Genomic DNA, 72,089 nt, shown 5'->3' with positions numbered 1-72,089 from the left:
TTATATTGTGTTTTCTTGCAGGATTAGAACATTCAGTGACTCAGTCTCTACCCTACATTTCTGCTCATGAGAAATCCATCTTACCAGAAATGATATTCTTCCTATATGATTTCACGGACTGCAACTACATCCAGAGTGAACATTAAAATTTCCTCTTCAGATTTTCTACCGTCCTTACCATATTGAATTTCTACAGTTTTGTGAGTCACAGCATGGAACGTCAGTAGTCACTGGATATTCATGTATTGCAAGTTCATTTTATCCGGGGGATCTTCAGAGCCGAGATATATCTTGAATGAAGAAATGTATCCAGTACTCGAATCTCACAGCATACGAATGAGTATGCCTTATTTGGTAATTTTTGATGGATTGTAAAATTTAACTGTCCACGCCACGGGTTCATTTATTTAAACTTTTTGGAAAAATAATCAATTGCAAATTGCACTTCAAAAAGCCGGTCGGCATTATCTGGTTTATTGTTGTCAGAAAAATGTAAAAATAATAATATTTGTCTGAATATGTTGTGGACATGGCTTTGCGAAATATGTGTCTATCAATGGATTTGTTGATCAGTAATCATGGATCCTTGTGTTTTGAAAATTCCCATTAGGATAGTAAGCCCAAACTATTTTAGAAATTCGGATCCCGTAATGCTGACAAATATGACATTTTTATTCCAGTTTCCTTCTATTGCAATGTTGACTGTAATACTCATTGGTTTCATTGCTAATGTACTCAAACACATATTTCCCAATATATAATTCTGTAATATCCATGATGCTCTGTGTATCTTTGGGAAATGTGTGTGGACCCGGAGATTCTTGAAATTTGTTATTGGTCCTCAGTAAATTATGGTCTGTTTTTGTCTGATTCATCTGAAAGATGGTATCTGATAAAGCTGTTTTCACCTGTAGCCTTTCCTCTGATAGGTTGGGATAATTCTGTGACAGACCTAGAAACATGGTTTTGGTGGATTGGACAGGCTATGCACCTTGTTGTTAAATGGAGATAATACCCCTATGGAGAGCTGATGCGGGATAGGAGTGTCAAAGGGGTGATTGGAATCCTTTGGAGGTTGTGCAGGCATGGAAGACTACTTCAGGAGGGGTGGGAAGAATATCTGTTATGAGGTCTCTTATTTCAGGTTACATGCTGCAATGTCAACTATTTCACAACTGTGCCTGACCAGCTCACCTCACAAACACAATGGCTGTTATGTAAGGAATAACATAAGTATCCACCAGAGGCAGGCTCAGTTGTGATCTACTTCTTACTTCGCGTGTTTTGGAAGACAGCATATGATTACTGTTTTACAGTGCCCTCCTCCTTGACAAGACCTGGCCTCCTGGATCATCAGTTAGAACATCATTACACTAAAATGACTGATCCTGTTGGCTGCCACAAATGGCTCCAGTCAGCTTTTTAAGGGTTATATTCACCACCATGTTCCCTTAAACACAACTCATATCAAGTCTTGCTTCCTGATTGTTTATTGCTACAGCTCTCCCTCTGCTGCTTCCTAGTCTCTGGAAATCCAGTCCACAAGAGATTGAACATTGGCTGGATCCAGGCTTTGTCTAGTGATCCACTTCCTGTATGTGTAAACAAGAACTATACCTAGTAGTGTCACAGCAGTAACAGGTATTGCTTTGTCAGTGCTATTTCCCTTTGGTTCTGACTCTCCCTGTACTGACTTGCATGATGCACCTATGTCTCCATGGAGATGGGCCCAGCCTTCCGGCTAATGAATTTGTCTATGGACTATATAAGCTCGGGCTCCAAAGTTCTATTTAACATAGTCAAATTAGTGGCTGGTAGCACTTCCATGTGTTCCCCTGGCCAATACAATTTGTGGGTTGTGCCTGAAATTGTGGCGGATGGAGCAAAAATAAACTGTTTTACATGGTGTTCTGTTCATTTATAATTTCCCCTGTCTTCCTTCAACATTAACTGCATGGGCTTTCTGACCCTCTCCACCTAGTCTGTTTGGACAAACCATAATGGAACCCCTGTAATACTACAGTAACTTCTTGTTCCATATAGACAAATCTGTGTTTGTCTTCCGTAACCAATGACTTATTCCTTTTCTCCAAGAAGTTTGTTCAGCATCTCACACTTATAAGGTTACACGTGAACTGCATAATGTAGGTACTATGCATACTTACTGCTCCTGGAAAGGAAATTGAAATCTATACTTTCCCCTGTTGGTCATTTCCTCTGCTGTGGCTACGTTAAAATGAAAAGGTTAGCTGTTATGATGATGCTAAAGGACAAACTCACTCTCTGGTGGTGGCTCCTTTTGCACTTGACGTTGCACCTCCAGGCATTGTCAGGTGGCAGGAATTCTGCTCCTAGCTGGCTTATCCTACTTGTTCCATAGATTCATGTCATTCTCTCTCTCTCTCTCTCTCTTTCTCTCTCCCTCCTCATGCTGTCCTCCAAGGACAGTAGCAACTAAATTAGCAATTCTTTATCCAATTTTCTGCTTCAGTTAGCAACATCTCAGTTAAGATTCACCATTTCTTCTGCAGTTTTGTGTAATAAACACTTCCAATTCAGCTGGTGCAGTAAGAGCAAATCCTTTTGCAAACACGAGTTTTTTTTTTTTTTTTGCTGAAGCACTCACTTATTGCCTTCCTTATTCTACACATTGTTTTATTACTTCTACTATATCATTGTCACCCTCATCAGCTGTCCTAACACAGTGATCCAACCTCTACTTCTGGTATGTGGTATATTCCCCAAAGCCTAAGTCACCTCATCCCCCAAATCCTCCCATGTTTCCTCCTACGCACCCTGGAAACTCCTTCAAACATTCTGTGATGACATACCATCAGTTCAAAATTACTGAGGGCTTCTTCTAACCATGTTACCTCATTCTATGTCTACCATGCATTAAATAACACCTGTATCACCCATTGATATACACATTTGTTGATGTTTTTGGTGAACAGTGCTCACTGTCAACATGGTCATTCAGCAATGTTCCCACTGCAATGACAAGCCATAGTCCACTTAAGACTGGGTTTATCTTCTCTCCTGGCATAGCTCATCTGAGGACAGAGCATGTGTCTCTCATGCAAAAATCCACTGCTCCTGCACAGCAGGTAATCTTCCTTGTACCAAACATACAAAGAAAACTCCCTTACATCCTAGGTCTTCCCATGTAGACGTACTATAGATGTTTCACTTAAAACCTCTTGCTCGCAACTCATCTCTTGTTTCCCACTTTTTTTCTGGTTCAGCCTTCCAATTCTTGGGTTAATCTAAGGACTTGCCACAAGTTTCATATCTCCACATGCACAATTCTCATAGACAACTGCATTTTGAAAGTCACTGGTGATAGTTTCACAATCTGATATTGGCCTTGACACAGCATAAAAAGTAGTGTCATACTATTTGCAGTGTGTGAAGTTGATAGATTTCACATTGGCCCTCCTTGTCTTGGGGTGATCTTTTCCTGCGAGTCACTGCTTCCTCTTCTTTATACAGTGCCAGGCTATTTGCCTTAACCAACCTTCTCATTTCTTCTCTTGCCACCCTCACAAATGTGTTAACCTATTGTCCTTCTCTTCTTGTTTGCCTATGTCAATAATTGAATGCATGTTATGACCATATACCACCTCATATGGCTAAAATCCTGTAGTTTTTGCTGTTTTCATTTGTACACAGACAAAGGTAACTGGAACAGACATCACAATTCGTATGTGTGTGCTGTATGGTATTATAGCATGCTCCCTATTGCTTCATACACCCTTAACATGATCCTACTAGCTTGACGATGTGGATGACTTGTCCTCAATTTCTTCCCACATTACAGCTTAAATTCCTTCTATAAATCCTAGATACAGATGACCCCCTTGATTTGTTATTTCTGGAAACTTTAAGAACCCTGTTATTAGTTACTACTTGTACTAATGTTGCTGCCTGTTCATTTGGCACTGCGACCATTTAGACAGGTTATGAAAAATGATTCGTAATAATAAAACATCAATGCCAAAAAATTCAACCTCCTAAATCGCTTGTCACTTTTCAATGAGTTTGGGCTTGGCTACCATCGGACCTTTGCCATAGTATCACCTTCGCACTTCGGTGCTGCTAGTCTATCCTCCCGTTGGAACATGTCAGACACTATTTGTGAATGACGTTGAGGTGCAAGAACTTCAGCACACAGACTATAGTTTCTACTTTCGCAACGTATCGTTCTCCACTTTGGTGTTTGAGGTTTGGCTTTGTTTCCTCTTCATCCCTGTGCAGTTCTGAAGGCCGGCCCAAGTGTTTAAAGTGTAACATGTGACGGGGTAACACGTAATTACCATCCCCAGGTCTGCAGGTAGGATTTGCACATAGATGGTACAGGCTAGGTCCAGGGAGGGGTGGTAGTTTGAGCTGTAACACTTCCAAATTGCCATTTAGTCCCTCTGTCATAACTTTGGAAGGTGTGATCCATCACCTAATGAGTGTGGGCTCCCCTCTGGGGAAGGGTCTCTCAGCGGGAAGGAACATGCTATGCCTTTGGAGATGATGGCGGTCTTGGGGATTCTGTCACAATGAGCCAATTCCAATCTGTATCTACTAAATGTAATGGGAATGCGGCTAAACGTTCAGACTCTTCCAGCTTGTACATTGGTTCCGTATACCACATACTGGGCATTGTCATTTCTTTGCTACAGTTAATCCATTTATTATTCAGAAAGGTGTTGACAAAATTGCCGGCCCTGTGAAATCCTGCTCTCATTTATGTAATGGCACTTTGCTTTTGGAGACCAAGTGTGGTCCTCAAGCCCAACAACTGCTTGCAGCTTCACTCCTCCAAAGCTGTCATGCTAGTGGTACGGCCCATTGAATCCTGAATTTGTGTGGTGGTATTTACACCAGGCTGCTCAATGGTCAGAATGATGGACAAATCCAAATGTTCCTTTCTGATCAGTGTGTCACTGCAGTCTTTTGGATAATGAAACAGGTTGATGCAACCTTAGTCCGTACATACTCTCACTTCTAGTAGAGTAGTGCCTCTGTCAAAGATAGACCAAGTTATGAAGTCATCAAAGTCCAACCACACATTTGAAGCCAGACGAGCTGTTACCACTGCTACTGTAACAACCACACTCCTGTCGCAACACAGCCAAATGTTACTTGTGGTAGGGATGCTCATGAGCGATTGCCTGCCTTCTCCTCCCTCTGGCATAAATTTCACTGACGACCATGCAGTCTCATCCTGAGATAAGAAAGTCATGCATCAGATTTGAGTGAAGGCTTTCAAGTTGTTGGCTAGTTGAAAGCCTTGTATTTTACCATTTGGCACTTGCAGTACTGTTCTTGCTACACCTTGCTGCACAAAGGACATAAACATGCAGACGTGACCTCAAATTCAGCACTACAGCTGTAAAATTGCCCAATATCACAATAGTGTCACCTTTTCCTCTACCTGTGCAAGCCGCCAAATCTTTGCCTCTGGCAGTGAAATCACGTGCTTCGTAATCAGCAGGATGGAAAGGACAGAGGAAATACTCCTGTGAAGGCTTCCTACTTCCTTCAAGCCAACAAACTTCTCAGCTTTCATCTACTGAATGCAAAGCTTGCAAGAAACCAAAGGCAAACAGTCTTCTCCTTCACTGACTCACAGGTCCTCCTCAGTAGTGTCACCGAATAATACCCTCACCCTCCCAACCTCCGTTTTGCCAGTGCACACTGCTAACCATTTGGCTACCTAGGAATCTCCACACTGACTCTGATACAATGCTGACACACACGTAGCTCACATGGAACAGGAACCTACAGAAACTGTAGCTGCCAAGTGCCAGCCTTTGAGGACTCAGTACTACAGGTGACAGGTGACGTCCCATCACTTCTTTCCCTCTTCGCATTTCCCCACCGTGACTTCCCTTCAGTGGAACAGTCGCAGCACTAGATCCAACAAGGAGGGATTATGGCTACTCTTGCAATTGCACTGTCCACTTGTTTTCTCCCTCCAGGAAACAAAATTGTCCTCACAACTGCTTCAAACCTCTTGGTATTCTTTCCAGTCCTCTTTGACCCTCTGCCTGGGGATAGCATTCCATCTGAGGAGTCACACTGCTCATCTGCCATGACATTCATTGTCACTCTGTCTCACTGAACACCAGACTGAAGCTGTTGCAGTCATCACTTCATCTTTCCTGTTTCCATTGTCTACGTCTCTCCATCATTGAGTGTTAGCAGTGCAGACATCCTTGAGCTTATTGGGCAACTTCCTCACTTTTTGCACTTCAATGTGCACCATCCCCTTTTGGGCTCTTCTGAATAAGATATTTGTAAAAATAGCAAAACCATGGTGAAGAGCTTATAAACTTTTGTTCACACCTTGTATTTGCGACTTGCTGGCTGATTTTTAAACCTCTTTCTCGACCTTCATGCAGAAATTAGCAGTAGTACCTTCGTCTACATGGATGACTCTGACTGGTGTTGGGTCTCTCTTCTTCATTTTTACAGACTTTCCAGCATCAGCTGTCAAAACATTGCTCAGTATTTACAGCGGTTTTCTTTGCTGTGTATCAGGCCACATAGTGACACAGGCTTTTCAGTTGTATCATCTGCTCTGACTACATCCTTCAGAGTCTGCGCTGTATGTTGTCCATCCCTTAGTGAAACAGAACCAAGAAATCTTTAACTTGCTGACCCTTTATAGAGCTACTGTGATGTATTTGTTAGTCCCTGGTCACGACAACCTGACAGGAATTGATGGTGCTGATACTGCTGCTGAGGCAGCTGTCCTCTTACCTTGGCCTGCTAGTTCTTCCATTCCCTCCAATCTTTGTGTTGCTGTCTGTCAGCAAGTGGTGTCTCTCTGTGATTAATACAGGTCTTCCCTTCATGGAACAAGCTCCAGGGAATTAAACCTCTTAGTGGCTAGGCCAACTTCTTCCTCTTACCTTAAAGAAATGTCTTGGAATGTACAAGCTGAGCTACAGAATTAGTCCTTTGCCAGCCACAAATGACACCATATTACTCCATAAGGAAGTTTAATAATCTCAAGCAATCTTGCCCTCAATTCCAATTGTAAGAAGTCTTACCATGCAAGTAAGAACATCATTCTGGGTAAGCACTGGTATATCAGCAAAATGAAGCTCGCGCAATTCACTCAAAACAAGCCATCACTGCTCATACACTGCAGACATTGTCCTACTGAACTGGCCTCCATCACTTGATTCCACATTGCTCTCCTTTGATTCCCATGATGCCGGCAGTACAGCTCAAGTTGGCAATAATTCACAGATGTGCCACTTGTCCTCATAATAGATATTCCATTAGAATACTGCTTCCATCTGCAAACATGATGAATTTGTACTAAACACCATTCACAATAGCTGGCAGATATTTATCATAAATCAGAGGACAGACACAGGACAGAAGGCCTTTTTCCCCCCAAACCCTATTCCATTGCTATTACTAAGAGAACAACTTCATGGCCTGCAGTACCAGTTTCATATTGCTCACCTGACAGTGTCCTGGGTCAACAGAAATAGTCCTTTTTAAAATGCAGTCAGTAATTACAAAAATACTAAAAATGAAACTGTTGTCAAAATGTAGTCAGTAAGAGGCATGATCTTGAATCAGCGGTTAAACACAAGAAGAAAAGTATTCAGAAATGGTGTGCATGTCTTTAGCCAGTACATATAAAGATGCACAAAAAACACACACTACATTCATCCAGTGTTTCATAACGAGAGCACTTAGCTGCTTCCAACAAAAATTGATTATAAATTCAAACCTTCTCAAAATTCTTAATAGCAGACATTAAAACACCATTTGCAAAGTAACAGACTTTCAAAGAAACTGCAGTGTGTAAAACAACTCCACATAATTTGAAGCTCAGTTATTAGAAGCAATAAAAGCAATTAGAAAACTCAATAGCAAACGTTTTCCCTTAGCTTGTTTGTGGCCTTCCACAACGTTTTCAGGTTTGCCTGAGCTACAATAAATCCAGGTTTATGAAAACTATAATACCAATGTGAGTTTACCACACTTCACTTTCCATTGAATTCTGTTGCAAGCTTTTGAAATTCAGACTTAAAGCTACGAATTGTTTACATTCCTGCTTTGTGTCCTTAAGCCCTTTCACTATCCAAGGTTTTCATTGCATACTGTTGAAGCTTTAAGAACATAGAAATAATCGTTATGTGATATGACTCTCGTTCCTGTCATGCTATTAAATAGGTTATACTAAGTACACAACATGGTAGTTTGTAGACATACATACTTAGTAGAAAAATATGTTCTGATCTTTATGGGCAGCTATACAAGAATGTATTGTTACTCCTGTGCTTTTTAATCTCTCTCTAGGAGAGCTTACATCACAAAGTTGTAAGCTTTTTATGATACATTTTCCTGAAAATATATATTTGTGCACACTACTGTAATTCATTTGCAAATTGTTTCCTTTGAAGCGAACAACTGTGCATATAGAAATAATACACACACTATTAATGTGATCTGAAATACTGAGTGCCTGTTACTGTTGACAACCCACCTCTTGTCCTAAGCAGACTAATAAAAAGGTTGATGTATGCTTACATTACAAACCACTTAATTGTATGTGTTGTCTGGCAGTTTAATGTGATTATGTATAAGCTTAGGGGTGGCCACTTGTTTAAGATTTATTGACCCACAGATTGCCACCTCTTCATAATATTAGACTTCATAAATAAGACATAGTAATACATTTCTGTTCCTTGACATGATGTAATTATATTGGACTTCACTAGCTATAGCGAGTGAGCTGCTTATGACATTGCAGTTTTGTGTGTTTACACAAGTTAGGGTTGGTACACTGCATTTTTCGTTATGGCATATATATGTCAAGATTAAGTGCACCTTTTTTATTCAGTTTTCTTCAGTTTTGTTTTTTACACAATACTGGTACTGTGAGGATGATAAATGACTGAAATCAGTTGTAATAGAGTAACCTCTCACTACTCTCACCTGTCTGAGGAAAGAATTATTAGCTCAAGAAGCCATAGTTTCCTCATTTAAACATTTCTGTTGACATCTTCACTGTTTTGATATGACTTGTTCACACTCGGTTACAGTTGTATGATATGTATTCAAAAGTTTGGGTAAAATACAATAGATTTCATGTACGTTTACATTCTGATAACTAGAATTAGTAGTATAAATTTGCATTTGTCAAAGTAGTTACTGAAATCAGAATTTCTGTGCTTGGAGTCTGTTATCCAGAAGCACCCTTCAAAATATTTTGTGTTCCAAAAATGTATCATTATTCACATTTGTAACTATTAGTTGTTTAAATTTGGTCCCTTTGAAATGAAGCATAAGTATTTCATATTGCAATTACTAAAGCTCCTACATTACTGTCAATTCTTGTAAGCATTGTAAAATGTCTGGTGCAAATATTAGCAACAATTGGAGCTTCGTGAAGTTCAATTAAATGACACAATGTCATATTTCGTACTTCCAACATAGACATTACAGTATTTGGAGATTTACGAACTACAGGAAATTGTAAAGCACTGATGTAGAAAATGAATTCTACCCCTAATGTAACATCCAGTATTTAGGTTGCATGTTTCATAATAAGAAAATTATTAAAATTATATTCCTCAGTTACTAGAAACTCTTACCCAGCTAGATACTTTGTTTGCATTTAGGATGTATATTATACTGTCAGCCACTGGTGCATATATTATCGATAGACCTGTATGTTGTCTTCGTATCTTTGGCAGACCTTAAAACAGCTAACTAGAACTTGGCTCTGTATGTTGATGTTACTAGTAGATTTGTTGTGATTTGCACATGATACAATGTTGTTCTGAAGTGAAAGGACAGAATCTTCGTAAGTTCAGTTTCCCACAGATCTTCGGCTACTTCATGCCCTTCAGTAGGTATTTCATAAGAAGTGTACTATTATGCATACATGGCTTCATACGTACACTGATAATTTGTGTGCCACATCATGTGGCACATAGTGTAAACTGTTCATATGGATTTAACCTATAAGCAATGACGCAAATTGAAATATGGATTGTCATTAATACATTTTTGAATTCACTCAACAGTAGAAATCGCATATTGGTCTGTGGTGGTATGTCTTTCCATAGGCACTTGAGAGCAGTGTGGTAGTCCAAACTGGCCAGTAATATGATAAAGGTACTGGCTAAAAAAGTTCCTTATGTGGAATATTTGAAGACTGAGTAACATATGTTACATGTGAGGACACAAAGTTGGTAAACTGTAGATAAAATTTTTTTTATCTAAGATAGTGCAGACTGTGTTAGAGCTTCTAAATGCCATTATTTAAACTTTATTTAGGGAAGCCTTCACTGCCTCTGTAAGTATTAGGAAAACGTGAGAGGAACTCCTAGAAATGTTGTTTACTGTGTTCTATAACCTACGTATATAAAAATCTATAAATTTTGTCTTGGTTGAAATCAGTCATTATCCAAACATACATGAGCTACAATCACAACAAATAGTTTTGTTACAAAATATTTCAATTGATGGTGACTCATTAGCTGTAAAGTCCCCTAGCTTTGGGCTAAACTTGCAACGTGTTATTGCTAAATGATGCTTTTCTATAGATACACATGGAATATGTAATTTAGAAAGATTGTAACATTTCTATTGAATGATTTCAATTTGGTTATGATGAATATTATCTTTTGTATTACCACATATGACATGTGGTGTAGCTATTTCAACTATTATTAAAATAAGGAAAATCTTTCGTGTGAAGTAGTTTCTATTTTTAGCTAAGGAGTAACCTGCTTGTAGCAGGGAAACACAAACCTTTCAATGTTAATTGGATGAAACATGTAACAAATCTCTGTAAAGTGTCTGCATGTTGTAAAAATTAATGCTATTGGATAGCAGCACTGTTACTCTAGATGTTAATCTCTATTTTTTTATGCACTGGTGGAAAAAGATGTTACTCAACAATCCATGTAAGAAAAATCTAAGTAATAGGTGGAGTCCAACCCTTAATGCAAGAATCTTTCTTCTGTGTGTCAAATAACCTTAGACAATCTTTCAAAAGATAATCACTCGTCCGTCTGCTCTGACAATGCTTCTGCTTACTTGCAGACAACTGTTTCTCTCTCTCTCTCTCTCTCTCTCTCTCTCTCTCTCTCTCTCTCTCTCTCTCTCTTCTGTCGGCCTCTCTTGGCCAACTCTTGATTTTTCAACCACGACGGTATTAGGTTGCAAGGCTTGAGGGTGGCATTCATTTTCTTTCTCTAATCTTACATTCCATGGGGAGGAGGTCCTCCATAGACGCAGTGAATCCAGTCCTCCTAGTGGTGTAAACCTGTAAGAAAAACATGGTCCTCCTAACTGTGGGTTATGTGACGGCTGGTAATACGTCCTTTGAATAATCTTAGTGCTCACAAGCTTCAGAATAAGCCCTGGGTATGAAGACTGGCAAAGAGCAAAGAGCTGGTGAGAACAGAATAGACAATAATGGGTGTGTTAACAGGAATGTTCATACCATCATTCACCCACAATGACACTAATTTGGGAACAATGTGATCTGCAGATGGGGACATTGCTCTGAATGGAAAATAAAGTAGGTGACCACATAAAATGGAAAGATCGCGGGAGGCGCACATCGGCACGGTGTGTCACGGATGGTAGTTGCCACAAATAGTCCCATCCACCAGAGGGCACGCGAGAATTCGGCTGCGACCCCTGCCAGCAGAACAACAACAACTCAGGCAGCACAGGCAGTGCCCAGTCAGTTCACATTGGGCATGCCTATGAGACAGTTCCCAGTCTACACTAAAGTGCAACGTAAACGTGAACCGTGTTACTACAAGAAGCACAGCACTTCACCACTGCACTGAGGCAAGTGACAAAGCACAAGAAGAGGCTGGTGATCGAAAATACATGTGGTGATATGCAGCGGTTGGATATTCCTGAGGGACACAATGAAAGTAATGTTACTGGTGCCTAATGTGAAGAGAAGACTGAAGTGAAATTGTAATTCATCCCAAAACACACTTCATTACACAGCCTCTAAGATGATACAAGATTCCAGAGCTGACAGTCATCCCATATTTCATGGACATCTGCACTAATTGTTATTTGTATTTTGGTGACCACACTAGGGGAAAGATGACTGTTACTGAAGATGCTTCTGGACCTTTAACAGGAAGACATGATGTTCAGTCAGCTTGACAAGAGACTTGCAGCACCTTCACCTGCAATCTTCCATTTGGGAGAGGGACGTGAACTACCTGTACACCAACATTGTTCCACAAAAATGTTAAAATTGTGACAAAGTAGCTCTACCTGCTCACCAGCCAGCATGTTTCCTCCTGTCGTGCATTTCCTTAACATTTGCTGAGATGTTTACCATAAGATCCAAAAAACCAAGGAACGAACAGTAAACAATGACTGCCTGTGTCTGTATGCTGCAGATTCTCTGATGTGGAAGTGTATCAGTTGCTTGTAATACATCGTCATATCTCAAAGAATATTCAGCTGAATGCAGTCCTAAATACCAGTGGACCACTAACTTCGTCTGGTGTGGAAACGGACAGCTTATAATAAATACAGAGCAAGATGCCAGTCTTAGTGGAAGGCCCATCCTGATGTTTCACTGGCCAATCAGTGAGATGTAGTGGAACTGTGAGTGTTCTAGAAAACGTTCAAAGAATAGTGGTAGCACTATTGGTTGATGTTCCTAAGTTGGCCTGACTTTGGATTTATATCAGAATATTTCTTGAGGGAGATAGGATAACCAGAAGAGTGCAATGTGTTGCATGGCACAAGAAACTACCACCTGTTCTCAAAGATCTGTGTGGACTTCGCACTGAACTGCATCAACGAAGACCAGCCAGAATTCGTGATACGAGGTAAAAGGGTACAAAGTAACCTGTTATTATTGTGAGGAGTAAATTGCATCCTACTCGCAGCTGTTAACCTGTCTTCAGTGTAATATCAGCCACAGTTACCACTGGTGTGACGTATGTGCTATGAAATCAGTTGTGACCAGGAGCAGGACAAAAACATTTTACTAGCACAGGCAGCGTCACTGGAAAAAAATGAGTCGGGGTTTAGTTTTGCTTGAGATATTCCTAACAAGCTATTTATGTATGTTCCTTTCCTGCAGCTTTGCTGTTTTTCTCATAAATTAAATTTAACCATAGAATATTGTGTACATTAATATTTGTTACTTGAGAATTACCTGCCTCTGTTCTGCATTAATAGTGCAGCACAGAAGGTATGGATGCAATGTATGTATCAAGTAACATAACTTCTGTTGTATGTAATAAGCACATTTAAATGAATGTACCAGGTAAATGAAGTTAATTGGCATCAATAATATGCAGTAACAGAAACCTAAAAATATTTTACAGATGTGACAAATTACTTAGATCATCAAATTAAATGTGCTGAAACAAATCACAATGTCACTATATTTGCCATTTATTTATATAGTAAAAAATTCTGTACCAGTTTGTTGCTCATCTCTTGTTCAGTGCTGATAGATATGTGAAAGAGAGGTGTATTTTGCAGTAAAAAAACCACACCAAGCTGTTAAATGATTTATTACTCCGCAGCTAGCTTTGCATGGATATTTCACACCAATATGAGTTCCATGCAACCTGTGCTGCCCAATTTTTATATAGGGTGCTATGTTTTCCATTGTCATATTTGTGATTTAAGTGATTGGCTCAACAGATGATAGAGTGGAATAATAAGTTTCTTTAATAATAATTTGTGAAACATAACAATATAAATGTAGTTACATAATATCTCCTTACATCATGAAAACTCAGCCTATTATATGAAAATTGTAAAGTCAAGTTTTGCACTCTATTTAAGTAATTAAAAACTATGTCCCAGAATTTGAAACATACCTGCTGTAATGCACTTTTTGGTTGTGGCACTGCAGTTAAAGCTATAAGACTGCCTAGTTGTAGAAGAACTGAAGAGCAGTTGACATTTTGTGTTAATACAAAAGTTAAATTCAAGTATACTGAGAACTCTCCTGAAAATGTCAAAAAAGACAATTAGGCAGTTGCACCTGGTCATTAAGGATGTCTTACTGTTCTATGTTCGGACGCAGTGAAGGTAATGTGAAGGTAATGTGAAGGAATCTCCCCTCACCACCGCAAGCAAAAGACATGATCTGTCATTCGCTCTCACTGTTCTCCGCAGTGTGCAATTTGTTCCACAATTCCTATTCCAGGCTTTCACAGGTTGTACAGGAGACTTCGTATATTTGTCGACATTGCCTCCTTACCAAAACCTCTTCTACTAAACTTGCTCTACAAGCATGTGATAGGAATTGTGAAATACCCTGTTTTCATTACTTATGTTGTCAATTGTGTTCAATGCAAGTCTGTTGTTTGTTGAAAAGCTGACATAGATGCTGATGTAATTAACCAAGCTTAGGGAGGAAGTTGTAATTGCAAAAATGTGCTTGCATGTCACCATCTTTCATTCAGTCTTCCTTAATGAATATTACTATGCACTTATAGAAATATGTTGTTAATCTGTGATGCTCATAGAACAGTCTGTTAACATTTCTGCAATGAAACCTCAAGTCTGTAAAATGTATAACACAGTTCCCCATATGAACTAAACTAATGACTTCATTGCTTATGAATGTGAACAAAACATTTGCCGTTTTTCGTATTAGTATCAAGTAAGTAACGTTTATGAATGAAGGAAAGTATTATGTACATATTGGTTTGCAAGTGACACTCATGAGGAACAAAAAGTTTGTTGGAAGTTACTACAAAGTGTGCTTGCATAGATATTTTGAATGCAAACATACTACTGCAATGATATTACCATGTTTCTGTGCTGTATATGAAAATTCTATGCCTTATACAGGTTTACAAATGTACTGCTAAATCTGTATTGTCTAAAGAATTGATCACCCATGCTTAAAAAAGCTGCAGACTAATTGCTCTGTAAATTAGTCCATGCGTTAGTAATTTACTTGGTCCATGTAGCCAAGAAAATGTTCAGGAAAGGTTTGATGTTAAGCATAAAGTTTGTTGGAAGTTGGTAAGTGCTCTCATTCAACAACACTGGATATATAAAGTCAAGGTACATGCATGCAATCCATGCTAAGACAAGAAACACTAACTTTCTCCAGTTCCTAACTGTACTATTTGTCTTATTCACCAGAACTGCTGCTATATTACACATCTCAAAGAGTAAATTATGGCATTATAAATTTCTGAATTTGTCAATTTGGAGAAATGATTATTAATTTTCATTGTCCTTAGAAGTTGTGATATAAGCAATCTGCAACTGGTAACGGCTCTGGGCTAGTTACCTACTGACCAAATTTTACACAGTCACATACAGGGACATGGAAGATACAACTGAATACCAATTACTGGAACCGTTATTGTAGTGATCATAGTATCCAAATACGTTATCATATAAGAATGCAAAATTAGAGTTACAGTATTCTGGCTGCATAGTGACTTAAACATACTGTCTGTTGAGTTATTAATGTCGCTGCATTTTCATCTGTTTTTCTTAAATGTTTATAGTACACATATTATTGGCTACAGATTCTCCCCCATCAGATGTATGTATTCATGTAAGAGGGTGTGCCCTCAACATAGATGTTGAAGTACTACACAAGCACTGTAAGAATTAGTGCTGTTTCATGACTGATCTAAACTGGAGGCTGTTCAGCTGGCTAAGCAACAATAGTACATACTTCCATAATGGGTACAGAGATGCTTGTATTGTGAACAATGGCTCTGCCATACTTTCTTGGGATGCAGTGAAATGTAATGTCATACAGATCACAAGTAGTACTTATCAAGAACATTTTGTTGACTCATACATGCTAAGAAATATCAACTGACAACAAAGCTGAACTAATAATCTTGTAAGCTCATATTTTGTTCAGTTTCTCATTGTGTGGAAGAGTACCAAAAGCCTTCTTGAAGGCAAGGCACATATATCAACCTGGATGCTAGTGTCTTGTACCTTATAGATCTCTCATGTACATAATAAGATGAACTTTACAATTTCTTTGGTATTTCATTGTTTCCCAATTTTCACTGTGTTGATACCTACTGAGATCACATGTCCCCAAGGAGGTCATATCACATGTGCAAAAACATATTCCACAATTCTAAAACATACTGGTGCCAGATTAGTATCTCCAACAAATCTTCTTGAGAGGATAGAACATGTGCAGCTTTCGTCACCTGGAATCACTTGGTGCTCCGATGATCTACAAGTAAGATTTGCTGTTAGAAAAAAATGCTTACTTACAGCTAAGCTCATACAAGGAACAAGTCACACTCTTAAAAGAACACTTCGGACATAATCTAGAACTGTTACCAGTTGGGCTCCTATCCCCAGATCTCATTAAAGTCTTGTACATATGGAATCACCGAAGAGGAAACAGTTCATGGGAGGTGCAAGAGAATGGCATGGTGGAGGTTTCGTGTTTGGAGATGGATGTGACTACACCACGAAGAAATTACCTGATTTGTGTCTACATTGGCTATGTAACGTGTATAAAATAAAGGGTGTTAAACTGCCAGCCATTTAAGACAATAGAGGAAGAGGTATCATAAAAATATTCTACCTGAAAGGTACCAGACATAGGTGTCTCACTTTTCTTATGACAGTGTTCCATACTCCACAAATACTACTGCAATCAGTGAATGCTAATCTGTCTTAACCTGTTTCCTTGTGAACTGCATAAATGTAAGATAGGAGTCTCAAACTTTGCAAAAAGCTTGTAGTCGCAGTGACACATATTTCTGCACGTTATCAGTAGGCCAAACAGTGAAGCTGAAACTTGAACATTGTGCTACAGCCTCTAATGAACTAAGTCACAATTCAGCCTCCTTTCAAAGTACTGAGTCATACATTGCACTAGTGGCCAAATGAAGTGTTCAACCCACAGTGTGCAGAGTGTAGAGTGAAGTTCAGGGTGGAGCTGATTTTCGCATCTTGATGTGGGCATACTCATTCCAGTTACAATCAGAATGAACCAGGCCATGTATTTCAATATCCTTTCATTGCCATTTTCACGGCAAATTCTGTTAACTGTCTTGTCTTCTTATGCCTAGGGTCCAAAGGATGTTGTTGTTGTTGTGGTCTTCAGTCCTGAGACTGGTTTGATGCAGCTCTCCATGCTACTCTATCATGTGCAAACTTCTTCATCTCCCAGTACCTACTTGCAACCTACATCATTCTGAATCTGCTTAGTGTATTCATATCTTGGTCTCCCTCTAGGATTTTTACCTTCCACGTTGCTCTCTAATACTAAATTGGTGATCCCTTGATGCCTCAGAACATGTCCTACCAACTGATCACTTCTTCTGGTCAAGTTGTGCCACAAACTCCTCTTTTCCCCAATTCTATTCAATACCTCCTCATTAGTTATGTGATCTACCCATCTAATCTTCAGCATTCTTCTGTAACACCACATTTCGAAAGCTACTATTCTCTTCTTGTCCAAACTAGTTACCGTGCATGATTCACTTCCATACATGGCTACACTCCATACAAATACTTTCAGAAACGTCTTCCTGACATTTAAATCTATACTCGATGTTAACAAATTTCTCTTCTTCAGAAACACTTTCCTTGCCATTGTCAGTCTACATTTTATATCCTCTCTACTTCGACAATCAGTTATTTTGCTCCCCAAATAGCAAAACTCCTTTACTACTTTGTGTCTCATTTCCTAATCTAATTCGCTCAGGATCACCACACTTAATTCAACTACATTCCATTATCCTTGTTTTGCTTTTGTTGGTGTTCATCTTATATCCTCCTTTCAAGACACTGTCCATTCCGTTCAACTGCTCGTCCAAGTCCTTTGCTGTCTCTGACAGAATTACAATGTCATCGGCGAGCCTCAACATTTTTATTTCTTCTCCTTGGATTTTAATACCTACTCCGAATTTTTCTTTTGTTTCCTATACTGCTTGCTCAATATACAAATTGAATAACATTGGGGAGAGGCCATAACCCTGTCTCACTCCCTTCCCAACCACTGCTTCCCTTTCATGCCCCTCGACTTTTATAACTGCCATATGGTTTCTATGCAAATTGCAAATACCCTTTCGCTCCCTGTATTTTACCCCTACCACCTTTAGAATTTGAAATAGTATTCCCGTCAACATTGTCAAAAACTTTCTCTACGTATACAAATGCTAGAAAAGTAGGTTTGCCCTTCCTTAATCTTTCTTCTAAGATAAGTCGTAAGGTCAGTATTGCCTCATGTGCTCCAGTATTTCTATGGAATCCAAACTGATCTTCCCTGAGGTCGGCTTCTACTAGTTTTTCTATTCATCTGTAAAGAATTCGTGTTAGTATTTTGCAGCTGTGGCTAATTAAACTGATTGTTTGTTAATTTTCACCTCTATCAACACCAGCTTTCTTTAGGATTGGAATTATTATATTCTTCTTGAAGTCTGAGGGTATTTTGCCTGTTTCATACATCTTGCTCACCAGATGGTAGAGTTGTCAGGACTGGCTCTCCCAAGGCAGTCAGTAGTTTCAATGGAATGTTGTTTACTCCGAAAGGCCTTGTTTCGACTCGACCTGTCAAACTCTTCACGCAGTATTTTATCTCCCATTTCATCTTCCTCCTCTTCCATTTCCATAATACTGTCCTAGAGAACATCACCCCCATATAGACCCTCTATATACTCCTTCCACGTTTCTGCTTTCCCTTCTTTGCTTAGAACTGGGTCTCCATCTGAGGCCTTGATATTCATACAAGTGGTTCTCTTTTCTCCAAAGGTCTCTTTAATTCTCCTGTAGGCAGTATCTATCTTACCCCTAGTGATATAAGCCTCTACATCCTTACATTTGTCCTCTAGCCATCCCTGCTTATCCATTTAGCACTTCCTGTCGATCTCAGTTGTATTCCTTTTTGCCCGCTTCATTTACTTCATTTTTAAATATTCTCCTTTCATCAATTAAATTCAATATTTCTTCTGTTATCCAAGGATTTCTACTAGCCTTCATCTTTTTACCTACTTGATCCCCTGCTGCTTTGAATACTTCATCTCTCAAATCTACCCATTCTTCTTCTACTCTATTTCTTTCTCCCATTCCTGTCAATTGTTCCCTTATGCTCTCATTGAAACTCTGTACAACCTCTGGTTCTTTCAGTTTATCCAGGTCACATCTCCTTAAATTCCCACCTTTTTTGCAGTTTCTTCAGTTTTAACTTACAGGTCAGAACCAATAGATTGTGGTCAGCCCATGTCTGCCCCTGGAAATGTCTTACAATTTAATACTTGGTTCCTAAATTTGTCTTACCATTGTATAATCTGATACCTTTTAGTATCTCCAGGGTTCTTCCATGTATACAACCTTCTCTCATGATTCTTAAACCCAGTGTCAGCTATGATTAAGTGTTGCTCTGTGCAAAATTCTACCAGGTGGCTTCCTCTTTCATGGTATCCCGAAGGTTACAGTGTGCTTTTTCAACATTTTTATGAAGTACATTACCTTGTTCTCACTTAATGTGGACACACACCTTTAGGTAGTGTCAATCCATGAATATTACATTGACGTGAAGCACTGGTTGATTTAAATTTCAAATTGCTAAATGGACAAAATGAGAATAGTGGTGTTTATGAATAAGTGTTTTCAATGGCAACATTCTCACCATTAATGGGGATAATGCCATGGTACAGAGCATGGCAAGAAAATGTTTCTGATCTAAAGGATGATTGTTTTGACATTAATGACCCTCCATTTTCAGAAAGACCTTCAGCATTTTATGACCATCTAAATGCATTAATTCACGATGATCCAAATCACTGCACTCAGGAACCTGACAATGTGATGAAGTATGATCATTCATCATTGTGCAGCATTTAAATACAACAGAGAAGGTTCAATAATAAAGCATTTGGGTACCACATGCCAAACCATAAAAATCTGTTTTTGGCCATATGTGCATTACCCACTCACTTGCACCAATTAGTATCTGAACACTACTGATCATTTCTGTCCTGTATCATTTCTATCTATCATTACAGATGACTAGAAAATTCGTCTTTATGCTAATGTAAGGGAAAGAATATAGTACACACACACACACACACACACACACACACACACACACACACACACACACACACACACACACACACACACACACACACACAATAATGTTACGAATGTTGTAGAGCAGTGACCATGGGATGTACTGAGAGTGATGACTTCCAACAATGCAATACATCATGAGAAACAAGTACTTCTATTCAGTGTGTGAAGGGAGTACAGAGTTCTCTGACCAGTCATTTGCACAGAAGTTGGTGCAGGTGACGGCACTGAAGTCATTCCATGTGTGTGCTGTGTTATGATCATTACTTCGTATCTCCTACCAGCTTTAAACATATGATAATGAATTTAATAACAGACGGGAGATGAGGATGCTTGCACAAGGTAGACTGGAATGGAGAACTGCACCAAACCTACCTTCAGACTGAAGGTAAAAATAACTAGAGTCCATAGCTATTATTGAAGGGTGAAATGATGTAAGGCAGATTGTGACTTTGTAAGTAAATTGAGTGCATGGTCTTGCTATTTGTAAGTAGCCCTGATTGGGCCAAATAATCAATTGTTGATCAGATGGTCTCCATCAAACCTGTTATTTGTGACTTTCGAGGATGCAAGCGGGAAATTACATGATGCAGTGTCCACAGTTACATTTTTCCTCCATTATAGGAAGAATGATCTCTGGAAAAAGGTAACTGCTGCAGTTCAGCCTTCAGACACATGTTTTGTCCAACACAAGTGACATGTCATTGTTTCTTATTCTATTTCCACCATGAGAAAACACATGCACTCTAGCAAATAAATGCACCACAGACCAATTTCAATATATAAAAAAGTCATCCTACTGATATATATATATATATATATATATATATATATATATATATATATATATATATATATATATATATATATATATATATATATATATAGGCACAATAAATAAAACACACAAACACAAACACAGAATTTCTAGTTTTCGCAACCGACGGTATGAGGTATGAGCGGCGGCATCTTGAAATCAGCGGAGGTTGAGGCCTGGCGGATATCGAGAAGAGAGGATATACTGAAGGGCGAGTTCTCATCTCCGGAGTTCGGATAGGTTAGTGTTGGTGGGAAGTGTCCAGATAACCTGGATGGTGTAACACTGTGCCAAGATGTGCTGGTCGTGCACCAAGGCATGTTTAGCCACAGGGCAATCCTCATTACCAACGAACACTGTCTGCCTGTGTCCATTCATGCTGGTCATTCCCTCATAGAAAGCGTCACAGTGTAGGCAGGTCAGTTGGTAAATCACGTGGGTGCTTTCACACGTGGCTCTTCCTTTGATCGTGTACACCTTCCGGGTTACAGGACTGGAGTAGGTGGTGGTGGGAGGGTGCATAGGACAGGTTTTACACCAGGGGTGGTTACAAGGGTAGGAGCCAGAGGGTAGGGAAGGTGGTTTGGGGATTTCATAGGGATGAATCAAGAGGTTACGAAGGTTAGGTGGATGGCGGAAAGATACTCTTGGTGGAGTGGGGAGGATTTCATGAAGGATGGATCTCATTTCGGGGCAGGATTTTAGGAAGTCGTGTCCCTGCTGGAGAGCCACATTTAGAGTCTGATCCAGTCCCAGGAAGTATCCTGTCACAAGTGTGGCACTTTTAGGGTTCTTGTGTGAGAGGTTCCGGGTTTGAGGGGATGAGGAAGTGGCTCTGGTTATTTGCTTCTGTACCAGGTCAGAAGGGTAGTTGCGGGATGCGAAAGCTGTTTTCAGGTTGTTGGTGTAATGGTTCAGGGATTCAGGACTGGAGCAGATTCGTTTGCCACGAAGGCCTAGGCTGTAGGGAAGGGTGGAGATACTGTTGCTTTTGGTGGGTTTTATGTGGACGGATGTGTGAAGCTGGCCATTGGAGAGATGGTGGTCAACGTCAAGGAAAGTGGCATGGGATTTGGAGTAGGACCAGTTGAATCTGATGGAACCAAAGGAGTTGAGGTTGGAGAGGAAATTCAGGAGTTGTTCTTCACTGTGAGTCCAGATCATGAAGATGTCGTCAATAAATCTGTACAAACTTTGGGTTGTCAGGTTTGGGTAACAAGAAGGCTTCCTCTAAGCGACCCATAAATAGGTTGGCATATGAGGGGGCCATCCTGGTAACCATGGCTGTTCCCTTTAATTGTTGGTATGTCTGGCCTTCAAAAGTGAAGAAGTTGTGGGTCAGGATGAAGCTGGCTAAGGTGTGAGAGGAAGTGCTCCATTGCAGCGAGGCCCTGGACGTGCGGGATATTTGTGTATAGGGAAGTGGCATCAATGGTTACAAGAATGGTTTCCAGGGGTAACAGACTGGGTAAGGATTCCAGGCGTTTGAAAAAGTGGTTGGTGTCTTTGATGAAGGATGGGAGACTGCATGTAATTTGTTGAAGGTGTTGATCTACGTAGGCAGAGATACGTTGTGTGGGAGCTTGGTATCCAGCTACAATAGGGCGGCCTGGATGTTTGGGTTTGTGAATTTTAGGAAGTAGGTAGAAGGTAGGAGTGCGAGGTGTCAGTGGGGTCAGGAGTTTGATGGAGTCAGGTGAAAGGTTTTGTAGGGGGCCTAAGGTTCTGAGGATTCCTTGAAGCTCCGCCTGGACATCAGGAATGGGATTACCTTGGCAAACTTTGTATGTAGAGTTGTCTGAAAGCTGACGCAGACCCTCAGCCACATACTCCCAACGATCAAGTACCACAGTCGTGGAACCCTTGTCAACCGGAAGAATGATGATGGATTGGTCAGATCATGGATAGCCTGGGCTTCGGCTTTGGTGATGTTGGGAGTAGGATTAAGGTTTTTCTAGAAAGATTGAGCGGCAAGGCTGGAAGTGAGAAATTCCTGGAAGGTTTGGAGAGGGTGATTTTGAGGAAGAGGAGGTGGGTCCCGCTATGATGGAGGACGGAACTGTTCCAGGCAGAGTTCAATTTGGATAGTGTCTTGGGGAGTTGGATCATTAGGAGTGGGATCAGGATTATTTTCCTTGGTGGCAAAGTGATATTTCCAGCAGAGACTACGAGTGTAGGACAGTAAATCTTTGTTAAGGGTAGTTTGGTTGAACCTGGGAGTGGGGCTGAAGGTGAGGCCTTTGAATAGGACATAGGTTTCAGATTGGGAGAGAGGTTTGGATGAAAGGTTAACTACTGGACTGGGGTGTTGTGGTTCCAGATTGTGTTGACTAGAATTTTGAGGCGTTGGGGGGAGTGGAGCTGGAAGTGGGAGATTGAATAGATGGGAGAGACTGGGTCTGTGTGCAATGAGAGGAGGTTGAGGTTTGTTGGAAAGGTTGTGGAGGGTGAGTGAGTTGCCTTTCCGGAGGTGGAAACCAGGAGATTGGATAGTTTTTTGAGGTGGAGGGTGGCATGCTGTGCTAATTTGCGGTTGGCCTGTAGGAGGATGCTATGAGCAGCCGGTGTGGATGTGGGAGAGGAAAGATCGAGGACTTTTATTTGGGATAGGAGTTGACAGGTGTGTTTATTGGCCGAGTCGATGTATAGGTGAAGGATTAAGCAAGTGAGGGCTATGGATTGTGCAGTTGGAACTGGTATAAGGACTGATGGAAAGAAGGATTGCAGCCAGGGATGGGAACTTTAAGTGTGAGGCTTTCTTCACTTTCAAAGGCCAGACATACCAACAATTAAAGGGAACAGCCATGGGTACCAGGATGGCCCCCTCATATGCCAACCTATTTATGGGTCGCTTAGAGGAAGCCTTCTTGGTTACCCAAGCCTGCCAACCCAAAATTTGGTAAAGATTTATTGACGACATCTTCATGATCTGGACTCACAGTGAAGAACAACTCCTGAATTTCCTCTCCAACCACAACTCCTTTGGTTCCATCAGATGCACCTGGTCCTACTCCAAATCCCATGCCACTTTCCTTGACGTTGACCTCCATCTCTCCAATGGCCAGCTTCACACATCCGTCCACATCAAACCCACCAACAAGCAACAGTACCTCCTGGCCTATGCACCCTCCCACCACCACCTACTCCAGTCCTGTGACCCAGAAGGTGTACATGATCAAAGGAAGAGCCACATGTGAAAGGAGCCACATGTGAAAGCACCCACGTGATTTACCAACTGACCTGCCTACAATGTGATGCTTTCTATGTGGGAATGACCAGCAACAAACTGTCCATTCGCATGAATGGGCACAGGCAGACAGTGTTTATTGGTAATGAGGATCACCCTGTGGCTAAACATGCCTTGGTGCACAACCAGCACATCTTGGCACAGTGTTACACCGTCCGGGTTATCTGGATACTTCCCACCAACACCAACCTATCCGAACTCTGGAGATGGGAACTCGCCCTTCAGTATATCCTCCCTTCTCGATATCCGCCAGGCCTCAACCTCCGCTAACTTGAAGATGCCGCCGCTCATACCTCACCTGCCTTTCAACAACTTCTTTGCCTCTGTACTTCCTCCTCAACTGACATCTCTGCCCAAACCCTTTGCCTTTACAAATGTCTGCTTGCGTCTGTGTATGTTCGGATGGATATGTGTGTGTGTGCGAGTGTACACCTGTCCTTTTTTGCCCCTAAGGTAAGTCTTTCCGCTCCCGGGATTAGAATGACTCCTTACCCTCTCCCTTAAAATCCACATCCTTTCGTCTTCCCCTCTCCTTCCCTCTTTCCTGAAGAAGCAACCGTCAGTTGCGAAAGCTAGAAATTCTGTGTGTGTGTTTGTGTGTTTTATTTATTGTGCCTATCTACCAGCGCTTTCCCACTTGGTAAGACTTGGAATCTTTGTTTTTAATATATTTTTCCCATGTGGAAGTTTCTTTCTATAACCAGAAGATATGTTTTGCACATTTTTTTGGCAGCCTGATGGGTTACAATAGAGGGAACAAAGATGAACTTGAAGTAACAAGAAATAGTCTTAAAAAGGGGCGCTCTTGATTTATTCAGTTTATTATCTGTTTAGAGACAGAGCAAGTAAAGACAACCTAATACTCAGAATATTAAATAAAAATAAATTTCAGTTACAAGGGTAATGACAATTAGAACTAGCTCAAATTTTCTTCTCATCTTTGATATTGTGTGCTGGCTGTCACTGACACAACACTGTGCAGCAGACCAAAGAAAGAAAGTAAAATATTTTCAGTGCCTTAATTTTTATCCAGAATGCCCCATTATTTCTAACTTCAGTCATGCACCCTGGCCCCAAATCTGAGAGGCATTGGACCCGTCTGCCTGAAGAGGCAACTTCCTCAGAGGAGTCAAAAAATCAGTCCCAAAGAACATGAGCTAGAAATGGTTTTTCATAGCCATTTCTCTGACATTGTTTGTGCTACTTCCACACACAATTTTCCATTGTGTTTAGGTAAGCAGTCAGAGCCAGTTCATTACATTAATATCCATGTTGGACAGCTGTTGTTTAATGAAATAGACATACCTTCGGTTACATGCTTAACTTTCTGTGGCAAGTTTAATCATTTAATGTGACTTATTTTTGGAGTTTTCGCAATGATTTCCATAATCAGGGTCCCAGGGAAACAGGAGGAGGATTATATATATTTCTTATTTTTTTATTTTTATTTATTTATTTATTTATTTATTTATTTTTTTTTTGCTTCAGCCGGGTTTCGTGCTCATGCATTTTATTAATACTGGCTCAGCACACTAGGCACAGCATTCCGGCTTGCTCTATGGCGATGTCCAGAATGTCTATTTTTGCCAGTCTCTGATATAGTCGCATTTTTGTGGTTCCAGTACAGGCCATCAGGGGTGAGCCTGTTGCACCAACTGCTCCTCCGCACACGTAGCACTTGCTTGGCCGACATCCATGTAACTGGAAGTAAAAGCAAATACATCTCTGTGTTAAGTATTTCTCAATATTCAATTGTTACGGTGGACTACATTACTGCATACCCTAAAGGGAGTACCTGTAACTACTATACCAGCAGTTTGAAGCAGTACAAAATACGATACAATGACCTACCCCACACAATTTGTGATTGACAATCATTACTTGTGACCTTCACTCAAGCTGCTGAATCTCTATGCTAACAAACTTTAGTATGTTGAACTAGACATGGATTTTCTTCAGTTTCTATTTCATCAAGTTATACAACACATCTTCCATTTTTAATATCAGTTAATTGGACCATGCAGAAGTGCATGGACTTTGTATATAATTTGAGAAAGTGTTATTTTCTGAAACAAATGTTTCTGTGTTATCATATGTTCCTCCATTCTTGTGAGACAGAAATAAGTTAATAAAACAAGACAAAGCTTGAGGCTTAAAATTTAAGTAATAGCGTTCTAAAGACATAGCAGCACTATTATTTTCAATTTTTCATGAATAGCTAATATATAGTTAAATAATATGTAGATTAAGTACTAAGCTGTTAGGCTAAGCCTAAGTTAATTACATTAAATAATAAAATAACTTCATTGCACGCAAAAACTCAAATTTACATCAAACTAATTATTAGAGGCTTTTTTACAGCATCTCTGTAGATGATGTCATGAATAAAATTTACTGTTGGCCCGTCTCCTTAAATTGAAATCTTCACACAAGCTTGACGAGTTTCCTGACACATCCTAGTCCTCAATGTAGTCATCACCCTGTTCATTGTACTAAATATCCTTTTCACACTGCAAGTCGAAACTGGGATGGACAGTAAACATTCAGTGAGTGTCCGTAGCGCTTCGTAGCCGATGTCGGCTCTCAGAATGAAAGAAGCCACATGAGAAGACTTACCATCTAATAACAGTGTTCATGTTTGTAAGCCCCAAAATTGAGCACAGTTCTTTACAATCATTATCACTAAAATCGTGAAATTCTTTAAAAACTTTCAAAGTATGCTCTTAGTTCTATCACTTTTATTGCCTTCTCATCAAGCTGTTGCTCAATTTCATCAATCATACTTTCAACAAATTTCCTTGCACTTTCTGTAGCTTGAATGTGCTCCTCTACATTTAGGAATACCACACCTTTAACTTCTGTTGCATCCTCTTGCAGTTTCTTAATTTCATTAAGAGTCATTTTCTGCACTATGTCCATTGCAGTCACAGACAATGTGTCTTAAATGTTCCGGAGTTCCAGGAAAAAGTAGAGGGATTCGCTAAATTTTAAGTGATTGTGTCTGCAAAACTTTATGGGAGTTTGAGACTGCATTTAACATTTCGTCTAAAATCATTAAACCTACAATGAAATTAGAATTCATCATTTCTAACAAAATTCCTCCAGCTAAACTTGTTAAATCTGTGCCATCCTTTTGTATATGTTCACATGCCATTATAATGGACTTGTAGGTTAGGAAAATAAGATGAACTATGTGATAGGTACTAAATCATCAGATGTCAACAGCTTTGGGTATTTTTAAAACAGGTTGCGTTAAAGCACACTGAATTTCATGCAAAACATTTTCTCATTTGGAAGAACCATGAAAAAGTTTGTAAGTGCCTTAATGGGGTGTTTATTCCTACATTTAGTGTCAGCAATTGACAATACATGTGCTCTACAGTGAACGTATCACAGCTTATAGCCATTCCTCTCTGACAATCGAACGCGGACTCCTGAGATAGAACCACTAAAATTAGCAGCACCGTTGAAAGAACAAGATGATCTGTCATAAGAGTTTTTTCCTTTAGTTCAGTAGCAATTGCTGTAAATATTGATTCAGCTCAAGTGCTTTTCCACTCAACGAGACATAAAAATCTTTCCTTCACCTCAAATGATGGAAACAGTGCTACATTTCAAATTACTAAAGACAGTTGACTTTGGTTGGATATAGTTGTAGATTTGTCTGCCATTAATGAAAAATATTTGTCATGTAAAAGGGTTTCATCTTGAAAGTCTAAAGACTCTCCCAAACAAGTCAAAAATTCTGATGCAGTATACATACTAAGATATATGGACCTTTTGCTCTGAAATTTTAACCACTGTTCAAGGTTAATGTCCCTTTTCAGTACAACCTTTCTAATTAGAGGTTCATATTTGTTGTGTGGGGTATTTCTTCCTTACTAAGGAAATACAGACTTCGAATGAATGATTACGATGCTTTGCAATTTAAAGCTTTTAAGTTTTCATTTTGTTTAAATTTATGTGTATGATTTGCTGCAATGGCTCTTGCATGTTTTTCTGACTTGGTGTGATTTTCTAGTTTTCCCATGCTTCCAGTAGAGTCTTTAAATTTAGTGAAAGGTACAGAAATGAACACTCCTCCTGTTTTCTGTAGAGCTTCGATATCATTTATTAAATGCAATTGAAACAATTTGCAGAAAGTCCCACCCTGATTGTGATCAAACTTCAACAAATTGTGCTTACACTCCCATTTTTGCTGATACTTAACCTCGCATTCACTACTTTGTTTAGAATTGAAATTCATGGATGGGCCAGAAACAGCACATTTATCGTTTGAAAACTGTGGAAGGGAAACTGATGACTTGGTAGACCTATGCAGTTAGTCACAATCACTAGCATTTCTTTCAGTAGAGTCACTCTTGTGTGCCTTTTGCAATACAGTGTCTTTATCAGAAAAGAAAGAAATTAAAGTTTGTTGTTTCGACATTGTCAGTTTATAACAAAAAGAAGTGTTTGTGCCAAAATACAAAGACTGCACGTAGTACATTACATAATCACATCACACTTGCTTAGTAACTTGTCGACTGACAGTTACAACCTTACAACAATTTCAACAGTGCATTGCATTTTTATACAACAATGAAAGCTTAGATTATACTCATAGAGCAGTGTTGCCAAACATTTCATTCAGTAAATAAAACAGGACCCTCAGTCTTTTACATTTAGTAACATACAAATTAAGCAAGGTGGTCCACTGAAATAGCAGGGTTCTCAGTGTTCCATAACAGACATAAACCACTCTCAACTAAAATGATCACACCATCTCCCCCTCCCCTTTTTTCCATGTTGACCTGAAATCACAATAATCTGTTTAAGGACAAAATTGTCATAAATACCAAAAATCACATAATGTGACTCATTTGTGAAGTGTCTGCTTTGCTTACTGTAATCAGGGTCCCTGGGGAGCACACAGAGTATAATTAATTTTTTCAGCTGCTTTACCCACATTTCCTTTTTGTGTACCTCATTAATTTGTGAACAGCACACTTAACAGAGCATTCCTTTCCTTTGTTTCAACATTCCACATGTGTATAATTTCAGCCAGCCTCTGGCTGATTCTGTTAGTGCTGGTGAGGGCAGTCATGAGTGCTGCTGCTGTTCCCACCACTTCGCAGCATATAAAACAGCTACTTGCCCTGGCTGGCAGACGTTCTTGGAACTGGAAGTACAAGCAAACACAAATATGTGGCAACTATTTGTCAATATTCATTTACGTTACACTGCACTACAATACTGCATACCATAAAAGAAGTACTGGTAACAACACTGCTGGCCATTAAAATCTCTACACCATGAAGATAATGTGCTACAGACATAAAATTTAACAGACAGAAAGAAGATGCTGTGATACGCAAATGATTAGCTTGTCAGGGCATTCACACAAGATTGGAGCCGGTGGTGACACCTACAATGTGCTAACATGAGGAACATTTCCAACTGATTTCTCATACACAAACAGCAGTTGACTGGCGTTGCCTGTTGAAATGTTGTTGTGATAACTTGTGTGAGGAGGATAAATGCACACCAAGTCTATCGTGACATTGCTGCCTGTGTTGGTTGAGATACAATGACAGTTAGCAGCATATGGAATCGGTGGGTTCAGGAGGGTAATATGTAATGCCTTGGTGGATCCCAATGGCCTCGTACTTTTAGCAGTCGAGATGACAGGCATCTTACTCACATGGTTGTAGCAGATTATGTGGCCACGTCTCAATCCCTGAGTCAACAGATGGGGAAGTTTGCAAGACGACAACCATCTGCATGAACAGTTCGATGTTTCCAGCAGCATGGACTACCAGCTCGGTGACCATGGCTGTGGTTACCCTTGACGCTGTATCACAGACAGGAGGGCCGGCAATGGTGTAGTCAATGACAAACCTGGGTGCAGAAATTGCAAAACATTAATCTTTTGGATGAATCCAGGTTCTGTTTACAGCATCATGATGGTTGCATCTGTGTTGGCGACATGACTGTTGGAAGCGTGTATTTGTCATCGCCATACTGGTGTATCACCCGGCGTGATGGTATGGGGTACCATTGGTTACACGTATTGGTCACCTCTTATTCGCATTTATGGCACTTTAAACAGTGGACATTACATTTAAGTTATGTCACAACCTGTGGCTCTACCCTTCGTACGATCCCTGCGAAACCCTACATTACAGCAGGATAATGAATGATGGTATGTTGCAGGTCCTGTACAGGCCTCTCTGGATACAAGAAATGTTAGACTGCTGCCCTGGCCAGCACATTCTCCAGAACCCTCACCAACTGAAAAAGTCTGGTCAGTGGTGGCTGACCAGCTGACTCGTCACAATACGCCAGTCACTACTCTCGATGAACTGTGGTATCGTGTTGAAGCTGCATGGCAGCTGTACCTGTACACACCATCCATGCTCCATTTGAGTCAATGCCCAGGCATATCAAAGCCGTTATTACGGCCAGACGTGGTTGTTCTGGTTACTGATTTCTCAGGATCTATGCACCCAAATGACTAAAACTGACATATGATTACATTTTCACATATAGTATATTTGTCCAATGAATACCCATTTATCATCTGTATTTCTTCTTGGTGTAGAAATTTTAATGGCCAGTAGTGTACTATTATCAGCTATAATTGAGACAGTCTTTTTGTTGTGCCTATCTGCCACTCAGAATCTCCACTATATGGTGGGCAGCAACTTCCTTTCCACAATATAATTAAAACACAGTAGCATGTAGTAGTATGTTAAATGAATGAGACTGCCCCTGCCAGTCTGGGGTAAGACTAGGCCTGAGGTATTCCTGCCTTTCGTAAGAGGTGACTAAAAGGAGTCCCTTCCCCACTAAGGGGTAGCTTGTGCCTACTTCCGGAGACAGATGGTTCAACGACTTACATTTGTGGTCATCTTGGTTTTTCGCTTATTCTGGTTTCTTCCGTTCTGTTTCCTTTCTTTGTCCTTCTTCCTCTCACGGTCTTCCTTACTTTTTACCTTGCCTTGTTCCCCTCTCCTCCCTATGCGTGCCTTCAGGCCGACCCACTCGTTCGCATACGTTGCTGGTGATGGGGTAAAGCGTAATTCCCCTTCCTGGGTAGACAAGTAGAGCCTGTGCATACCCCCTGGTAAAGGCCAGGCCCAGGGAGGGGTGATTACCTAAGCTGACACCTTCTGAACATGTCGATTGGTCCCTCCGTCCGTTTCTCGGGAGGTGTGACGTGTGGTGTAAACATTCATCTGAGGTGGGAGTGGCCTCTGGGAGAGTCCACACAAGGAATGAGCACGCCATTGGAGACAGTAGCAATCATGGGGGATTCATCCACAATGGATTTCTCTTCTCCTCTCTCCACTTCTGCACAAGAACGGAAACTTGACCAGCCACCCGTGACAAACGTACTACAGCCTGCTCCAAAGTTCCTCGTAGTTTCTAGATCTTAAGACGGAAAGGATTTTTCATCTGTCAACCCTTTTGTTATTCAGAAGGGCGTGACGGCTGTCCATAGGTCATGAAAAAGGTCAACAATAAACATCTACCGACCCGGACACTTTTCTTGACCTTTGCTAGTGTTCAGCTGCCGTCGCGCATCAAAGCGGGCTAAGAGGTTATTTCTGTTCACCCCTATGTCCCGACACCTATGCGCTGCTACAGTGTCAGCGTTTTAACCACACCTGCCAGTCTTGTTCTAATGTGGCTAAATGCGTCACTTGTGGCAGGGACGTCCATGAAGGTGACTGTCCGCATCCGTCTCCTTGTTGCATGAACTATCAGGGTGACCATGTAGTGTTCTCTTGCGACTGTCCCATCTAAAAGGATGAACACTGTATACAGTAAATTCGGGTCAAAGAGAAAGTGTCCACCTTGGCTGCTTGCAAGATTTTTGTTAGTAGGAGGCTCACGCTGCTCCTAGCTGGGAAATACAGTACGGTCCTCGCCTCTTGTCAGACTACCAGGGAGGTGTCGACGCAGACATGCGATCTGACTTTTAGTGCAACAGTTGTCCGCTCGGCCAGTGCTAAGATTGCTTGGTCAATGTCTCCTCTTCCTCCCATCACCCCTAACACACAAGCACCTTCATCAGCTTCTGCAAAGCTAAGACCCAGAAGTCAGATGCGTAGGCATTAGAGAAGGAACGGTCCCATGAGGACTTCATACATACCAGGAACTCCCAGCCATCGACGAGTACTTTGACTACACGATCTTTCAAGAAGGCTCATAAGAAGAAAAGTTCACCTTCTCCTCCACTGCGCATTACTTCTCCTGCGACACACCTCAGTTGTCACCTCAGGCCACCATCCTTTTTGCCTGGCTGCACCACTTGTAGCAGAACATCTGGCCGTTCACCGGCAGAAGAAGCTCCCCCTCCTGACCATCTTAACATGGTGGATGATGAATCTATTGAAAAAAATGGACTATTACTCGGCCTATTGATAGCGGCAGCAGTTCTCGCTCCAAGCCAGGCCCTTGGTGGCCTCCGAGGTGACCGAGGTGACCCCTTATTGCTTCTCCTTTTTCTTTTTCTTCTCACGATGGCACTACTTCATAGGAATATTCGCATCATTCGATCAAATGCTTGCACTGTCTGTTCGTAGTGGCTCTCCAGGAAAATGTCTTTTAAGTACTTTTTCCCCACAATTTATACATGCAATATTAGAATAAAAATATTTAATGCATCCACAGAACTGACTTCAGCAATATCATCAGGACCTGTACACAATATGTAACTGACTGTGGACATAATTTTCCAATGATAACAAAGATATCAGTTGGCAACAGAGTGAAGAAAATGGGTTGTTACTCCCGTTTTCCACGATTATAAGTGATGAATAACATTCAGAATTGTTTTTGTTTTTAACACTGATAGAACACGAATTAGTCTTCAGTTGGCACAAATTAAAATGGTCAAAAGTCAAACACCGATTGGTATAAATAAATACGTATTAAGCAGCTGGTAGTTACAATTCTTAAAGTAATTTAATCATTTTATGAGCGCATTACCTTCCACGAGTTCAATGCTAGACCCATAATTTTGGAGACAGAAGAACTGACAGGAATAGATGTCCGCTAGAAGACTAAATTCAGTAAACCAATATTTTTAGGCAACCCAGTGAAGGCAAATTTTCACGTATAACACAGGCACATCAATACACCAACACATAAATACGCACTATGAGCACTGTGAGACATCACCCAATCTTCCTAACATCAGCACCCCTTAGGTTTATAGGAAAAATTATGCTAAGACGCCACAAAAACTTTCCAAAAACTTCATCCATTACATACAATACACCCTGCAACTGAAAAAGCATATAATGTAAATGTTCTAGAGAAACAAAATACCTAAATTACAAAATCAATAAGTACCACAATGATCTTCAGTGCTCACATTAATGAAGTAAGAAAAGGAGCAGCTCTAATCCCTAGAAACATTTTGGCGATCATGAAACAAAAAACACATGTTGGTACACCGTACAAAACAACTCTCAATTCGACTGATTCCATTGCTTTTTCGAAAACCAAGCAACAGAAGGAGCCCAATCAACAAATTCCAAAGTTTCAATCCTAGGAACTCAGTAGACCTTTGGCAGAACTTTAAAAGAATCACAGGTCAAAACCAGAAAGATGACCACAAGGAGTCATGAAGGACAAGAAGGCAACTGTTTTTCCAAAACTTACTAAAGTGGTACACTCACACACATAATGTGTAAATTTCAACAAATTTAAAGAAGGAACTGCACAAGCACAGAATAGTGAACTTTTTAACAAACACAAGCTACAGCCTACTATGATGATCAAACTAACTACATAAGATATCGTCTCAGCAGAATGGGGAATAAGACAGGGTACCTGGTGTGGATAGAGCCACACCTCAACAAAACTCTCACTGCTGCACTCGGGTTAGTAATAAATCCCTTACAAACAAAAGAACAAACCAGTAAAAATATTCCTAAATCACAGTAACTATGGGTGGTTGCATTTCTGTCAGACAGCAAAGGACTTCCAAGAGCAGTTAAACAGAATGGAGAGTGTCTTGTAAGGAGGATATAAGATGAACATCAGCAAAAGCAAAATGAGGATAATGGAATGTAGTCGAATTAAATCGGGTGACGCTGAGGGAATTGGTTTAAGAAACGAGAGACGGTTTTGCTGTTTGGGGAGCAAAATAACTGATGATGGTCGAAGTAGAGAGGATATAAAATATAGACTGGAAATGGCAACGAAAGTGTTTCTGAAGAAGAAAAATTTGTGAACATCGAGTATAGATTTAAATGTCAGGAAGTCTTTTCTGAAAGTATTTGTATGGAGTGTAGCCATGTATAGAAGTGAAACATGCACGATAACTAGTTTGGACAAGAAGAGAATAGTAGCTTTTGAAATGTGGTGTTACAGAAGAATGCTGAAGATTAGATGGGTAGATCACATAACTAATGAGGAGGTATTGAATAGAACTGGGGAAAAGAGGAGTTTGTGGCACAACTTGACCAGAAGAAGGGATCGGTTGGTAGGACATGTTCTGAGGCATCAAGGGATCACCAATTTAGTATTAGAGGGCAACGTGGAGGGTAAAAATCATAGAGGGAGACCAAGATATGAATACACTAAGCAGATTCATAAGGATGAAGATTGCATTAAGTACTGGGAGATGAAGCTTGCACAGGATAGTGGCATTGAGAGATGCATCAAACTAGTCTCAGAACTAAAGACAACAACAACAGATGTCTATGGCCTCCTTATGTCTTGCTGCTACCAATGAAATTGTATCTACCAAGACAAATAGATAAATTAAAACACTACAAGAGTAGATGGCAAAAGGTGAATAGGGGTAAAATTGGCTGACTCACAGTTAGGGAAGACAAAGGCAAGTTGTCATAATTTGCTGTTTTCAGTCACTGCTGCTGCTGCTGCTGCTGCTGCTGCTGCTGCTTAGCAGACAACTCCAACAACTACAGTATATGCTACTGAACAGGCCACTGCCAGGAAAGTTACACATAGTTTGTGAGTGCACATCAATGTCCCGCGTCTCAGCATTTCTTCACACTAACTACTACTTTCTTCACTCCATTTTTCATTTTATGACCTGTATTTTCCACTGTCCCCATCCTTGTCCCATCTCTGTTATTGTTATATGCAATGCACTCAGTTTTTTTTGCTTTTATTAACTAATGCACAATGTTTTAGCACTAACCTCTTTCTTGCAGATTACCCTGTGTTCCACCTTAAAGTTCTCAGGTTTTTGGATCTTGTCCAGTACAGTCGCAAACAATCAGTCTTCCCTTCTCATCCTGACTGGTAAGTCTTCCCTAACCCAAGGCTCTAGGTGACTTTTCCAAACTCAATCCCTTTTCCTAAAGTCCTATAGTTCCTTTCCCTGCATCCCTCTTCCTTCTCTTTCAACCCTTCTCTGAGGACAGAACTAGTGGCTCCAAAAGTGTGTGTAAGTGTGTGACCCCTTCTGCCCCACTGAGTAGATTTTTTATCTATCTAACAGCAACATAAACTGTCAGACTATCCAAACTGTGATGTAGGCTGCCATACATGCTGTGGTGGGAGGCATACTTACGATAATGACAATAGACACAGGTGACGCAGCAAGTGTTATTCCCCGAGGCCTGTTTGAAAAATAATGTCATCTGATTAACCTGCCTAAATTATCAGGATTTTAGCAGCCATAGCATAGCACACAATCTCAGATAATTAAATGGCAGACTTGCATTCTGCTGGTGATAGGGAATGTAGCAATGATAAGCATGTTGCTCATAATAAAGGAATTCATCATGGACTGCCTACATGGAGGAAATTCTATATTATGTTCACAAATGTAAAGCACAGTCTCATCTCATTGGAATGAAAATTGCCAGGTGATCAAATCACAGTTCGTCAACATAGAAAATAACAAATCTTTACACCAACATACTGAAATACTCACTCGACTGAATACTGAACAGAAAATTAAGTTGAAGTTATGAGAATCTCAGTCTTTAACTAAAATTGAGAGAAAAGGTATAGTTAATATTTCAGGGAAATGAGCTGAGATATTTGAAGAAAAAACTTGTGTTATCTGAATATTTCAGCACATGTACCATTCTGTCTACCTTTCTGCCCATTCCTTGTTTGGAACGGACAGCTGTCCGTTCCAGTTGCACATGATGAAGCAATTAGGCCATAAAACAGCCCAACCTCTAACCTCTTGTTAGCTGCAGCTAAGGCTGGGAGTAGTATTAGGCTGGTATTGCCCATGACTGAAATTAATAAAATGGTAATCCTGTGTGAATCTCACCAGAAATTTTTATATCAACAAATCCAGTGGATCCAAGGGATCAGGTACTTCATTTCAATTAATTTCAGTGTGTCATACTCGTAGACACTTCTAGAAAGACAATGCTTTTATCTTTACAGGTCATACCTACCAGTTTAGAATGATTTTGTTTACTCTCAATGTGAGTGGTGGTTTGATTATAGCACCAATGGATTATTTATTAGACCTGGAATTACTAAGAAGAATTACTTTATTTGTGCATGATTTGTTGACTGCCACACTAACTTGGGAAGAGCATTAGGAGATGTTAGAGGCAGTTTTATATCAATTTCAAAAAATGAAATTTGGTGGTGAGAAAATGAATTTCTTGTAACACATAATTATGCCTCAAAGTGTTCTGACAACAAAAATACAATCAGTTCATTGCTTTCTAGTGTCCCAGACAAGGAGGCAATTAAAAGTACCTTCAGATTTATCCAACTTCTAGTGTAACTTCATTCCAGACCAATTATCAAACGCAGATGTATTACTGAACTTTCTACACAAAACAGATGTCATAGATTTGGTCAGAAATAGGCCAATCTGCTTTCAGTAAAATCAAAAATGTACTAGCAAATTCACAATTGTTGTAACATATGGATATGTACCAGGTTGGGAGCTTGCCCCTTACAAATCAGAGGCATTTACAGTACATGAAATGTCTGTAAAATACTCTTTGCTAGTGAGCCTACACGGCCACTGAGTTAAAAGTTCCCACTATTATATGTACTTTTAGGAAATTCCGTCACTGTTTTGTTGGTAATCACACCAAAGTATACTGTGATAACCAGCCTTGAAGCTTCCTTCTCAATTGAAAATTACTGCACGCAACACTGGTTCAGTTCTACAATATGGTTTTGAAATAGTTTATGTAAAAGGAGAGAATGATGTAGTAACTTGGGATCTAAGGGATAAAGTACTAAATATAAGGTCTTACTGATGCAAGAAAACATTTATCATCTGCATTAACTATATTTAGTTACATGTCTCACCTCAGAGACAGCCCCCCCCCCCCCCCCTGTGGAGAGAAATCTGAATACAATTTACCCTTAACCCACCTGAGGCACTAGTTACATACTGTGTGCTTCACAATAATGTATTACGTTATTGCTGTCTCATGAGATATAACAACTGGTAAAAGCTAAGCTTGTGCACCCATAGAGCACTGGGGATCCAGGAGTGGGTAAATGTGATGAGAAAGTCAGTGAGTATTGCTATTTTCATTTCCTCCAAAGCAGCATGTAATGGATTATCCACAAATGCCTAGTCTGTCAAAATGTTGAACCTCTGAACCATGGCTCCAAAGGTGAGCTACACCTAGTCATTACCAAGAAACCCCTGCAAATCCTTGCCATTCACTTAAGGTGGTCCCCTTCCCTGGAGCTGTGCAGGTGTTACACATTGTTACAATATGTGAGCAATTTTCTAAATGTGTCAACTTACATATATTGAAAAGTGCCACTAGTGCAGTGACAATATGACAGGCGATTAAAAATTACACTCCACATGTTGGAAATCAAGAAGTAATCGTTTCTGAAAATGAACAAAACTTTACTTGTGTAAAATGTAAAGTTCCTGCATGTTTATTAAATTGAACAGATCCTAAATCAAGTTACCATCCTGAAAGTAAACCCTGAGAAAGAGAGCTTTGAGAGTTGGAGAGGTTAATGAGAACTTCTGCTTTTAACAACAAATTTTATGGCCAAATTACTTTTCATTATTTCAAGGATATTTTAATAATCTACTTCATACCTCTATATAATGCTCTGCTACTCTGTTTGTCTCAACCTCTTCACCCTCTGCTTTATGTATGTGGCACTATCCTCACCTACACAAAGAACATTATGTATGAGAACAGATGTGTGTAGAATAGCTGAAATGTGAACAGAAACAGATGAAAACATTTCTGAAAGAAATTTATTGACAGAAATGGCTTTTGCGTAGGTAGCTCAGTCAACAGAACATATGAAAATGAAAGGCAAAGTTTCACAGTGCAAGTTGGAGAGCTCCACATCTGAATTAATTTACATTTTTTATTTTTATCATAAATAAACTTATAACTAAGTAACATTACACTACTAAAAAGTACCTTTACGCAGAATGTGCCTTAGTCTTATAGCAAATGACAGCAGTGTTTTGGACCAGACGACAATGCAAGCTGCTGGCATCTGAACGAGCAAACGTGGCCGTCCACAGATCTGGTGCTTGGAGTTGTAATCTGCCAGCAATTTTCATATCACATCACACACTACTGGCGAGTGACATATTCACTATGGGGACATTTATCACAGCTTCTGAAGCCACAGGTATTGAACACTTACCGCAAGTCAACAAATTTGAATCTGAGGAGTAATTTTTGTAAAAACTATGACATAACTCTGTTAATTGTAAACAACTCTGATAGATATTCAGAGATTTGTAAATTAGTATAATGTTACTATGTAGCCAGTGTTCCAAGCACCAGATCTGTGGACGGCCACGTTTGCTCGTTCAGATGCCAGCAGCTTGCAGTGTCGTCTGGTCCAAAACACTGCTGTCATTTGCTATAAGACTAAGGCACATTCTGCGTAAAGGTACTTTTTAGTAATGTACTGTTACTTAGTTATGAGTTTATTTATGATAAAAATAAAAAACGTAAATTAATTCAGATGTATATCAAACAATTCTGAAAATTATAGTGCACTTGTAACACAGCTGATGGTTATAAAAACCAAATAGGTAACTGAAATGTGATTAAAATGTAATTACATTTTAAATAGTAAAACCTTAAAAGTACACTAGGGATAAAGAATATGTTATGTGACACTATTTGCTAGTATTCACTGTTTCAATTTTATAAAGTTGTATGTCTTAATAATTACTAGGACATTCTGTTCTCATTTGTGCTTGCGTTTGGCTAATGGGGTGGTGAAGGGGAGGAGGATGGTGGGGAGGTGGGGGGTGGAAAGGCAACTGTCAGATTTCAGTCACAACATACATGCCTACTGAACTTTAAACTGTCATTTCTCCTTAGTTGCTCAAGAAGAGACCAAAAGCACCAGCTTCAAATATTTTCTGATTAAGCAGCCCACAATCAAACAAAACTAAAGAGAGAATAAAAATGCTGAGTAGTCCACTGTGCCTCACTAATAGACATATTAATGTATAAACCATGTAAAATGTGCCCTGCAGGAATACCACCCCAGAAGAGTGTCTTGTCAATATACAGAAAAGGGCAAAGAGTCATCAGAAAAAAGATAGAGCAAGATACCAAACAAAGAACAAATAATTATAACATAGAACTAGAAGAGACTTTGCCCAACATTAAACACCTATGATAAAGTGGCATGGGGGATCCAGGGGAGTTGAAGAACGTCATGGTGTGGTTATCTTATGGAAGGGGAGGAAACCGAAAAGAGATTTAGGTGACAAATCTCATGCTGTAGAGAAAGTTGTTTTTCAACTGTGGTTCTTAGATGATTTACACATTGAAATCAAACAATAGCTGCACCAGACACTCATTCTAATGTGAAGTTTAGTGGTCATTATGCACCCACAGAAAGCTAAAGATTGGTTATAAGCCAGCTGGAGTTTGATACAGGCTACCAGATCTATTTGAAGGACACAAACTGACATTGGGTTTGGGGGATGAATTGAAGAGCTGGGTAAAAAAAGTTATTCCTCATGTCCAGACATTAATAGACAGGACGAGCCTACCTTCAGAAAGTATCAGACTCAGAAAATTATTCGAGATAGGAATTTCGCTGCTTTGACAAGTCGTTCATTCCTCAGGTGTCTTCCATACAAAATGACCTTATTTCATGGTCCATTTGATTCTCTCCTTGTGTACAGTATAAAATGAATTATGGTTCAGGGGTATAGCAGATACATTAAGTATGCATACATAACAAAGCTGGGACTGCAGAGCTAGTTATGTGGAATTGGAACAGACAAGAAAGCGTGGTCCGTTCCCCACAGTCTACATTAATAAATATAGTTCACTGTCTAATTGAATATAGAAGCTGCAGGCTAATACCTCATACTGGCAGATATAAAATTAGATTGTTTGCATATTCTACAAAAATCTGTGGAAACTTTGTCCTAAAACTGTGGATGTTGCCAATATCAAATCAACATAAGAAAAAAAAATAGTCTTGTTTTGAGATTTATTCTGACAAAACGAGACATTTAAGTTCAATGCCACTGCGCACATAAACATGAATCATTATTCACGTCACAATAATAGATACAAACCCATCATCTGCTGATAAGAAAAGCAGACATTGATTCTGGTAACGTGGAGTGACGTTAGTATGATACAGTAAAGTCCTACTGAATTATTAATGTTAGCTGGGGAGGCTCTTAGAGTTACTGTATCTTTAGTTAAGCTAACTCAATAGTAAATAAGAATTTTTAGATGCCGGTCAGGAAGAACACAAACTCGCACAACCTACCACCCGCAATTTCAGTACAGAACATACACGCAAGTAATACATTGATTTTTACCACACGCAGGGAGGCTTACTGTAGCAAGCGCAATACTGCATCTTTGCATTGGTCTTGTAATGAATAATACCACTGCCTCCAAAGCTGAATGTCACTGACAGCTTTACGCCTATAGCAACTCGAACTGACTTTGATTCTGTGCGAAACAACGAGAACTTTTATAGTTCTGTAACTTCTAACACATGTAATTACTGTAGCTACCCACTTAATGTAATACTGTATGGGACGTGATCATTACCTTTCCATTCCGACGCAAGTGCACGTATTACTCCTGCATTTTCACGCCTAGAAAAGCAGCTGCAATACTGCTGCTTCGCTCTGCCATTGTGAACTAAAGGTGGCAAAAAAAAAAAAAAAAAAAAAAAAAACTGAACTGATAGAAATAACCACTTAATGAGAAGTAACGGTTACTGCGATAACCGTTCCTCTGATACAGGCAGTTATTTCAAAAACTGTCGAATGTCAACAGTGCCTCGCACCATCTGTTGACCGAAGATCGTACTATGCTTTCCTGTCAACTCATCGGAGATCTGGCTAGGAACTAGGGAGAGGGTAGATCATTTTGTAGGCGTTCTATAGGCCATGGGAATAACTGTGAGACTGTGCGCCATCTGTTGATAAGAATTGTGTACTATATCGTGCGTCTTCGTTACTTTTAGCACAAACAATTAAATAAAGTTAATGTCTGAGTGGTGGCTGATAGGAGCTGCAGTACAGGCATTAACAAGTACGGTCGTTCCCTTAAGCCACCACCTCATATGTCAATTTAGCTTGGATGCGTGGTGCAAAGAGAGGTACCATAAGGATTTGAGCGACTGTGGAAATAACTGTCAGAGATCGGTATTTTCCTCTGGCAGTTATCGTTATTGGCTCACAGTTCTCACTCTCTGGCAGTTATCGGGCCACCATTACAGGTAACCTGGAAGTTGGTCATGGAATAACTGTGTGTCTGTGTTCCTGACCCAGTGACTCCAGTCTTAGACCCCGGTGATATTTCAGAGGCGATAGTTACTGGAGCGAACAAATATTTACGTACTTCTTCGGAAATAGCTGCTGGCCATTGTGAATGACAAATAACATGCCAGGAAGAGTAACATAGTACAGTTGAATATAATAAATATTATCCTCATCATTTGTCAGGAGATTGTCAAAATATGTGAATATATTACAGTAACTCCCAATATTTACAGAATAAAACACAGTTACGCACTTTTAGTAAATTTATCATACACAGAATACCCGATCTTGACTGTTGCAACCAAGTGCTGTCAAAACTGAAATATAGCAGAACTTTTGCCTAAGTTGGTCTTTCAATCTCTGTTATGATATTCATCTACAGAGTAGAAGGAGGGGTCAATGGAAGTGTCTGATTCCACCTATCTGCTTCGACGTAAAAAGGTGTTGTGGTGTGTGAATGTCATTACGGCACGGTGTTAATGAGTTGGTTTGTGTGTGTGGGGGGGGGGGGGGGGGCTGGTCGATCTAGTTTGCAGTGCCGGAATTTGCTGGTGGTAATTAATTTTTTTTCTAGCTGTGATGTTTTGTGTATTCATGGAGTATTGAATGTGATCTAATTTATGTAGGGATGACTGATTTGTTGGCTTTTGGGATTGTGTTGTAGGTGTTGGTTTTTTGGCATCAGTAGCTGTGGAGGACTTATATAGGTCACCGGAAATGACCGATTCCTATTTTCATAGTTGTATGTGTTGTTTTGCTACCGTCATCTGAGATTTACCTATGTAGGTCAAGGGAAATGTCCTATTCCAATTTTCGTGCTTTTAGTTGTAGGTATTTGTGTTTTGGTATGGTCACCTATGGTTGGCCTATAGTGTTCAAGGGAAGATTTTTGTTGGTGTAGCGGAGTGCTATATTATTTTTTTCTTTTTGTTCTTCATTTTGTGTTTTGGCATCATGGGTTTTTTATTTATTATTAATTTTTTTTTACTAGATTGTCCTCACCCTAAAACCCCCAACTTCCCGCAGTTGTCCCGTTGGTTTGATAGTATTTTTGGTGGTTGATGTTATTGTATTATTTATGTGTGTCTTTGTGTTTGTTGCCCTGTGTATGTGTGTGGTGATGTCATGGACACACCTAAAATAGCCATTTCTGGCATATTGATGACGGGTGGAATCACACTTCTGTATCAAAAAGTCTTTCAAACACACTGTAAACCATGCTTTATCTGAAACCAAGTTTTTATTGGTTGCTGACTTGCTGGCAGTTTATTGAAAATGCATGTTACTGAATATTGGACCCCTTTTGGACCATGGTAAGTGATTTTAGGTCTTTATGTAGATTGCTGTACCTATTTCTAGTACGGTACTGATATTATGTATTGAGCTATTGGTTGGAAATACTTCTAAAAAATTTCATTCAGGGACAAATATACTAGGAAGCAGTTGTTAGAATACAAAGTTCCTTGAACAGGTTCCTACATGATGTTTTTGAATTTAAACCACAAACGATTTTTATTACACACTTTTACATGCAAAAAACTTTTGCTACGTTTAATCAGTTGCCACTGAATATGCTCCCTTATGAAATAATAGTGAAAAAATGTGTTATGCCCTTCCCAACTGAATTTATTATCGAGTTGTCGTCCCAGAAATTTAGCACAATCAACCTTTTCAATCTGCATGTCTTCATATGTTATAAACATGTTGTAGCTGGAGAAATCGAGCAGTTTCCTAATCTCACATAAAACTTGGATTAGCGTACTCATACTTTTCCCCACTAGGACTATCTTTTACAGCACCGGAGTAAGCGAATCTGTCACATTACGTACACTTTTTGTTGTATTACAAGGCTGTACACTTAATTCTAATACGTGAGCAGCACAAGAAATAGAGCTTCGAATTTAACCTACAGCACTCAGTTTACATATTACTTCACACTTAAAAACGCACGTTGTTAACATTTTACTTAAACAGTGCTGTGGCGAAGTTCCACGTACTTTCTGATGCAGCTGCGAAGATAATATTTCTAATAGCGACCGATAACTTACAAACATATAATATGAAACACTAATAATCGTTCTAACATCAACTAAAATGTACTCGGAGTTAATAAGCTAAGGTTATGACACGATTCATACGACATTCCTGCCATTTCCACTACTCGCAGTTATACTGATAACTAAACTGATGGATTCCAACTATGTCGTTATTTAACTCTCACAGCATTCGGTATTCGCTAGCGAAATATAACTTGGCAGTTATTAATAACCGATAACAATAACGGTTATCAGAGAATAACTGGAACTGTGATAACGCTTACTCCAGAACAACCGTTTGGCCCACCTCTATTTTGATCCAACTGATGAGAGGTGTTTCTGCAGCTACAAACTTAGCGATCGTCAAATGTAATCAACTGGTTTATGTTCGTGTTCGCAGCTGCGAATGAATCCCGTGTAATATTATTTCTGTTTTCAACAGGAGGTCGTGTTGTAATATATCGAGATGAGGAAAGGAAGGGCGTCTTTATTAGAACGTAAACATTATGACTTCATGATGGCTCTTTTCACAACTATTGGATAGTAGTTGCAAGAGCTGTATTACTCTAGGTAACAGTCGAGTGTGAAGTATATCAGTCAGGATTCTTCAGGCTAGGTGAAGTAGAACTGCAGCGATAAAATTTCGGAGGTTTGGCAAGGACATTTTTTCATCATTTTGGCATCAGTGATCCATTGGTTCTGGTAGCTTTTTTGCTAGTAATTGCACTTCGTTAGGTTTTCTATTCCGTTTCTGTTTGTATCTGTACGGCACGGAAATTATATGCGCAACATTGCACGTGTCCACTGTATGTGCTGTGTGTCTTGTTTGGAAAGAAGTTTATGCCATTTATTTATCCTACTTTCTGTTGATAATAATAAGCCCGCCAGACTCGTCGTCCTCAGTATTGTATTCAGTATGGTTCAGTAATTTTGTGCCTGAGATTAGATTTGCGACAGTGTCACACTGATACACAGCAATGCGAATAAGTTTACTGACGAAGAACAGGCCAATATTCCTCTGGTATCTGGGATAACTAAGTGTGGTGGCAGACTGCCCCAACGACTCTGTGCTGACTGTTCCCGCAGCCATAGAGAAACACATCACTGTACTCTACCACTGTGCGAGGGAAAAAGTAACAGATTTTTTTTCCAAAGTTTTGTTGATTGTGTATCACAGGACTTATTACTATTGTGAAATTGTAAATGTGAATAAGTAGGTAAATGAGGTAGAAAGTTGAATTAATCGTCATTATAATTTTATTCTGTAACGAACGGCTGGTGATCACGAAATCCTTGTTCTGAAACACTCATTAACTGCACACGAAGAACTTCACAAGCTCGGATATGTCCAGTATTTTTGATCTCCTGTCTCAACAGCTTGACCTTGTACATAGATAATTCAAATTACTCATGACAGGAAACTAAAATATGTTTATACTGTCACATTAGTCCGCATCATCTATAGAAAGGTTGCTTCTTACTTTTGCAAGTTATCTTAGTTGATGTTGTTGAGTACAAGCGCTCGGTCCACAGGTTCACTCAAACCTTAACGGTCATTATGATACACACGATAAAAGATCCTATATTTGGTACTATGTTATGCGAAACTAAAAGCTGGAAATGCAATAAACACGTTAAAGCCACTTTAAACTCTGTTAGTGATTTGTGGATCTGCATTAATGAGAATGTGTTCATGAGCTACCTCTGAAACTAGTTTTGGGGTAGTAAGCGAACAGTTGCAGTATCTCTGTTCCTGTATGTTTTAGAATCTTTCCATGTTACTACTTTCTTAAAGTGTTGTGCTTTCCTTGGCAACTGTTGTGTACATAGTTCCACGTAGTCAGTGCGTACAGAAATTTCTCACTAGACCGTGCCCCGCTAACCACAACAGCGCAGGCACAGCGCTCATCCATCTCGGCACTAAGAGATGGCTCTGTCTTAGAGGCGGACCAAATTCTCCTTCCACCAATCCGTGTATTAATATGTAACGCAGCCAATGAGATTTCTGCTAACGTAGATCCTTTTCTCCTCGCAGATCACACATGCGCAGTGATACCTGAACGTGCGAGGTATTATAATGAGTGTACAGACCTCCAGTCAGTCTGTACCAGTCTGTACCAAATAAGATTATCATATTCCTGCACATAGCCATGAAGACAAATGTATAGACACTTTGTCAAGTATCAGAGATATGTGAGAATAAGATTAACATACCAAGACCAAAGGAACTTCAGATTGTCAATTGTAAATAGCATCCAGATTCAAGTTACGTAATGTCTATGATTTTTATGATTTTAATAAATGTATGTGAAAATTAATCATGTTCTGTTTAAAGCTGGTCACCATCAATCTGCTACTATAAGCGTGCAAGTGGCATTTCTATCGTCTGACCTAACGGCAGAAGATACACAAGCCACGATAAGACCACGAGACATATTGCTGACACTCGCCTACTTCGTTAGAGTGACAAGTCAAATAATCTGATGGTGTGTGTAACGAAGGTCTTACAGTACGCACACCACAGCAACTTTAACATGTCCTGAAGATCGACCCATAGATTTGGGGGTATGGAACAAAGGTGTCTGCTAAACTGACTTTTGGAAATTTGGGTAAGGACTATGGGACTAAAGTGCTGAGGTCATCGGTCCCAAGGCTTACGCACTACTTAATCTAATTTAAACTAAGGACAACACAAACACACCCTATTCGAGGGAGGACTCGAACCTCCGACGGGGGAAGATGCGCAAACCGCGACAAGACGCCTGAGACTACACGGCTACCTAGTGCGGATACATTGAGTAAAGCTTCAGCACTAGATATGTTTATGATCGAAATCGCTTATTAGAATAGAAAACACCGGCTACGTCCCTAAATTTATATCATGATACAACGGTTACAGTTATCCCACGCCATTATGCTGTGTGTTACGCAAAATAGTTGTCACGAAAACGGACAACAAAAACTAACATTAGACACAAGAATACACAGAAAAAATTTCAAATTTTCCTTAATTACGTAAAATTCGCGAATGACGATGAAGTTACAGTAAGAAATACAGAGTTCTAGCACAATGTACAACATAAATGGCACAGATGTAATGGAGATAAGAATGATGGGAAAACTTTTACGTAAGAACAGAAAGCAAGGGAAGAAGATGTACACATGTCCGATATTGCCCGTGCGAAATTTGGAAGAAAATAAATATGAGCCCTATCCTCTTATACCTCAGACAGAGCTGCCGATTACATATAAATACGTAATATTGCATATAATTACTTTCACGTATCTGAAATTTCACACAAAGTACCCGAAATATCCCATAAACATCACAAGTAATATACAACTGTTATAAACACAGGATGAAGTGCACTTTCGTGATAATTGGTTTCTTGTTAACAAAACTACCGTTTTCTAAAGAATTTTGCTTATTTTCAGCGTCTGCACAATAGACGACAAAAATGGTAAGAAAGATAATTCATGGAAAGCAGGCAACGCCCGGTTCATGTAGAACAAATACTGACAGGAAATATAAAAATCCGAAAACCAAAGAGGTTGAACACTTCGACCTTCACATTGTCGATGAAACACAGAAATTGCATCGGGAGTAATTAAAAAGGAAAAAAGGGACAATGCTGACATCAGTGCGATGGGGGGAGGGGGGGGGGGTGTAACGCATCATACGGTCTGTGCTGGAACATTTCCTGGGAGTCCAGTAGTAGATTCCGATACACCACTGCTGGTTCACTCTTACCCTTGGACCTTCGCATTAACGATGATACACAGAAATTGTTTCGGTATTAAATACAAAAGGTACAATGACGATTTCTGCCCAGGAGGAGTAACGCTTCAAACGGTCTGTACTTGGAACCTTTCCTGGGAGTCTAGTAGTACATTCAGATGCACCTTTACAGGCTCACTGTAACCCTTGGAACTTCATAATGACGATGAAACACATAAATTGCATCGGGATTGATGACAAAATGCGCAGTGCCGACTTATGTCCAGGAAAGTAACGTTTCAAACTGTCAGTTCTTGGAACCTTTCCTGCGAGTTCAGTAGTAGAGTCCATTTAACCACTGAATCTTTACTGTAACCCGTAGACCTTCTTATTGACGATAAACCACAGTAACAGGATCGGGATTGAATAAAAAATGCACAGTGCCGTCTTCTGTCCAGGGGAGCAAGGCTTCAACCGGTCTGTGTTTTGAACATTTCCTGGGAGAACAGGAGTAGATTACGATGCACCAGCACAGGTTTACTGTAGTTCTCGGACCTTCACATTGACGATGGGACACAGAAATTGCATCGGGATTGAATGCAAAAGGCACTACGAAGACTTCTGTCCAGGGGGATTAATGCTTTAAACAGTTTGTGTTGGAACCATTCCTGGAAGACCAGAAGTGGTTCCGTTCGCTGGTGGCAGGAGCATCTTCCGAACTAGCTACGGATCAGTACCTTCTGCCGTCGACTGAATACCATTCCTGGCTGTCGGTCGCCGGATCTTAGCAGTCGTTGAGTGGAGAGCAACCTTGGTCTCATTCTTCCCATTTCTGTCCTCCTATGTCCATTATACATTGGAATATCTGCTGCATTCGAAATGGTTCAAATGGCTCTGGGCACTATGGGACTTAACAGTCCCCTAGAACTTAGAACTACTTAAACCTAACTAACCTAAGCACATCACACAACACCCAGCCATCACGAGGCAGAGAAAATCCCTGACACCGCCGGGAATCGAACCTGGGAACCCGGGCGTGGGAAGCGAGAACGCTACCGCACGACCACGAGATGCGGGCTGCTCCATTCGAGCCAGTGTTTATGTATTGTCGATCATCTTTCGATCTTACTCGCCGGTCATCTTCTGTCTTCAGGAAACAAAGCTGCGTCCCGACGATCGCTTTGTTTTCCCCCATTTTCAGTCAGTCCGATTTGATCCTGCCTCTGTTGAAGGCACTCCAGCACATGGAGGAATCATGATTCTTCTCCATGATACTGTCCATTATCACCCAATCACCTTAAACACTTACTTCCAAGCTGTCGCTGTCCCTCTTTCCCTTTCTGGATACACCTTGTCTCTTTGTACTGTATACATTCCATCGTCCACACCTATGGCAAGCGCTGATCTCCATCTTCTTGGTCAGCTTCCGCCCCCCTATTTACTGGTTGGGGACTTGAATGCTCACCACCCGCTTTGGGGATCTCCGCATCTTTTTCCGCGGGGCTCACTATTGATGGATGTCTTCCGCCAAGCGGATCTTGTTTGCCTCAACGCTGTGGACCCTACATTTTCGTCTGCCTCCACGACAAATTTCTCTCATTGCAGTGACGGAATACGTGAGCGGCGACGTGCTCTTCGCGTTCTCCGACAACATTCTACTTTGGCCAATTGTATCCGCTATAAGCAGATCCGTGCGCGATACCGTCGCTTCATCCGCGATAGCCAGAAGGCAAGCAGGGATTTCTTCACTAGCTCCTTTAACACCTTCACTCCCTTCTCGGAAGTTTGGAGTCGGATTCGACGGTTATCTGGCGCGCATAGTTTCTCTCCGGTATTTGGGATCACTGTCGTGAATGATACATAAGTGGACCCCTTTGCAATTTCTAACTCATTGGGTCAACACTTTGCTGACATTTCGAGCTTTTCAAATTACCCGACTTTTTCTACCGAAGAAACGTGCAGCGGAGTGCAACCTCTTGCTTCCTCCTCTCAAAATCGCGAAAGCTATGACACTGTTTTCTCCATGCGGGAACTCCCAACACGCACTCCCTTCTTCTCGCTCTTCCGCCCCAGGACCGGATGGAATAAACATCCAAATGTTGCTGCATTTATCATACCAGTCTGCATTACCTCCTTCGCCTTTATAATCGAATTAGGACAGACATTACTTTTTCCAGAAGATGGCGGGAAGCTATCGTCGTTCCTGTTCCGAAACCTGGAAAGGACAAATATCTCCTCTACCTATCGCCCCATTATTAAATTACGATGTAGCACGCAGGTTTACTGTTACCCTTGGACCTTCACATTGACGATGAACACAGAAAATGCATCGGGATTGAAATCAAAATCACAATTCCGATTTGTGTCCAGGGGAAGTAACGCTTCAAACGGTCTGTCTTGGGACTTTCCTAGGAGACTGGAATGAGCTTCCGATGGACCACTGTAGGTTTACTGTAACACATGGACCGTAAGATTAACGATGAAACACATAACTTTCCTCGGGATTGAATACTAAAAGTACAATGACGACTTCTTTTCAGGGGGAGTAACGCTTCAAACAGACTAATTCTGGTCTCCCAGGAAAGTTTCCAACACAGATTCTGATGCACCACGGCAGGTTTCCTGTAAACCTCGGATGTTCTCGTTGACGATGAAACACAGCAGTTGCATCGGGATTGAATACAGTTGGCACAATGCAGATCTCTGACCAGGGGAGTAACGCTTAAATAGTGTGTGCTTTAATACAGCTCTCCAAGGAAAGATTCAGATTCCGAGGCACCACGGCAGGTTAACTGTAACCCATGTGCGACCACCTGACACGGCAGTTAGATTGCTCAACAGAAGGATATGTGTCATTAAATTTGGTGAATTTAATGGTTTTTAAGATAAAGTAGTTTTGGGTTCTGATACGTAACCAAATATGAATTTTTTCAGTCAGATTGTTAGGTTTGCAGTGTCTGTATTGTCGAGAAGGAGAATTGTCGCTGAAATTTAGTACTGACTATTATTGGTTTTTTGGTACATGTCTGCTGCATGTTAGTAGAGGAACAAATTTTAGTGTATGTGACGATTGCCAAATGTAGTGTAAAGGTGATCAGGTGTGCTTTGAAAGCCGGGTACGTTTAGAATTTAATATCTGTGTTTGGATGCACCACGGTTTGCAAGAGCGAGGGTGAGGAGTTTAGCACTTCAGGGAATAGTTAACAGTGAGCTGTACGAAGTAGAGTCTTAGGATGAATCAAACACGATAAAAAAAAAAATCTGGGCCAAGACAGAGATGAAATTTCTGTGGGAGAAATTAGAGGAACAGAGGATCACCAAACTTTAGCCAAGGCAGGAAACGTGGGAATGCCGGCCGTGAAAGGGGCAGCACAGGCGGACGCTGGCTACGAGCCGCCGTCGCCGCCGCCGCCGTTGCCGCTGCCGCCACCACCACCACCACCACCACCTCCTCCTCCTCCTCCTCCTACGGTATTCGATCTGCGGACGTTCTAACTCGAGCGGTTTAAACAGAGTTGAGGAAACAAATGATTCTAATTACAAGAAAAACGAAGAGAAGAATGACACACGATTCAGACAACTACGGCAACAGCTTGAGAAGGGCGAGAATCTCGAAAAGGAGTTTGAAGAAAAGAGGCACGCACGATTTTATGAGGAAATAAACAAATTTTCAAATTAAGTGAAAAATAGGCAAACACATAAGAACAGTAACCCAGAAATCAGATGACGTCAAGAAATATGGGGAGGAGGCAGAAACCTTGAACAAAAAGACCCTCCGTCTGGAAGGTGGTAAGATTTGAAATTCAGTATATCGTAGTAGATAAAGTTCGCGAGGAAGCTTCTCCTCTTCCGCTCCGCTCACGAGCGTACTTGAAAATTATCTGCTCAAGCTTCTCTGTGGGTAGCTTCCCAGTTCTGTTCGGTAGCCCTTCTGATTTTATTTACGTAGTAGCGGCATTTCGTGTAGTGCTTCGCGGTGTGCGTGGCGACGCATGGAAGGGTTGTGCCCTGGTGTGTGATAATGAATTCCCCTCAGCCTCCCTATGGTGTGACCAATGACCGGCTGATAATACGACACCAATTAGCTAGTTCAATACTTGTCAGCACCGATAGTAGTACGGACCAGTGATTTGAGATTATGTTAAATCATAACACCTGAATTTGTAATAAAATTTAAGTCGCCTTAAAAAAAAGGGTTAGAATTTCACAAAATTACCTCTCGTCTCCCAAAGTACAGCAGTTTCGTCCCGTAAGACCTTTCCACAAATTTCTTTCTTGTTAGCTTAGTAAATAATGTCAAATCAACTAGCAATCCCATTTTCCCCTTTTGATAAGCCAGTAGGAACATGGGCGTAGACCTTAAAAATGCTAGCGGTTATCGCCCCCGTTACTGAGTGCGTTAGTTGTGTGTATGTGTCTTCTTATCCGTTGCGTCCAATAGTGTTTTATCAATAATTTAAAATCAGGGTCGTACTCACACGAAATATTATCACCGACATTCAACCACAGCATGCAGTAGGCGAGGCAAGAATGCTGTGCATACTAGTGTGCGAACACCAAACGACGAAGCAGGCAGGCAGCAGAGGCCAGAAACGCAAACAAGAAAGACGGCCACCGCGCTCTTGGTGCAAATGTGCAGGAAACTATAAACCGCTAGAGCAAGGAGACAATGGAGCGCTACCGCTAGAAACAGAGAAGATTAAGATTTTGACAAAAGACAAGCGACAAGAGAATGTAGCGATTCGGAGCAAAGAATAACGCAACAGTGAATATATCTTATGCAAATGTTATGTCAAGTCAGAGGAGAGCTACTACGCTCTGAGACATCAATAACTTCCACTGCGACTGCCGATACGATATCTTGTGGCATGGACGAAGAGGAGCTGAGGAAGCGTTTCCGGATATCGCGAACCGTCAACATCCGTAGTTGTGGACCAATCCGCGAGATATCAAAATCTTGGCCGCCTGTTTTGAAAATTAGATTTCTCTGTGCTCCCTTCACAGAGAAAGCGGTGAAGAACACGCGAAAGATCGCAGGACAATATAGGACACATGAATAAGTTACCCCCATATTTTTAGAAGAATAATGGTGCAAGGGAAAACAAGAACAAGTGAAATTAGAAATCATGAAGACAAAGCTATGTAGAATCGAGAAGGCAAGATAAAGTGCCATTTTCCAAAGATGTGATAGGAAGCGACATATGAACCATCCGAAACCATACACCTTTCTGTGACGAAACTTTCACTTCAGATTCAAAAAGAAGTACGAATCGCTACACGGCGTCAAAGAATTCCAGCAGCTACTGTGTGAGCTTGCATATCACATGAGCAAGGAAGACAGGGCGTCACTAAATTTCATAGAGAGAATTTCTCACCAGTACATCAACCAGCAAACAACCAGCAATGTGGAAGGCCACACCCAACAAGAAAGTATGGAAATGAATGAGGAAAAAGGAATGACAACCCTAGTCGGAAGCCGCAGTGTCGACCCAATGATGGCGTAAATAAATGAAGGAACTACGACAAGAGAAACAGTGATAACTGAAAATACGACGGCAAGACTAACTGGGACGATCTCCTCTCTTCCCTTTCGTCTGTCTTCTCTCCAGCAATTATTAGAGAGCCTTGAACCCCAACAGAACTCCTGGTATGAGGGAGTTGGCCGGAGGGATCTGTTCCACAACGAACGGTTTGATGTAACAGAACAGCTGTGCACATATGTCATTGGAAGAGGAAGAGGAAGTATGGATATGCGAGTATCATGTTGTAAATATAGATCTTAGTGGTAGGTTAATCCAACCTGTACACAAGGACTGATATTAGATGCAATATTAGTGGTTGACTTGTTAAAAAGTGCGAGATAGTTTCGCATTTAAGAGACAGTTTAATCACTGTAAAAGTGGCAGGGAAGACTGCCATTTTGAATTTCGATAATTGTGTGGAAAAAGATAGGAGGCAAGGAGTCATGGCAAACAGGTTAGTGAAAGCCCATAAGGACCAAACTCAGGTTATTTAGGAAGAGGTAGGGCTGGATCTATGAGATTTTGAATCTGAAGATGCATGAAGTGGACTAGGCATGTTTTGAAATTGTATGTGGAAGTCATTTCACGTGCTCCGGGACGATTAGGACCTTATTACATAAACTGTGGGTGAAGAAACTTCGCAAATTTTTTGTCAAGCCCCACAAACTGCGAGTAATATAAAAGCAAAATATCCACAACAAAGTGAAGTAAATGACGTAAGAAGGGGTAATAGAATAAACTGTCAGCTGGTACACAATGTGTGTGTGTGTGTGTGTGTGTGTGTGTGTGTGTGTGTGTAAGTAGTGGTAATTCTAGGGACCGATGACTTCCGCAGTTTCATTCCTTAATTGTCAAATCAGTTGATGTCAAACATACTCCATGGAAGTGTGTGCTAACAGATAAGAACTCACACAAACGCAAACAGAACTTCACACAGATTGTCGCCACTACACTGTCTTCTTGTGCTGTGGACGTTGCTTCCAGTTTAAGAAATCTTCATTTTACCTGAACGTCTGACAATCAGCATATATCACAGAACTATGATCTAAAATCTCAGAGATGCTGAAAGGAAAGGTTACAGTGCATGTTGATATACTGCTTCCAGGAAAAATGTAGGAAGAGGATGATGGAATTTCACAGCAATCACTGTAACAATTTGGAGATTAAGGACTTACCCCAAACGTATAAAAGTCAAAATTTGGACATAAGGTGGCGGACTACCTGGGATGTGTAATACGCACAGACAAAATCCAGTCTGATTTGGAGAAACTAGAGGCCACAGAAAAATATTGAGTACCTAAGCCGAAACAAATAAAAGCTTTTCTAGGCTGAGTTTTCTGTAAAACAATTACGAGACACTAATCATGCCTCATCTTTGATATTTGATAGGAAAGAGTAATGTGTTGATATGGACTGAAGTAGAACAAGGGAATTTCTAAGTTTAAAGGCAGAACTAATGAGATCACTGATATCGTCCAATCCTAAAATGAGAGATTTGTATGTATACAGATGCATCAAGAGCAGGTCTCATCGTACATCTGTTTCAAGGAGCTCCGCTAAGAGTCCACAACTCTTTTGTGGATACGTGTGTAGCGAGCATGGGATCCCAAGATAGTGTGGCCCTCCTTCCTTTCCAGGCTGCATACTTTCCATTTCCACATCCTTCCCCATCACCCATCCTGCCCCCCCCCTTTCCACCGCCTCATCCCTTGCCCTTCTCCCCCTCTGGGAGTATGTTTTATGCCTATGTACGGAGACGGACGTTTGTAACTGTAAGACAGTCTCTCTTTTTCACGTTCTCTGCAGGCAAGTGTCTGTCCTTCCTCTGGCTTTCTGTTTCCTTTCCTCTTCCCTTTACCCTCTTCTCCTCTGCAACGTTTCGATCTCTCTTCTTTCCTTTTCTTTCCTTTGTTCCTTCCTTTCTCTTTTTTCCTCCCTGTGCGTGTCTGATGGCCGACCCACGCATAGCCGGTGAAGGGGTAACGCGTAATTCCCCACTCCGGGTAGACAGGTAGGACACGTATGTACCCGCTGGTAATGGCCAGGCACCGGGTGGGGTGATTACCCGAGCTGATACCTTCCGAACGTGCTGATTGGTCCCTCCGTACGTTTCTCGGGAGGTGTGACCTGAGGTGTGAACAATCACCTAAGACGGGAGTGCCCTCAGAGGGGGCCCCCACAAGGAAGGAGCGCGCCATTGGAGACGCCGGTAAGCATGGGGGATACGTCCGCAATGGTTTCCTCATCGTCTACTATGTTTGCTCACAAGCGAAAGTTAAATGAGTCTCAGCCACGGACAATTTTTGCATCATTGCCACAGTTCCTTGTTGCTTATCGGTCTTGATCTCCAAGCACAAAAATTGCTGCGTACTTCACTGCTACATACCTTCCCTGTCCAGGTGTAAGCACACTGCACTTTAAATTCATCACGTGGGGTCATTTATACACGCTCCCTCGACGGATTGTCCGACGAGGGAAATTCAAAACTACCTATCTGATCAGGGTGTAACGGCTGTTCATCGAGTCATTAAAAGGGTTGACACGAACATCGTTCCAACCCGTACTGTCTTCTTGACATTTGACAGAGTTCAACTTCCATCGAATATAAAAGTGGGCTATGAGATAATTTCCGTTCGACCTTACATCTCAAACCCTACGCGGTGCTATTGGTGTCAGTGGTTCAATCATACCAGCCACTCATGTTCCAATCTGGCCAAATGCGTTGTGTGGTAAGGATGCCCATGTGGGTGCTTGTCCACCTCCATCCCCTCATTGCATCAGCTGTATGGGTGATCGCGCTGCTTCCTCTAGAGATAGCCCTATTTTCAAAGACGAACGGCTCATTCAGGAATTCCTAGGGAAGTAACAGGTGTCGACCTTTCCTGCTCGAAAGTTATTCGCCAGTCGAAAGCCCACTGTGCCTCATGCAGGTAAATACAGCACTGTCCTTGCCTCTCCTCGGCCAAGGCAGGAGGCAGCCACTCACTTGTGATCTCACCTTAAGTGCCACGGTCGTCAGATCGGCCAGCGCAAAGATCGCTCATTCAACTTAACCACTCTCACCCGCTCGCTCTATAGTTCACCTTTTATCAGGTTCTGCTAAATCCCGAGCCCCAAAATCGGACACCCAGACTTCCAAAAAATAGCCTACTCGTGAAGATTTTTTACATGACATGACTTCACAACCATCGATTCCTCCTCCATCTCAACGTCCTGTTTCCAAGAAGGTTAATAAGAAACCCAGTACTACTCCTTCTTCGCCACGGCGTGTCTCATGTACAGCACCACCTGGTGGTAACCGCCCTCATCCGTGTTCTGTGTCGTCGAGGCGCACGTCTGGCGACCGATCAACCAGCCGATCAGTGGTGGCTGGAGCTGCTCCCGAACAACCTATGGATCAGGATCTTCTGCCTTCAGCTGAATGCCATTCCACGCTGTCGGTCGCCGGCTCTGAGAAGTCATTGAGTTGAGGCCAACATTGGTCACATTCTTATCTTTTCAGTCCACCCTATACCCATTATCCATTGGAATACCCGCGTCTTTCGAGCCAATCAGGATGAACTATCGATCCTCTTACGATCCTACTCGCCGGAAGTCTTTTGTCTTCAGGAAACAAAGCTGCGTCCTCACTATCGCTTTGCTTTCCCACTTTATCAATCAGCCCGATTTTATTTCCCCTCTGTTCATGGCACTCCAGCACATGGAGGACTCATGACTATTCTCCATTATGACCTAATCCCCTTAAACAGTTCCTCCCAAGCTGTCGCTGTCCATCTTTCCATATCTGGATACACCATCTCTCTTTGTACTGTATACATTCCATCGTCCACACCAATGGCAAGAGCTGATCTCCTGCATCTTGTTGGTCAGCTTCCGCTCCTCTGTTTGCTGGATGGGGACTTCAATGGCCACCACCCGCTTTGGGGGTCTCTGCATCCTTGTCCGCGGGGCTCAATATTGATGGATGTCTTCCACCAGGCGGATCTTGTTTGCCTCAACACTGTGGACCCTACAATTTTGTCTGCCTCCATGACAAATTTCTCTCATTTGGACCTCTCTCTTTCGGTCGGTACTGTTCCGCTCGCTCGGCGGCTCGAATGTTTCACCCTTGCTGATACACACTCGAGTGACCACTTTCCATGTGTCCTTCGATTGCAGCCCCAACTGCATATATATGCGCCCAAGACGCTTGAAGTTTGCCCAAGCCGATTGGACACTTTTTTCATCCCTAGCGACATTCGATGACCATCACTTTCCTAGAGTCGACGATGAGGCCACACATATTACAAACGTTATTCTTACAGCTGCGGAACGTTCAATATTTCATACCTCCGAATTGCCCCAGCGTTCCCCAGTTCCTTGGTGGAACAAGGCATGCTGTGATGTAATACGTGAGCGGCGACGTGCTCTCCGCGTTTTCCGGCACCATCCTAAGTTGGCCAACTGTATCCGCTATGAGCAGTTCCATGCCGTCGCGTCATCCGCGATAGCAAGAAAGCAAGCTGGGACTTCTTCACTAGCTCATTTAACACCTTCACTCCCTCCTCGGAAGTTTGGAGTCGGATTTTGACGGTTATCTGGGACACCTACTTTCTCCCTGGTCTGTGGGATCACTATCACGCATGATACATTAGTGGACCCCGTTGCAATTTGTAACTCATTCGGTCAACATTTCGCTGAGATTTCAAGCTCTTCAAATCACCCACCAGCTTTTCTGCCGAAGAAACGTGCAGCGGATGTGCAACCTCTTGCTTTCTCCTCTCAAAATCGCGAAAGCTATAATACTCTTTTCTCCATGCGGGAACTCCTACACGCACTCTCTTCTTCTCGCTCTTCCGCCCCACGACCAGATGGTATCCACATCCAAACGTTGCTGCATTTATCGTACCATAGTCTGCGTTACCTCCTTCGCCTTTATAATCGAACTTCTACCGACAGTACTTTTCCAAGAATTTGGCGTGAAGCTATCGTCGTTCCTGTTCCGAAACCTGGAAAGGACAAACATCTCCCCTCTAGCTATCGCCCCATTTCTCTCACCAGTAGTGTATGTAAGGTATTGGAGCGTATGGTGAACTGCTGTTTAGCCTGGTGGCTGGAATCCAGAAGTCTATTAACACCTTCCCAATGCGGTTACGAAAGCATCGTTCTGCAGTTGATCATCTTTTTGCTCTCTCCACTTATATCATGAACAATTTTCTCAGGGACCGCCCAACAGTAGCAATATTTTTTGATCTGGAGATAGCATACGATACCTGTTGGAGGACAGGCATCCTCCGCACACTGTTCTCTTGGGGCTTTCGATGTCGGCTGCCCCTTTTTCTTCGCGAATTTATGGGAGAGCGCACATTTAGAGTGCGGGTGAACACTACTCTCTCCTGTACTTTCTCCCAGGAAAACGGGGTACCCCATGGCTCCGTGCTAAATGTTGTACGGTTCGCCATTGCCATAAATCCAATTGTGGATTGTCTCCTTCCTGATGTCTCAGGCTCACTCTTTGTGGGCGATTTTGCGATCTTCTACAGCTCTCAACGGACCAACCTTCTTGAACGACGTCTTCAAGGCGTCTCGATCACCTCCATTCTTGGAGCATCGAAACCGGCTTCCGCTTTTTTCCCAGCAAGACCGTTTGTGTTAATTTTTGGCGTCGTACGGAGTTTCTTCCACCTTCCTTACATCTAGGACCTGTCAACCTTCCGTTTTCAGACGTCGCTAAATTCTTGGGTCTTACGTCAGGGAACGTGGGAGGACCAGCACGGTTTTCTATCTTTCGGCTCGCTGTCTGCGATCCCTCAATACCCACCATGTCCTGAATGGTACCTTCTGTGGAGCGGACCGAGTGGTGCTTCTCCGCCTCTATCGCGCCTTAGTGTGCTCGAAATTGGACTATGCAAGCATAGTTTACTCCTCTGCTCGGCCATCTATTCTTCGGCGTCTCGACTCTGTCCACCACCGTGGATTACGTTTAGTGTCTGGAGCTTTTTACACCAACCCTATGGAAAGCCTTTACGCTGAGACTGCTGAACCTCCACTGTCCAATCGGCGAGCTGTCCTTCTAAGTCGTTGTGCTAGCCATTTGTCTTCCATGCCTGCTAATCCGGCCCATGACATTTTTTTCAACGCCTCCTTTGATTTAAGGTATGCAGGCCGCCTTCCTCCCTACTACCACCGGGAGTCCGCGTCCGTCAACTGCTACATGCTCTTTCCTTCCACTTTCGTAAGACTTTCTTGACAACTTGGGGTACAGCACCGCCTTGGCTCCGGCCCCGGACCTGCCTGCTCCGTGACCTTTGTTATTTTTCCAAAGATGCTACCCCTTATCTTGTTTATTGTCGGGCATTTGCTGCTCGATGCACACAAATGAAGGCTGCCACATTTATTTACACTGATGGCTCGAAAACATCGTTAGGTGTAGGGAGAGCCTTTATCGTTGGTGACACCCCAAATCGATTTCAGCTTCCCGACCAGTGTTCGGTTTATACTGCTGAGCTTTACGCTGTTCTCCAGGCTGTCAAATACATCCGTCACCATCAGCGGATACAGTATGTTATCTGTTCAGATTCTCTCAGCTCTCTCCTCAGTCTCCAAGCTCTGTACCCTGTCCACCGGATTCAGGACTGCCTCCACTTGCTCCAGTTGGGGGTGTCTCGGTGGCGTCCCTGTGGATCCCAGGACACGTTGGTATCTGTGGAAATGAGGCGGCCGATATAGCGGCGAAGGCTGCAGTCTCTCCTCTTCAGCCAGCTATTCGATCGATTCCCTTCGCCGATCTACGCAGTGTTTTATGTTGTCGTGTTGTTCTTTTATGGCACGCACATTGGTCGACACTTCTCCATAATAAATTGCGGGATGTGAAAGCTCTTCCCTGCACTTGGACCTCTACCTCCTCCCGACGACGCGGTCGGGAGGAAATTTTAAGTAGATTCCGGATAGGGCACTGTCTTTTTAGCCATCGACATCTTTTAAGTGGCGATTGTCCCCTGCTTTGTCCCCACTGCTCTCCTTTGTGGACAGTGAGACACCTTTTACTTGAGTGTCCCTATTTTACTTCATTACGCGCCCGTCTACAGCTGTCGCCTGATATATCTTCCATTTTAGCAGATGACACGCACTCTGCCGATCGCGTTCTCGAGTTTATTAGTACCAGTCAGATGACGTCAGTCATTAGAAGCTCCTTTTGGGGACAAACAACTCCTCTTCTACAGTGTTTCTTTTAAAGCTTTCCTGCTGTTTTTAGTTTCCCCACTTTCTGAGTTTCGCTCCCATTGCTGCTGGTTTCCTGTGGTTTCCTGTTCCTTTTTTTCTTACCTTTGCCTAAGTCATACGCTAATGACTGAAGCAGGGGAGGCCTCACCGGCACCGAAGCCGTCGCAGCTGCCCTCGCCCCCGGCTTGCCGGCGCCCGCAGCTGGAGGGAGGGTTGCCGCCCGCGCAGGACGTTCCCAGCACTCAGATCCGCTGCCGACTACGGGAAACGTCGCGGAGTAGTCAAACCTTCCCAAAACGGTGCAGGAAGACACCACCGAGCTGGCTGCGCTTCTGCGGTCGCTCAGCTCATCTGACTCGTGCAGGAGACCTTCAAACCCAGGATCGACGTGCGAGCAGCAAATTTTTGCTGCTACCGAGATGACAGAGCCACCCACGGGGGTGGCACTACCATCTACATGAATAAGCCACTGCTCCACCACCGGGTTCAACTGTCGGCGCTCGACGCGCTGGAGGCCACAGGATTGGCCGTCGACACCACCGACGGAAAGATTCTTTTCACGCCGGTGTACCGGCAGCCTGGCAGGCCGCTAGACGAAGCAGACTTCGACGCCCTGCTGTCGCTGGAGGGGCGAGCTTTCATTGCCGGGGATTTCAATGCGAAACACACCGAATGGAACTCTCTGTTAACCGCAGCGGGCGCCGCCTCTCCTACGTTGTTCACCGCAACGGCGCGAACACCGTGGGGCCGATTGGCCCCACGATCTCCCTGTACGGGTACAACCAGATGTGCTCGACATTGCTCTTCTGAAGGGCATCAGGCAATTCGCGACCGCCGAGACGCGTAACGTCCTCTCCTCCGACCACGTACCGGTCATTTTTGGCCTCGACGTGGTCGCAGCTTATCTTCCATAGAGCCGTCCGAGATATCGCAGGCTCGACGCCGAGCGCTTTCAGACGAAAGCCCTCCAACTGCTCGAGGACGCGGCAAACCCCCCTGAGGTAGGGGCAGACCCCGCCCAAGCATTCTTCACCCGAAGAATACTCAGAGCAGCAGAGGAAGCCACGCCGAGACACCGCCGAGGACCACGAGGCTTCTCGCTACGGTTACCGCGCCCTGTCCTGGACGCGATCACCGAGAACAACCGACTGTTTCGTGAATGGCAGCTCACTCGCCAACCAGACACGAAGCGCCGCTTAAACCGCATGAGACGGGAAATTAAGGCAGCAGTCGAGCAACACAGGAAAAAGGAATGGGAATACCTTGTGCCTACTCTCAATCCTGAGGATGGCAGAGCATAAAGGGTGGTAAAGTCCTTCCTACGCCGGCGACAGCGAATACCGCCCTTACAGATCGGGAACGACTTCGCCAGCGACCGCGACGCGCAAGACAGCGTCCTGGCCGACGCATTTGCAGCGAACGTCACACAGGTGGCCGACGTCATCGACGACGACCACATACGGCGGGTCCACGAGCAACTACAAACCTCCCGCGCCGTAAGGGAGGAAGGCGGCGTTATCGAGCCGATAACGGAGGAGGAAGTTGCTGTGCAGCTTCACTCGCTGAACCCCAAGAAGGGTGGAGGCAGCGATAGCGTCACGTACCTCCTGCTGAAGAACCTTCCACTGGGATTACACCGGCAACGTGGCTATGCTTCCAACGAGATTCTCCGATCAGGTGTATACTCCTCTGCGTGGAAACACGCAGAGGTCGTGGCCCTTCTGAAATCCGTCAAGGACCCACACCAGGCATCGAGCTACCGACCCATCAGCCTGCTCCCGTCACTCTCGAAAGTTTTCGAGAGCCTGTACGCGAGAAGACTGAGGCGACACGTCACCCAGGAGGGCATCATCCCGGACGAGCAGTTCGGGTTTCGAGAAGAACATGCCACTTCCCACCAGCTCTTGCGGGTGGTAGAACCAGCGATGAGGGCATTGGAAACAAGGGAACACTTTGGGGCAGTGTTCCTCGACGTCTCCCGAGAGTTCGACTCGGTGTGGCACGACGGTCTCGAGTGCAAACTTTATGAACAAGGGGCGATGCTGCGGTCGTACCTGTCTGCACGAACGTTCCACAAGAGGGCTGACGACGGTACATCCACAGACAGGCAGATACGTGCAGGAGTGCCGCAGGGGTCAGTTCTCGGCCCCTCGCTGTAATCCCTGTACACTACCGACGCGTAGCAGGAGTCGAACTGGTGCGGTACGCTGATGATACAGCCCTGTTCACTCGCAGCATGAACGCCTAAGTGCTGAGAAACAGCCTCCAACGCGGGTGCGACGCCTCGGGCTTATGGGCAACAACGTGGCGGCTGAAATTCAACGCCACAACGAGCCAGGCAGTCATTTTCACCCGACGACTTCTGTCGCCAGGGCTTACGCCAGTCTAAAACCTGGGAGAACCTATCCCATGGAGTGGGACGGTGAATACCTGCGGGTTACCCTAGACCGCAGGCTCACCTGGAAGCATCACATTCGTGATGTGAAAGGGAGAGCAATAGGACGCCTTCGCGCCCTGTATCCGCTGCCAAACCCACAGTCGTCATTGCCACCGTAACACGGCATCACGCTTACCTAACATTGGATCGCCCACTGTTAGAGTAAGTGGCCGTGGTCTGGGGGAAAGCCGCAGATGCTCACATTGTGACTCTGCATAGCAGTCTTCAGGGGGCGGTTCTGTATGCGCTGCATCTTCTGAGGTGCTTCTCGACGCGCCAACTCCACGAGGGCACCGGGATCCTGCCTCTCAGACACTTTTCGCGCCATCGCCAGGAAGTTCTACGAAAAGACGGGACGCTCCCGCAACCGACTCATCCGTGGACTGGGGGCCAACAATCTCATGACAGGCCAACCACGTCTTGGCCTGACCTGCTGAGGGATTAAGTTATACTAATCCCTCAACAGAGTGTGTCTTTCTCTTTTTCAGGTTACATCAGCTACTACCACTCTTGTTGATTGGTCCTATGTCATTTCTGCGGTTCCTGTAAAAGAGAGAAAGATAAATTCTGACTAAATTGCACCACCTCGAGCCAAAGATAGGCTAGTCTTTTTAGCATCAGCGTCAGCCAGCGAGTCTAATCTCGCGTACGTCTGTGGACACATCGCCTCGCGTTAGACAGCTTACTTACTTTTTTGTTCTGTGTACGAGTGGACATGGTTGTTAGGTTTCCTTGTGATTCCGTTGTTCGGTCTTGTTTTTGTTCGTTCTATTCGTTAGTTAGTCGTGTCCGTCCTCTCCCGTTGTGTTGTTGTTCGTGAGCCTCTCCGCGGGTCCCGTCGCACTTCCCGCCGTTTCAAACCCGCGACCGTCCTGGTCGCAGTTACAACAGTATGTCTTGCAGCAGAGACCATAAATAAGATAAATGCTCATACCAAATTAAGACACGCGCATTTTGGACCCCGCAAATGTTACGCAAAAAGGAGTCCGTCTACTTGAACTTGAACATGGACAGTAGTGTAGGGAACGAAAAAGACCACGTGCATTGTGGCCCAATGTTTCCATCAATACCAGAGGGACTGAAACACATGGCCGTCACGGGTGTTTTCTTACCTATTTTGACCACGACCGGACGCTATAAACTCGTGGTGGTATAGCCGACCTCAAAATTTGTGACATTTGCTATGCTAAGGAGTGTTACGTGATGGAGAGTGACGAGTGACTCGAGGCTCCTTGTGGCACAATGGTCTGCACGTTTTGGAGACCTCGTGCATCATCCTCGCCGAAGGATTCGAAAGTGTTATATGCATGTGAAAGCCTTCCAGAATGTGTTGAACGACTAGCAGGACAAAGTGACAGGATTGGAAACCAAATTACTATTTGTCTTACTCTGTCATGGCGCAGTCGTTCCATTAAAACTAGACTTCCCACCATGTCGACGCAAACTGCAACAAGAAATGGTAAGAGTAGTAGAGGAGAGGAGAGAAAATCAGAAGGGATCACTAAAAGAAATGAGGTTCTTTGAGATCCAGGAAAAGATAAATTTCTGTTTAGATACTGGCTCATTTTTTTTTCATGCATTTTGCGGCAATTTCGGATAATTGTCAACTAGAACGTTTTCGAATTGGAAACTCTACGGAGTAATAAATGAATAGGGAATGACCATGATTCGCACATCAGAGCATTTAAGCAATAAAAACTATATAATCTCATAGTTCAGTTTTCTTTTATAGTCTCAATTCTGACGTAAGGAAGAAGTAATAGAATTAACATCAAGATTTCCTTGCCCATATATTTTACTCGGTGGGATAAGTTTTGGGTGGGATAAGCGAGATCATCAGTAACAGTCAAGGCGATGATGGAGGAGAGAGACATGAAAAAGAGGAACATCAGACAGATCGTAGGCCATAGGTTCCCTGACGGAGAAATGAATATTGAAGGTTAATTTTTTTGTGGTTTTAGGGCGCACAACTACAGTGGTCATTAGCGCCGAGACTAAATTATGAATGCACCGCGAGGCACAATGTTAAAACAGCAACTAAAAAGGACAACATTATAAAAGTTTGTAAACTGGATAAAAAGAAGAACGGGAGCAGCTGCTCCTGTGTCATCCGCTAAAATTTCATCCAGAGTAGAAGGCAGGCCAAGATCAATGCTCAGTGTATTAAAATTCGGACAGGACGTTAAAATGTGGCGTACCGTCAGCAATTGCCCACATTGACAAAACGGCGCCAGCGCAGCCGTCAGCAGATGGCGGTGCCTGAACCGGCAGTGTCCAATCCGTACCCGGGCCAAAACGACCTCCTCCCGCCGAAAAGGGCGTGAAGAAGTCGTCCAAGCCGTGGGGAGAGATTTCATGGCCAGGAGCTTGTTGTCAGTAAGTGTAGACTAATCGGCATGCCACAGCGATAAAATGCGCTCACAAATGTCCCTGCTAAAATCTGATAAAGGGACACAAGAAGATGTCCGAGGCTGCAGGACCGCAGATTTGGCCGCGGCATCTACAGCTTCGTTCCCAGGGATACGAACATGGCCAGGAACCCACATAAAGGAAACCAGAGAACCGTCGTCCGCCAGATGTTGGAGAGAGCGTTGGAGCCGGTGCACGAAAGGGTGCACCGGATACTGATTACTGCGGCTCTGGATGGCGCTCAGGGAATCAGAGCAGATGACATAAGCAGAATGTCGGTGGCAATGGCTATGGCCATGGAGCCTGTATTTGAAACTGTGTGGCCCGACAGTAAAAGAACACCGGACACCATAATTGGTCTTAGAGCCATCTGTATAAATGAAGATCGTATTAATGAACTTCGAACGAAGTCCGACAAACCGCGAGCGGTATACCCCTTTGGGAGCGAACTGAGGTCAAGGTGAACGCGAAGCTGAGCCTGGAGCCAAGGTGGCGTTTGGCTCTCGCCCACTCTAAAGGTTGCAGGGAGTGGAAAATCAAGTTGCTGAAGGAGGCAACGAAAGCGAACTCCAGGGGGTAGCAGGGCAGATACATACAACCCGTATTAACGGTTGAGGGAGTCGTCAAAAAAGGAACGATAAGGCGGGTGGTCGGGCTTTGACAGTAGCCGACAGGCATACCGACAAAGCAGTATATCGCGCCGGTAGGTGAGTGGCAATTCACCGACTTCAGCATGAAAACTCTCGACGGGACTAGTATAGAACGCTCCGATCGCAAGACGTAATCGCCAATGTTGTATAGAGTTGAGGCGGCGTACGATTGACGGCCGTGCAGAAGAGTATACAAAGCTTTGAGCGGACGATCGACCGATTTATTTGGCTGCCTTTTGTACCCGTTCTCTAAACGTTTTACGTGTTCTCAGCAGTACGTTGTGGGGAGCGGGTCCAACCTACTTCGCCTATGACACATGTGGAGACCAGCTATTTTTCCTGTCAAATGTAAGACCTAAAATTTTTGTTGTCTCCACGAATGGGAGAGCAACGGGACCGAGATGTAAGAACAGTGGGAGAAACTCTTTGAAGCGCCAGAAGTTGATACAGACCGTCTTCTCGGCAGAAAAACGGAAGCCATTGTCGACACTTCAGGAGTGGTGGTGGTGGTTAGTGTTTAACGTCCCGTCAACGAGGTCATTAGAGACGGAGCGCAAGCTTGGGTTAGGAAAGGATTGGGAAGGAAATCGGCCGTGCCCTCTCAAAGGAACCATGCCGGGATTTCCCTGAAACGATTTAGGGAAATCACGGAAAACCTGAATCAGAATGGCTGAGACGGGATTGAACCGTCGTCCTCACGAATGTGAGTCCAGTGTGCTAACCACAGCGCCACCTCGCTCCGTCGACACTCCAGGAGTAAAGACGGTGAAGACAACGCTGAAGACAGCACTCCAGGAAACATGTCACCTGCGAGCTGAAGTAGATGGTAAAATCGTCCACGAAAAGGGAGCTTGATACATCAGCTGGGAGGCAATCCAGTATTGGATTGATCGCTATGGCGAAGAGAGCGACGCTCAAAACTGAGCCCTGTGACACCCCATTCTCCTAGCGAAAGGCGTCGGACAGGACAGAACCCACACGTACCCTGAACTTGCGATCTATGAAAAATGCACGAATACAAAAAGGGATTCGACTGCGAAGGCCCCATGTATGCATGGTGCGGAGAATGCCCGCCCTCCAACAGGTGTCGTAAGCCTTCTCCAAATCAAAGAACACAGCCGCGGTCGGGCACTTCCACAAGAAGTTATCCATAACGAAGGTTGACAAGGTAACCAGATGGTCAACAGCAGAGCGACGCCTACGAAATCCACATTGTACATTGGTAAGTAGGCGTCGAGATTCGAGCAGCCAAACCAAACGAGAGTTAACCATTCGCTCCATCACCTTACAGACACAGCTGGTAAGCGAGATGGGTCGATAACTGGACGGCAAGTGCTTGTCCTTCCCAGGCTTATGAATTGAGGCAATAGATTCGCGCCAACATGTGGGAACACCAACCTCAATCCAGATGGGATTATAAGTACGAAGAAGGAAACCTTTACCCGCAGGAGAAAGGTTCTTCAGCATCTGAATACGAATAGAATGAGGCCCTGGAGTGGAGGACCGTGACTGGGCAAGTGCATTTTTGAGTTCCCGCATGGTGAACAGGGCATTATAACTTTCACGATTCGAGGAGCGGAAGTTAGGTGGCCTAGCCTCCTCCTACCTGTTTCGGGGGAGGAAGGCAGGGTGGTAATGAGCGGAGCTCGAAACCTCTGCAAAAAAGCGGCCGAAGGCATTGCAGACATCCTCAGGGGCAACAAGGACGTCATTCACGACCGTCAAGCAAGAAACTGGTGAGTGGACCTTACTGCCAGATAGCCGGCGCAGGCTACCCCATACAGCAGAAGAAATAAAACAGTTTAAGGAGCTTGTGAAAGCAGCCCAGCTGACTGTCTTGCTTTCTTTAATAACCAGACGACACTGCGCACGTAATCGTTTATAATTAATACAATTCGCCATCGTATGGTTGCGTTTAAAGATGCGTAAGGCACGTCGACGAGCACGTATAGCGTCTCTACGTATGGCGGTCCACCGGGGGACCGGTAGGCATAAGGATGTGGCCCTCCACGCCCACACCAACGTGGTGACCAAACCAAAAGTTTCACTGTCAGCCCCGTAAACATGTTAGTTTTTTTTTAATCAGGCGTCACAGAATGCGGGCTGTGATGTTGTCCATGCGTCTGGGTAAGATTATTCATTAACATGGTCCATCAGGAGATAGAAGTGGTCGAAAACGATTGAAGGGTAGCGGTTGTAAGGGCAGAGGGGAAAAAAAGTGCCAAGGCAAGAGCCAAGGGAAAAAAACCTCTGCGACAGTAGGACGGGTAATAAGGGCAGTGGCGGCTTGCTTTCTGCGACAGTGCATGCAAGGTGTGGTTGTGTTAGTTTGAGGTATCGTGCATCGTTACCTGTGTCATTGTTGGAGCTTGTTGCGGCGCTTACTGCAGTTGCTGCGTCACTGCAACAGTTCAAGGTCGTTATAGATTAGGGGGCGATCGGTCATAGATCGGCTCACAGACTGTGTAGGGGTGTGTGTGGCTGGTTTGCGTGCTGTGTACAGTACGGTTTCCCTGCTGTTGCCTGATTTTCGGCTGGTCGCACATCTGGGTTCCCAGTAATAACTGTGTTGCAGGGGCTCGCCAGTACTGTCGTGTTAGCTTTCTATGGACCATAGATGTTTAGTTCCTAGCCAGTAATGTCTTTCATCTGTTATGCTTCCATCTATGGTTGTGGTCGTAGTTACCCAGAGAAAGAATAAATGGGTTGCGCGAGTGTCTCGTGTTATTGTACAGTCGTGTGGAGAGTTTTTGGAATACCTGCAAGATGGTATCTAGCCGGTATTCCCGGTGAAGGTCCGGGATGCGTGTGTAGCGCGGAGCGTTGCTTATGATTTTGAATACTTTGTTCTGTGTGAGCTGCAAACGGCGCAGGCGAGCTGGCGCAGCGTATCCCCAGACAGGGGCTGCGTACGTCATCAGGGATCTAATAAGTGTCATGTACATGGACCTAGACACCCTCCTGTTCAGTGTGCTACGCCTGTTAAGCATAGGGTAGAGTTGTTTGAGCCTCGCGTTAGCTTTGTTGGTCACGTGTTGGATGTAGTCCCCCCAGAGTAGTTTCCTGTTCAGCCAGACACAGAGGTATTTGACCTTCTTGCGGATACGTATTGGGCGTGTGTGTAGTGTTATTGGGTTGCAGTGCTGGTGTTTGCGCAGTAGCTTCGGTCTTCTAGTGAACAGAACGGCCTCGCACTTGTCGCGCGTTTACTCTAACACGCCATTTCACCAGCCAAGGCTCCGTCGTTCTGAGTGCAGTCTGTAGTCGCGAGTTAATATTAGACGGCTTCCAATCTTGCGCCAGGATGGCAGTGTCATCTGCGTAGATTGCTACCGTCGTGTTATGTGTAGGTGGGAGGTCGTTAATATAGAGGTTAAACAGTAAGGGCCCTTGTATACTTCCTTGGGGTACTCCTGCCTGTATACCATGTCGTGTCGATTGTTTGCCCTGCACGTCGGTGTTGAAACTCCTGTCCGTGAGATATAAGTGTATGAGACGTACGAGACCATAGGGGAACCCTACGTCACTAAGTTTGCGTATTAGGCCGTTGTGCCATAGACGATCGAAAGCCTTTTCGATGTCCAGGAACACCGCCCCAGTTAGCTTGTTTGTGTTGTATCCGTGTGTTATGTATTCAACGACGCGGAGGAGTTGTTGTGTTGTTGAGTGGTGATTCCTGAAACCGAATTGCTCCGGTCTCAGGGTGTCATTTGTGATGCAGTGCCTGGTGAGTCGTTTAAGTATTACCTTCTCAATGATCTCGCTGAGCGCGCTCAGCAGACTGATGGGTCGGTAGTTTTGTGGGAGGGAGTGGTCTTTCCCCGGCTTCCTGAACATCAGGACCTTGGCCGTCTTCCAAAAGGTGGGAAAGTGTTGGTGCTTGAGTATGGCATTCGTGATGTGTGTTTAGTATTCTACAGCTTTGTCCATGAGCTCCTGGAGGACACGGTTTTGAATGCCATCGTAACCAGGGGCATTCTTAGCGGTGGTATGCATGATGGCCCATTTGATCTCTGCTGTACTAGCTTGTCGGATGTTGTTGCACGCTGGTTGGGCCAAGATGCCTGTGACCTCCTGGTCCGTAGCAAGTGTGAACGCTGGGTCTGAGGGATCCAGGTTCGATGTGAATGACGCTGCGAGTGTGAGGGCCACCAGTTCCGCTTTTTCTTCCGCAGAATATGCTGGTCCGTCGGGCACTTGTAGCGTGGGGGTGTACAGTTTCTCCCTGGTGAAGTTTCGGGCTAGCTGCCACACACCAGGTCACGTGGTGTCCAGCCCTTCGAGTTTCTGGTCCCACTGTTGTGTTTTGAATGTTTGTATTTTTCCCCGGATTATACCCTGGAGCCTGTTAATGTGCTGCTTGAAGTGCTGGCGCCTTGTACGCTGCCAATGTCTCTTGAGGCGGTTCTTCATTGAGATTAGGCCCAGGATTTCCTGGGGCAGGGCCGCACTGTGTTGTTGTGGGGTACGTATTGGTATGGTGTCGGCTATTGCGTCCTGGGCGGCGCCGCTGAGGGTTTCAACTGCCTCGTCAATTTGAGCTGTCTCGTTAATCGCGTGGGTGGGTGGGATGCGACTGTCAAGCGTTTCCTTGAACTGGGTCCAATTCGCGTGCCTGTAGTCTAACATCCTGCGTTGTTCCATGTGCTGCAGTGTTTCTTCAATGTACAGTACAATGGGTTGGTGATTTGAGGGCACATCGTTTTCAACAGCAACGTTGAGTGTCGTTGTTATGCCCTTGATGAGGGCCATGTCTAACACGTCTGGCCTGTGTCCCCTCCGGTAGGGAATGTGCGTCGGTTCGGTCGGCGCTAGTGTGATGTAGTTTCGTCCTAGTGCGTGTTCTATAGTTTCTTGCCGTTGAAGTTTCGTATTCGTGAGTTCCAGTCCGGGTGTTTTGCGTTAAGATCTCCAGCGGCTATTACGCGCGGTGATATGTTGAGTATTGTGCTGATGTCGCGTGTTATAATGTTTTTAGGGCTGTTGTACACTGACACCAGTGTAGTGTAGGCTCCGTTGAACTTGACCCTGACGCCGGTTGCCTCTAGTTTTTCAAGTTCAGGGAGTACTATGTTTGTGTGTTCTATGTCTTTGTGTATGATGATGGTTGTTCCGCCATGACATGCGCCGTCCGGTCGGTCAGTGCGATAGACGCAGTAGCCGGTGAAGTTTAGTTGGTTGCTTGGTTTGAGCTTAGTTTCGCTCAATAGTGCGATAAGGATACACTTACGCTCCATGAGCGCGGCAAATTCCGCCCTTTTGTTGTTGATCCCGTCTGCATTTCAGAACAGGATCCGTGTTAGTGTTCGGTTGTTTGCGTTGGGGACGGGGTGTGGCGTGTTATCCATGTATGGGTGTAAACAGTGTGGTGAACGCTGTTTTTATGGCGGCCCAGTACTGCCCAGGTTGAGCAGACATGAGCTGTGTGAAGAGTGTGGCGACGGCCGCCATGATCTTGTTAAAGATCTGAGCGGTCGTGTGATGGGGGAATATTGTTTCCAATAAACCCTAAAATGTTGTGTTGGTGTTGTGTGTGTCGGCCTGTGGCTCAGTTGTGGTGTTGGCGGCCGCTGGTGCTGGTGTTGGCGTTATGTGTGGCCTGGCGCTTGTGTTGCTGTTGTGTGGAACATTTTGAGGTGCCTGTGTGTCAGACGTGGTGGGGGGTGGAGTAGTGTGTGTGCTGGTGTTGCTGGCTTGCTGACTGCTGGGACCGGTAGGCGACGTGGAGAAGATGTGTGGGGGATGGAATACGCAGCAGCAGTGAGGTTGCACACCTCATGGAAGTCATTTTGATTATCGCAGCTTATAAAGGTTTGATCCTGAAAGGTCGCCCTGGAAGAGAAGAGCCCCCAGTCAGCTTTGGAGATGTTCCTACTAGTTGATCATGGGAGAGGGGGTATGATGCAGGAGATGGATAATACACGGGAGGTGGTCGCTCAAATACGTATCACAAAGATCGTACCATTCAAACCGACGTGCAAGTTAGGTATTACATATAGAGAGGTGTAAATTGGAATAGGTGTTAGTTGTGTCCGAAAGAAAAGTAGGGCTGCCAGTATTGAGGCAGACAGACAAGATTGAGGTGGTTGAAAAGGTCTGCTAACAGGGAGCCTCTCGGGCAGGATGCTGGAGAGCCCCAAAGGGGATGGTAGGTATTGACGTCTCCAGTCAACAAAAAATGTGGGGGTGTTGTTGTTGTGGTCTTCAGTCCTGAGACTGGTTTGATGCAGGTCTCCATGCTACTCTATCCTGTGCAAGCTTCTT

The 72,089-nt window shown here is 43.0% G+C and overlaps 1 long non-coding RNA gene across 1 annotated transcript; it reads right to left on the bottom strand.

Moving 5' to 3' along the window:
• Window positions 1–25,619: 25,619 nt before the first annotated feature.
• LOC126355788 (uncharacterized) lies at window positions 25,620–41,212 on the bottom strand. Its single transcript, XR_007565532.1, has 4 exons — window positions 41,132–41,212; window positions 38,161–38,236; window positions 29,097–29,292; window positions 25,620–25,832 (listed from the first exon to the last, which is right to left on the bottom strand). It is a non-coding gene; the product is annotated as an uncharacterized LOC126355788 (long non-coding RNA).
• Between the last annotated feature and the right edge of the window lie 30,877 nt (window positions 41,213–72,089).

The sequence above is a fragment of the Schistocerca gregaria genome, chromosome 3 (genome assembly GCF_023897955.1).
Source record: "Schistocerca gregaria isolate iqSchGreg1 chromosome 3, iqSchGreg1.2, whole genome shotgun sequence".
NCBI lineage: Eukaryota > Metazoa > Arthropoda > Insecta > Orthoptera > Acrididae > Schistocerca > Schistocerca gregaria.
This window is presented reverse-complemented; position numbering and strand designations above follow the sequence as displayed.